The sequence below is a fragment of the Pleurodeles waltl genome, unplaced genomic scaffold (assembly GCF_031143425.1).
Source record: "Pleurodeles waltl isolate 20211129_DDA unplaced genomic scaffold, aPleWal1.hap1.20221129 scaffold_54, whole genome shotgun sequence".
Lineage (NCBI taxonomy): Eukaryota > Metazoa > Chordata > Amphibia > Caudata > Salamandridae > Pleurodeles > Pleurodeles waltl.
The window spans coordinates 2,433,633-2,488,199 of NW_027150248.1; the positions used below are offsets into that span (position 1 = coordinate 2,433,633).

General features: G+C 46.9%; 2 protein-coding genes across 2 annotated transcripts; both read left to right on the forward strand.

The window, feature by feature from the left end:
* The first annotated feature begins 3,975 nt into the window (after positions 1 to 3,975).
* LOC138278702 (uncharacterized) lies at positions 3,976 to 45,333 on the forward strand. The gene is made up of 3 exons (XM_069219275.1): positions 3,976 to 4,078; positions 10,329 to 11,560; positions 42,948 to 45,333. The coding sequence occupies exons 2-3, from the start codon at positions 10,345 to 10,347 to the stop codon at positions 43,118 to 43,120; spliced, it is 1,389 nt and encodes a 462-aa protein (XP_069075376.1). The 5' UTR covers positions 3,976 to 4,078; positions 10,329 to 10,344; the 3' UTR covers positions 43,121 to 45,333.
* On the forward strand, positions 43,283 to 44,521 carry LOC138278709 (zinc finger protein 271-like). The gene has a single exon (XM_069219290.1). The coding sequence runs from the start codon at positions 43,283 to 43,285 to the stop codon at positions 44,519 to 44,521; it is 1,239 nt and encodes a 412-aa protein (XP_069075391.1).
* Positions 45,334 to 54,567: the final 9,234 nt, after the last annotated feature.

A 54,567-nucleotide genomic window follows, 5' to 3' on the forward strand; every position in this document is an offset into this window, starting at 1 on the left:
GACTGGTAATTGTTGGGCCATTGGAGGCCATTTCCATTAGGAAATTGATCACAAAGGTAATGGGAGCCCCCAGGGGATCAACATTCCGTGAGTCGCACCAACTCATCCACCTTTGCCATGCTGAGGCATATCTCTCTGGAGTGGATTCAGACAAAGATGTGGAGCTGAAGTTAACAGCCTGTTCCGAAAGGTTTGCCACAAACCATATTGTCCGGAAAAGCGCCAAGCCATGAGTTGAAGGTTTCCCTGTTGAAGAAGAGGGTGTCTGTTGCCCATCTGATCTTTCAAAACATCCGGTAATGAGGGGATCAGCACAGGGCAATCTAGCGACATCTCCATCAGAATAGTAAACTAGAGTTGTGGTCTCCAGAACGGAGTGATCAGTATCAGGTCGGCTTGTTGAAGGAGGGTTTGGGCTGCAACCCTCGGGATCAAGAGAAATGGGGGAAAGGCATATTGCAGATGCCACCCCCTCCAATGTTGGAGAAAGGCATCTGTGGCCTTGGCCAGATTATCCAGTCTCCAGGAGAAAAACCTGGGCACATGATGTGACAGGCGAGATGCAAACAGGTCCGTTCGGCACGGTCCCATCAATTCTGGAGGGCTCGGAAGCCTGAAGGCAGTATCTTCCATTCGCTGGAGTCTCTGAGGCATCTTGAGTTCCAGTCTGCCATCACATTGCACTGACCTGGAAGGTATTCTGCAGTTACCAAAATGTGATGCTGGAGACAGAACTGCCAAAAGCTCTTTGCTATCTCCGTCAGAATATGGGTGCGCGTTCTCCCCAGTTTGTTGATATAATGAACCACTGAAATATTGTCCATACGCATCAGAACGCAACATTTGGAGAGGGGAGTCAGAATCTGGATTGCGAAGGACCCGGCTAAGAGCTCTAAGCAATTGATGTGCAGTTGGGATTCCTCTAGGGACCATCGGCCCCCCGGTGGAGATGTCGCCGCATCTTGTGCCCCAAACCCACCGACTGGCGTCTGATTCCAGAACTACATCTGGTTGAGAGCCAAAGATGGCGCTTCCATTCCATGCCGACATGTTTTCTAGCCACCATTGAAGTTCGCCTTTTGTCTCTGAGCTGAAAGGAATGAGATCTGATTACCCTACTACCTTCTGGAGGTGTCTAATCTTCAATTGTTGAAGCGCCCTGTAATGTAGAGGAGCAGGGAAGTTCGCTTGGACCAAGGATGCAAGCAGACCTACAATCCTGGTTAGGGATCTGAGGGAAATATGGTCTTTGTGAAGGACACACTTTATTTCTTTCCGAACCGTCTTCAATTTGTGAGGAGGGAGAGAGAGGAGAAAGGACTGGGAGTTGATCTTAAAGCCTAGAAACTCTATGCAACGGGAGGGAGAAAGGACCGATTTCTTATAGTTGATAAGGAAGCCTAGATCCTATAACAACTGGACTGTCCAATTCAGGTGAACCATAAGTGTGTGAAACTATTGGGCCAATATAAGGAAGTCGCCTAAATAAATTATGAGACGAATGCCTCTGGAGCGGCGGGCCTCCACCACCCGACGCATCACTTTGGTGAAACAAAAATGGGCGGATGATAGACCAAAAAGGAGAACTTTGAATTGGAACCACTGGCCCTTCCACTGAAATTGAAGGAATTTTCGGTGAGGGTGCCAAACTGGAATTGAGAGATACACGTCCTTCAGATCCAAACGCACCATCCAGTCCCCCTCTCGAAGAATGTCCCTCAGAAGATGGATTCCCTCCATTTTGAAATGGCGATATAGAAGCCAACCATTGAAATCTTTTGGGTTTAAGACAAGATGGGAACCTCCCCCTTTTTTCGTTAGTACGAAAATATTGCTGCAGAAGCCCGAAGTTTCCGGGCGGCAGTGGCATGTGGCATCTTTCAATAAGAGCTGGTCTATTTCCTGTTGAATAAAGATCTGATCTGTTTGGGAAAAATAGAGAAGGGGGGAAATATTTGTTGGGGAACTCTGTAAAATTCTAGCTTGAAACCCTTGATTGTTTCCAAAACCCACGGGTCTGAGGTCAGGAGCGACCAGTTGTTCAGGAAAAACTGTGTCCTGCCCCCCAAGATTACAGACGTTGGCGGAATTAGGCTTACCCTGGGTATTTGTTCTAGAATTGTATCCGGCGTGGGTTCTTTAGGAGTCCCTGTTGTAGCAGGGGCAACCCCCTCGGTTTCTGGCTGGGTAGAGGATATCCTTGCCCTGGTTGTAGTAATCACTAACCTCCGGAGGAGGTGGAAGGGCTGGGGCTATGGTTGACAACCAGCCTTCGCAAAAAGGTGCTGGTTCAACACCTTCTGGATAGAGCTTTGAGCCTTTTCAAGGGTTGTAAAGGTGTCCCAATCTTTTACAAATTTGTCACCAAAGAGAGACCCATTGTCAGTTTTCTTATGCCAGCGTATGTTAGTGTCTTAGCAAATATATAATAAATGGAGACGTTTGCAAGAGTTATGTTCACATGATGTTGAAATGTTCCTCCTCTTAATTGTAAGTACTTCAGTTTTGAGTGGTATAGCAAAAAGATGCAGAACACACAACTCTTTACTGGTGCAGAGTTAATGGAAGTAAGCCATTACACATTATTTGTGGTGATTGCCCAGATTTCGAGATAGTGATTCCCTTTTGAGTAGAGTGCTGCTAGTGGTGACTTGGGATGTGTTATACTTGGTCAGCTGTCATTTACTAAATGGCACAAGTTTTTCTCATCTACAATACGTTTATCTCGGGTCATTGATGTTACTGGTCTAACAAAAACATGCCTTGTTGTCAAATATTTTATTTAACACGATTTTATTGAAGCTGTTATCGTTTTTGCCTTTACCATTTGAACATGTGTTTCCGATTTTATGGGCCTTATTTGGTCTTATTTGTGTGCAAGATCTCATAAATCCTTTTTAATTTGTTGTATCTTGGTGTCATAGAAGCTTTCTGCGGTATATGATAACATCTGCCCAGTTCTCTAAGCTTTGGTTTTTCGCATTTTGTAGTCTTGAAGGTGATTGTTGTGAGGCTGCTCCTATTGCTACTTTAATGTTATGGAGTGAAATATGGGATAACGTACCCCTATCCTTTCATTATAAGAATATAGCAAGTTACAGAGGAATTGCATGACTATACAGAGCAACGAGGCCAAAAGGAGGGCTCCTTTATATTATAGGTACTCGCAAACATTTTTCCAGGGAACACAAAGATAGGTCAGTGATGTAAATATAAATAATAATGGCATATTTTTTTTATTTTTGCTGCAGAAAGAGGAAGGATGTAAATGTTTAGTTACATGCAAGGCCGCTGGAATTATCTGGCAGAAATGACAAAATTATGCAGCAGGGCTGACCAATTTATGTGGCAAGAAAAGTCCAGTTATGCATTTAAACCAACAGCTCTAACTCAGACAAATGTGAGACCTATTGCATTGCACATGCTTGTTTTACATTTGATAAATAGCAAAGAAGGAAAGCATAATACGAAGCCTCCGGTCCTGACAGAACCCCTGACACGCCTGAGAAGAGCTTCCTCGCATTCCGTGCTGGTGCTGACTCTGCCGCCGCCGCCCCGGAAGTGATTCTCCAGATCGGCTTATGAGGACCTTCGGGTTATCTTCTGTGGTTTCTGACTCTAGTGCCGCTAACCCTGGAGTGATTCCACTGACACGCCTGAGGCGAGCTTCCTAGCATTCACTGCTGGTGCTGACTCTGTCGCCGCTGACCCGGAAGTGATTCTCTGGATCGGCCCATGAGGACCTCCAGGGTATTTTCTGTTGGTGCTGACTCTGCCGCCGCTAACCCTGGAGTGATTCAACTGGCATTCCTGAGAAGAGCTTCCTCGCATTCGCTGCTCGTGCTGACTCTGCCGTCTCTGACCTGAACACTGTAATACTTCAATGCCCGAGAGGCCCTTATCGGTATCCGTTGCTAGTGCTGTTGCTGCCCCAGCTTACCCGGATATTATACTCACGTGCCTCAGAGGAGCTTCGCAATATCCGGTGCTAGTCCCAACTGGCTCCGATCACCCGGAAGGGAATCTGTTCAGCCGTTCCTCGCAGAGGGTGAAGTGGAGATTTCCAGACCAGACTGAGGTGAGTCTTCGGGGGGGCCCGAGGCAGAGGGAAGCGGGGGGACACTACAACGGGGGTAGGAGGGCCTGGGGACCCTCTTCTCACCATGACCAAACAAGTCAACGCCGTGTCCTCCGCCTGCTTCCTCACCCTCCGCATGCTTCGCAAGATCTTCCGCTTGATCCCCGCCGACACCAGAAAAACCGTGACCCACGCCCTCGTCACGAGCCGCCTGGACTACGGCAACACCCTCTACGCCGGGACCACAGCCAAACTCCAAAATCGCCTACAACGCATTCAAAACGCCTCGGCCCGCCTCATCCTCGACGTACCCCGCAGCAGCCATATCTCCGCACACATGAGACACCTGCATTGGCTCCCAGTCAGCAAAAGGATCACCTTCCGACTTCTCACCCACGCACACAAAGCCATCCACGACAAGGGACCGGAATACCTCAACAAACGCCTCAACTTCTACGTCCCCCTCCGCTCCTCTGGCCTCGCACTCGCTGCCGTCCCTCGCATCCGACGCTCCACGGCGGGTGGGAGATCTTTCTCCTTCCTGGCGGCCAAGACCAGGAACTCCCTCCCCACCAGCCTCAGGACCACCCAGGACCACTCCGCTTTCCGGAGACTCCTAAAGACCTGGCTGTTCGAGCAGCGATAACCACCCCCTTTGTCCCTAGCGCCTTGAGACCCGCACGGGTGAGTAGTGCGCTTTATAAATGCTAATGATTTGATTTGATTTGGGGTGGGGGAGGAGGAGGAGTCGGTGCAGGAGGGGAGAAGGCGGCCACTGAAATGGGGAGGAGGGCCCGGGGTGGTTGGGGAGGTGGGAGAGGAGGAGGGGCTGGGGCAAAGTGTGTGTGTGGGGGGGGGGTTGCCTAAGGGGAAGGGGCTGTTTCAAAGGCAGAGGGGCAGGAGGAGGGGCTGGTGCAGAGACGTTGATCTGTGTTGTTTGCTGTTGTGCCCCTTGAGGTGTTAACTTCAACACCATCAATTATTGTGATGTCATCAGAGTCACCTAGGACACTTCCTGGGAGAATTAAGTGACAACACTCATATGTTGTCACTTCCTGTGTTGGCATCAGGGCAAAGGGCAAGTGATGTCACTTCCGCTATTCCTGGTATCTTGATGAATACAACATTTTCTAGCTTTGCGTTAAGAATTTTAGATTCTTTTAAAGACACAGAGGCGAGGATTATGCTTCTCAATCTTTACTACTCAAAAAAACAGTAACCAATAAAAAAACAGTAAACACACACTAAATGAGGCTTTGAACCATGTCTCTCATAAACCACCAATAGCAGTCCAACACAGTCTATAAACTGGAGAGGCACAATCTGACTCCCTCTTTCTTTGTAAAAATTCAATACCACTCTCAGACCGTATCCGGAAAAGACTCTCCTGGAAGGCTTGATCATCAGACTCATTGTCATTTCTGCCAAAAACGAACTCGGAAGATCCACAAAACTTTATCCCTGTTTGGAATCTGTTTCTGAAAGAGAAAACAATTATGAGACTCCCCAAAAAACTAATTGCTCGTTGAGTCCACCCGGCCAGAACCTCTGGGTGGATAGCGGCTCCTGTTTCCTGAGCCTGATGGTCTAATTCTAGAATTTTATCAAGAGGTCCTGAAACACCCAGAAGCTTGTCCCGACAAGCCCTTACAGCTCTATCTATTCCTTTTTTCAGATCTTTATTATATTTCTTGAGGAAACTCACCATAGTATTATCAATTTCAGGGGTGACCCCAGTTTTATGAGAATGATCAGGGCGAGGACATTCTGACCTCAATCTGGATCTGACATCTTTTTCAAACCCTTTCCTAATATGCAACTGCATATAATCTGCCACCACAGGGGCTGGGGCCCAGTCAGAAAGGTTTAAAAGCGAAAGGAGAAGGAATAGTATAGGAGGAAAGTTTGAGCTTCTTAGCGTGTTTCTTAGCTTTAAGGGAGTCATGCGAAGTAGATGAGTCGGAATCAGAATCCGCAAGAGGAAAAGATAAAGGAGTAGGAGAGTTAGAGGCATTAGCGTAAGCATGTTCAGAAGTAGAAGGCAGAGAAATATGGGCCAACTTGCTCGCATGAGGCCAAAGTTGTTCAGCTGAGGGGATAGACGGAGATCAGGTATCTCCAGAAGGAAATTAAGGTGAAGTAGGACATGCTAAATCATCAAGTCTTTTAGACAAAGGTTGGAGGGCAGAATTAATAACTTTATCTAAAGATTTCTGCACGGAGGAATCAATAACCTGTTCAAAACAGGGATCAAAGTAATAATTCTCATCTACATCAGGCTCATACATCTCTAAGCCTTGGTCATAAATTTAGTAATCTGACATGATAAATGCCACAATCAGCTTCCTCAAGGGACGCTCAATACAAAATTCTACTGCACGAAATATTTGCCAACCAATTCTTAATTATTGCAGCCCCAGCCTTCTTTGGTCAGGGGTGTCAAAATCAGAAGAAAGCTGCACTAGTCTTTAGGAACAATAAATCCTTGAAGGAAACAAAGTGATCCGATGGAGCACGGTTGTTATCTTTAGTAATGTTCAAAACTCGTATGAGGAGGGAAGTTGACAAACGTCACTTCCCCTTCCAAAGACCTTGCGCGCATGTGTAGCCCAATTGGGCTGTACTGTGCGTCTTGCGATGCGCTTCACTAAAGCGAACCGGAAGTAAGGCAAAAGCTGCCTGACAAACCGGTCGCGAACAAAAAAGAAAGGATTCCTGGATGCCTCCGATGAGGCGAACAACCGCTCCAGAAGTGGCCAAAGAAGACTGATTTCTGTCAGTGCACGCAGAACATTAATCGAAAGGGAACCAATTAAATAGATTACGACGCTTGCAACACGCACCTAGACGTGCCCACAAGAAGAGGAGAGCGTGCTATCAACAGGAAGACACTACCATGAAAAACAAGAAATACTCCAAGAAATACTGAGTATACACAATACAACACCTTGAGTGAAATAAATCAATGAGATAGGGAGGCACTTATCTGACTGCGGAAGAGCAAAGAAATAGGAAGTCAGATTGTGCCTCTCCAGTTTATAGACTGTGTTGGACTACTATTGGTGGTTTATGAGAGGTGTGGATCAAAGCCTCATTTAGTGTGTTTTCTGTGTTTACTGTTTGTTTATTGGCTGCTGTTTTTTTGGGTAGTAAAGATTGAGAAGCATAATCGGAGCCTCCGGTCTTGACATAGAATCCAACAGCCTGCAAGGCCCTTCCAGATGAAGCAGGTTCACTACTTAACTAACTGAGGTTACTTCGTTATAGACCTGGACTCTAGTCATCAGCATGTCTAGGGTAGTGAGTGACCCTGAGCCCTCATTATGATGCTTCTATGCCCTTCTGGTTTGATCTGTCAGACCCAGACACTCCCTACTGAAGCAGGTTCAGTACTTAACTAACTCAGGTTACTTCGTTATAGACCTGGACTCTATTCATCAGCATGTCTAGGGTAGTGAGTGACCCTGAGCCCTCATTATGAAGCTTCTATGCCCTTCTGGTTTGATCTGTCAGACCCAGACACTCCCTACTGAAGCAGGTTCAGTTCTTAACTAACTGAGGTTACTTCGTTATAGACCTGGACTCTAGTCATCAGCATGTCTAGGGTAGTGAGTGACCCTGAGCCCTCATTATGATGCTTCTATGCCCTTCTGGTTTGATCTGTCAGACCCAGACACTCCCTACTGAAGCAGGTTCAGTACTTAACTAACTCAGGTTACTTGGGTATAGATGTAGACTCTAGTCATTAGCATTGCCAGGGCTGTGAGTGACCCTGAGCCCTCATTACGATGTGTCTGTGCCCTTCTGGTTCTATCTGTCAGACCCAGGCCCTCCCAGCTGAAGCTGGTTCACTACTTAACTCACTCAGGTTACTTAGTTGTAGGCTTGGATTCTAGTCATTAGCATGCCCAGGGCCGTGAGTGACTCTGAGCCCTCATTATGATGCTTCTGTGCCCTTCTAATTTTAACTGTCAGACACAGGCACTCCCAGCTGAAGCAGGTTCATAGCTTCACTAACTCAGGATCCTTAGTTATTAATGTAGACTCTAGTCATTAGCATGTCCAGGGCAATGAGTGACCCGGAGTCCACTTTATGATGCTTCTGTGCCCTTCTGGTTCTACCTGTCAGACTGGGGCACTCCCAGCTGAAGCAGGTTCATAGGTTTCAGACCCATAATCTGCAGCTCTGCCATGGTCATTAATCACAGACCTGCACTCCAGTCCTGTGCAGGCCCAGACAGTGCCAGGGCTGTGAAGCACCCTTGACCTCATTAAGGTTCGACCGTGCTTTGCAATGTTCAAAAGACAAGAGTTTCTATTCATCACCCAACAGAGCAGTACACAAACCGATAACATAGAGCTCCACCCAATCTTGAGCCAACATATCCCAAAGCAGAATACATGGTAGGTCCTAAACACTACTTTGTGGACATCATAGTCATAATTTCGTTGCTTCTTTCTGAAACATGCATTTAATACTTTCACTCCGCCCAGAGCCACTTTCAACACTACTAGTGATGGACAAACTACCCTACAGGGTCTTCCTAAAAAGTTCAAAAGGTATTGCCCCCAGTTGTATTATGCAATACAAATCTGTACGATTCACCCTGTTCCAAATCTCTTTTAAGAATAGTTTCTATATCTTTGGAGGTCAACTGATCGCCATTATCAGCCAAAAGAACATTCTGATTACTCTCTTTATGACAACCTCCTTTGGAAACGTGATAACAGAACACGTGGGGACCTTATTCGCAATATCCATTTCAAACCCCTAGAATGCTTATCCGTAAAAAAAAAAGAGATAAATGGGAATCATACGAAGTAGCAAAGGGCAGAGAATGTCCAGAGCAATTTGATGCCAGGGGTGAGTGGGGTACTCTCTGCACACTGATGGGGTAATCTGCACCTTTTTAGTCTTATCACTCTTATTGCACTCTAAACACTCCCTCCGGCTGTGCCCAATCTGAAGATCCATACCTGAACACCAATAACTGCCACTCAACCTTACGTTTGTCTTGCACATCCCGAGATACCTTACATGCGCTTAATCAATAAGCTGTCAGTGCAGAACAGTGTGCTCCCAGGCAACACTGTTCTGCACTGACAAGTTATCCTTGATTTTGCTGATAACAGTCTTTCAGTGCCACGCCCATGGCTTCTTTTCGATCATGCCCCTGTTTCAGTTCCACTCCTAGGCCCTTGCACTGGCATCCGTAACACCACAATGAGGCAAACCTGTGGCAAAACTATGCAAATTGTGAGCATTCACAAGACACTTCTTAACATCTTCAAATTCCCTCTCACTTTCCTTACTCCACACTTAGCCTACACCCTACCCCAGCTGGGCTCCTATGGCACAAGTAAATAAGTGCAAACTCAGGCCAAAATCTCGCTTAAAAAAAAGTGTTTGTGCCTCTTCTTTCTTCAGGAGTCTAGGTATTTCTTCTATGGCTTTAATTAAATCATCTTCGGGCAAGACCCCATCAGCAGAGATTACATGACCTAGGTGGTCCAATTCCTGAGAGGCAAACTTGTATTTTTCCATTAATTAAAATCACTTATCCCTCAAGACTCAACTACAAAAGTCTGTTAAATGATAGGTTTATGGTTGATCAGATCATACTGACAAATATAAAAGCTTTACTTATCAGCTCTGGATAGGGCAGTCCTTTCAGGCAGGGCAGAGCACACATGAATGGATTATAACTATATCACAGAGGGGCAGCACTGACCAGGATTTAGATGTGCAACAGAGCAACACCTGATACTGGTACCGCCAGAAGTAGTCTACGCGGAACTTCACAACCTGCACATGATGAGTCTTATTCGTACAGACACCTTCAGTTGAAAGAAGCTTCTTTGTAATTCTTGTAATGTTCCTCAAAAGCAGCCTGACCTCGGGTAGCGTGGATCCTATCCAGCTCTTGACATTAGCTAGTTATTTTGTTTTAGCGACCTGTGTTTTAAGCTGGTAGTTGGACTATTGCAGATATAATTCCTAGAGGTGGGGGTGGGAGGCTGATGGAGGCTAAACAAGGTTCCAAAGAGTTCTACATTCCGACAGCATACATCATTAATTCAGATTTTACCAATTTGAAAAGGGTGGCATATAGCATTAAAATAATGAATCATTACTTTTTACTTGAAGCCTAAACTGAGAACACAGGGGCTTGGCGAGAACGGGAATGAGAATGTTGGCTTAATTGTCTTGTGATAATGTTTTTTCTTTTCTCTTTTCCTTTCTTCACAGACACTTGAATTACAGAATGGGGAGAAGACAGGCTCCAGGGAAAAAAATAAAAGTACAGTGTTCACCTGAATGTGTAAGAGCCGCACTCCCGGTTTTGCCTGTCCTTAATGTGTCAGCTTCAAGAGCACAACAAAATGATGAGCGGGACCATGAGCTGGAGCCGCTATCGGGGAGCCTGCCCAACGTGATCCTTTTATCTATGCTAGAGGAGTTGGAAGCCAAACTGGATAACTTGCAGAATACCCTAGAGGATGTACTGTCTAGAGTCGCTGGGCTTATGGAGCAAATCTGGATAGAAAAGGGTCAATATTACCTGCAAAATGGTGGTGTTTCCTTGGGGATGGTCAGTCCGGTGACAGTTAGGGATTGTTCTTTCAGAAGACCCCCTCCAATCAATCTTTCAGTCAGGGCAAGGGAGCTGAACCAGTGCCTTCAGCCTACATCTCCACAAGGTTGTGAACAACTTCAGAGCCAGTGTCTTCAACCTACATCTCCATACTGGCTTGAACCACAGCAGAGCCAGTGCCTCCAACCTATGTCTCTGGATGGCCATGGACTACAGCAGGACAGTGCTATCTCCACGTGCCCTCCTCTGGATGTTCCTGTCATCCCAGGTGAACCAAACCTTTGTCGCGCACCAATGTTTGATGAGGAAGAGGAACCACAGCAGGACCAGTGCACACAGCCACAACCAGAGGAACTTGTGAAGAAAGAACAATTGTATGGAGATAGTTGGGGCCCACAACAGAACATCTGCCTGCATCCACCATTTCACGAAGGACTTGAGCCACAGCAAAACCACTGCAGACAACCAGTGCTCCCAGATGAGAAGGAATCAGATGAACGCCTAAAGCAAGAGTTGCTGTGCTTTAATGGTGCGGGTCCACAGCAAACCCACTGCAGACAACCAGCATTTCAAGAGGAACAGAGTCTACAGCACAGCGCAAGCCTGCAGCAGGTGCTCTCTGATGCAGATGAACAACGTCAGAAGTGCAAGATGGAACCAATGCACCCTGAGGCACAGAATGCAGATCAGCACTACAAGCTGGAACCACTGTATCCTGAGGATTGTAATAAGAACTCAAACCTACAACCAACATGTACTGATGTGCAGGGCCCTTTGATATCCTGCTCATTCCCGGCACAGAATACTGCTAATACAGATGGAGCTATTGCCACAGAACCATTGGAGAGAGGAAAATCAGATGTATTGCTGTTCAAAGCCATCCCAGGTATTTGTTTTTTTATAAATAAACATTCAGAACATGGACTAAAATTGTCTAGTTCTGAAATAATGTAACATACAGCATCTCCAAATTGGATGTTTCCAGATTCTTAGTAAGACTTGTAAGGGGCCAAATCATAGTTGTGTGGAGTGATATCATGGGGGCTGGAGACTTGTTCAGAAATAGGCTGAGAATTGGGACTCTGCATATGAAAATGACCTGAATTCTGGTCCATGCATGATAGCCCATATTCCAGGCTCAAGAACTTTGAGGAATTAGTGGCAGAATCTGTGATTTCAATCCAAGTGCTGCACTACTCACCGTCCCCTAAGTGTCAGATGCAAGTGAGGTGTTATTTATTCACTGAGAGTAGTAGAAACATTGCCCTTTTTTATTGCTAGTGGAAACTGAAGCACTTTAAAGATTGGGCAGGGTCTGTGTGATGTTTGAATGTAGAGAATATAAGAGGATTTGTGGGTCTGTCAGGGTCTGCGCTTATGAGGTGAGGACGGCAGCGAGAAGAAAACAAGTGATCTGTAAATCAGGCGTAATCTGTAATGATGGAAGGGATAGGGCAAGGTCCACTGCACCCCAGAGCGTTCAATACGACATGGTCTGTTTTTCTGTAGTGCATAGGTTCATGTGGATAGAACTGGGGGGGCCTGCAACTCAGACCACAAGGGTTGGTTGGTTGTGAAACATATGGAACAACTTGATACCAGCTCCATCCAAAAACTCCTTTGTCTTCCTCAAGACTCAACTGCTAGCTATTGTCTGATACCAGCTCACACAGAAAACCCCCTCTGGCAAAAATGTCAGTAAGAAAAGTGATGACACTTCGAGTGCTTGGTTCACTTACAAAGCTTACTTCTTACCACTTTGACTTGTAGTCCACAAGCACAATGGCATAGTTCTGATGCACTGGAAAGAAACATACCACAAAAAATCAATGTACTCTTTGTCCAACACTCTGTTACAGGCAAAACAACCCACGTCTGTCACAGAACTCTATAGATCAGTTTTTATTGTTTTGCAAAAACACGTCCACCCTCTAACAACCCTTTCCACATCCCTGTCCATGGCAGTCTGCCAGTATTGCATCATGAGTCTGTTCTTGTTAGATGTCATGCCTAAAATTCTTCATAGCTCAACTCTAACCCTGATCAAGTAGGGCGTGTGAGAAAGTAGCCTCTTTCTAGCCTTGTTACCCCCACTTTTGGCCTGTTTGTGAGTGTATGTCAGGGTGTTTTCACTGTCTCACTGGGATCCTGCCAGCCAGGGCCCAGTGCTCATAGTGAAAACCCTATGTTTTCAGTATGTTTGTTATGTGTCACTGGGACCCTGCTAGTCAGGACCCCAGTGCTCATAAGTTTGTGGCCTATATGTGTGTGTTCCCTGTGTGGTGCCTAACTGTCTCACTGAGGCTCTGCTAACCAGAACCTCAGTGGTTATGCTCTCTCTTTATAAATTGTCACTAACAGGCTAGTGACCAATTTTACCAATTTACATTGGCTTACTGGAACACCCTTATAATTCCCTAGTATATGGTACTGAGGTACCCAGGGTATTGGGGTTCCAGGAGATCCCTATGGGCTGCAGCATTTCTTTTGCCACCCATAGGGAGCTCTGACAATTCTTACACAGGCCTGCCACTGCAGCCTGAGTGAAATAACGTCCACGTTATTTCACAGCCATTTTACACTGCACTTAAGTAACTTATAAGTCACCTATATGTCTAACCTTTACCTGGTAAAGGTTAGGTGCAAAGTTACTTAGTGTGTGGGCACCCTGGCACTAGCCAAGGTGCCCCCACATGGTTCAGAGCCAACTCCCTGAACTTTGTGAGTGCGGGGACACCATTACACGCGTGCACTACATATAGGTCACTACCTATATGTAGCTTCACAATGGTAACTCCGAAGATGGCCATGTAACATGTCTATGATCATGGAATTGCCCCCTCTATGCCATCCTGGCATAGTTGGCACAATCCCATGATCCCAGTGGTCTGTAGCACAGACCCTGGTACTGCCAAACTGCCCTTCCTGGGGTTTCACTGCAGCTGCTGCTGCTGCCAACCCCTCAGACAGGCATCTGCCCTCCTGGGGTCCAGCCAGGCCTGGCCCAGGATGGCAGAACAAAGAACTTCCTCTGAGAGAGGGTGTGACACCCTCTCCCTTTGGAAAATGGTGTGAAGGCAGGGGAGGAGTAGCCTCCCCCAGCCTCTGGAAATGCTTTGTTGGGCACAGAGGTGCCCAATTCTGCATAAGCCAGTCTACACCGGTTCAGGGGACCCCTTAGCCCTGATCTGGCGCGAAACTGGACAAAGGAAAGGGGAGTGACCACTCCCCTGACCTGCACCTCCCCTGGGAGGTGTCCAGAGCTCCTCCAGTGTGCTCCAGACCTCTGCCATCTTGGAAACAGAGGTGCTGCTGGCACACTGGACTGCTCTGAGTGGCCAGTGCCACCAGGTGACGTCAGAGACTCCTTCTGATAGGCTCCTTCAGGTGTTAGTAGCCTATCCTCTCTCCTAGGTAGCCAAACCCTCTTTTCTGGCTATTTAGGGTCTCTGTCTCTGGGGAAACTTTAGATAACGAATGCAAGAGCTCAGCCGAGTTACTCTGCACCTCTCTCTTCACCTTCTGATAAGGAATCGACTGCTGACCGCGCTGGAAGCCTGCAAAACTGCAACATAGTAGCAAAGACGACTACTGCAAGTCTGTAACGCTGATCCTGCCCCCTTCTCGACTGTTTTCCTGCTTGTGCATGCTGTGGGGGTAGTCTGCCTCCTCTCTGCACCAGAAGCTCCGAAGAAATCTCCCGTGGGTCGACGGAATCTTCCCCCTGCAACCGCAGGCACCAAAAAGCTGCATTACCGGTCCCTTGGGTCTCCTCTCAGCACGACGAGCAAGGTCCCTCGAATCCAGCGACTCTGTCCAAGTGACCCCCACAGTCCAGTGACTCTTCAGTCCAAGTTTGGTGGAGGTAAGTCCTTGCCTCACCTCGCTGGGAACCGCGACTTTGCAGCTACTCCGGCCCCTGTGCACTTCCGGCGGAAATCCTTTGTGCACAGCCAAGCCTGGGTCCACGGCACTCTAACCTGCATTGCACGACTTTCTAAGTTGGTCTCCGGCGACGTGGGACTCCTTTGTGCAACTTCGGCGAGCACCGTTTCACGCATCCTCGTAGTGCCTGTTTCTGGCACTTCTCCGGGTGCTACCAGCCCCAGAGAGGGCTCCTTGTCTTGCTCGACGTCCCCTCTCTCTGCTGGTCCAATTTGCGACCTACTGGTCCCTCCTGGGCCTCAGCAGCGTCCAAAAACGCTAACCGCACGATTTGCAGCTAGCAAGGCTTGTTGGCGTTCTTTCGGCGGGAAAACACTTCTGCACGACTCTCCACGGCGAGAGGGATCCGTCCACCAAAGGGGAAGTCTCTAGCCCTTTTCGTTCCCGCAGAAACCTCAGCTTCTTCTGTCCAGTAGAAGCTTCTTTGCACCCGCAGCTGGCATTTCCTGGGCATCTGCCCATCTCCGACTTGCTTGTGACTTTTGGACTTGGTCCCCTTGTTCCACAGGTACCCTAGATTGGAAATCCACAGTTGTTGCATTGCTGGTTTGTGTCTTTCCTGCATTATTCCTCTAACACAACTTCTTTGTCCTTAGGGGAACTTTAGTGCACTTTGCACTCACTTTTCAGGGTCTTGGGGAGGGTTATTTTTCTAACTCTCACTATTTTCTAATAGTCCCAGCGACCCTCTACAAGGTCACATAGGTTTGGGGTCCATTCGTGGTTCGCATTCCACTTTTGGAGTATATGGTTTGTGTTGCCCCTATCCCTATGTTTCCCCATTGCATCCTATTGTAACTATAGATTGTTTGCACTGTTTTCTAAGACTATACTGCATATTTTTGCTATTGTGTATATATATCTTGTGTATATTTCCTATCCTCTCACTGAGGGTACACTCTAAGATACTTTGGCATATTGTCATAAAAATAAAGTACCTTTATTTTTAGTATAACTGTGTATTGTGTTTTCTTATGATATTGTGCATATGACACTAAGTGGTACTGTAGTAGCTTCACACGTCTCCTAGTTCAGCCTAAGCTGCTCTGCTAAGCTACCATTATCTATCAGCCTAAGCTGCTAGACACCCTATACACTAATAAGGGATAACTGGGCCTGGTGCAAGGTGCAAGTACCCCTTGGTACTCACTACAAGCCAGTCCAGCCTCCTACATTGGTTGTGCAGCGGTGGGATAAGTGCTTTGAGACTACTTACCACTCTTGTCATTGTACTTTTCATAAGAGAAAAATATACAAAACAAGGTCAGTGTATATACAGTACACATAGCCAAAAAGTTTTGCATTTCCTCTTTTCACTCTTTTCTAAGTGCTGAAAAGTACTTCTAACTTTCTAAAAAGTTCTAAAAAGTTTAAAAAGTTTTTTTTCTCTGTCTTTCTAAAAGCTCTGACAAACTTTTTATCTTTTACTATCACTTTAACTCTCTCTAAAAATGTCTGGCACAGGCCAAAATGTTGATCTGTCTAAACTTGCATATAATCACCTTAGCTGGAAAGGAGCAAGGAATCTCTGCATAGAGAGAGGTTTGAGTGTAGGGAAGAATCCTTCCTTAGAACTGTTAATTAACATGCTTAGAGTACAGGATAAGGCCATAAGTGCCCAATCTGTAGAAAAAGTAGCTAATGGTTCTCAATCAGATCCAGGGACTCCCCCAGGAAAAGATTCAGGAAAGAAACTTCCTAGCCTGCCCATTACTAGACAGTCTAGCATAGTTGGTAATGATGATGAGCCACACCATATAAATCGTGTTGTCTCACATCATAGCAAAAGCATTTATTCTCACCATACTAGTAGTGATGTTTCTGTTAGCCAAGCTGTTAGGGTGGCTTCTGTAAGGGACAGGTCTCCTTCTGTCCATTCTCACCATACTTCTGTTTCAAAGCATGTCCCTCCCACCCACCCTGATGACAGATTGTTAGAAAGGGAGCTCAATAGATTGAGAGTGGAACAAACCAGACTGAAGCTCAAGAAGCAACAGCTGGATTTGGATAGACAGACTTTAGAAGTAGAGAAGGAGAGACAGAAACTGGGTTTAGAAACCCATGGTGGCAGCAGCAGTATTCCCCATAGTCATCCTGTAAAAGAGCATGATTCCAGGAATCTGCACAAGATAGTTCCCCCTTATAAGGAGGGGGATGACATTAACAAGTGGTTTGCTGCACTTGAGAGGGCCTGTGTTGTACAGGATGTCCCTCAAAGGCAGTGGGCTGCTATCCTATGGCTATCATTTAGTGGAAAAGGTAGGGATAGGCTCCTTACTGTGAAAGAAAGTGATGCCAATAATTTTACAGTTCTTAAGAATGCACTCCTGGATGGTTATGGCTTAACCACTGAACAATACAGGATAAAGTTCAGAGAGACCAAAAAGGAGTTTCACAAGACTGGGTTGATTTCATTGACCATTCAGTGAAGGCCTTGGAGGGGTGGTTACATGGCAGTAAAGTTACTGATTATGACAGCCTGTATAACTTGATCCTGAGAGAGCATATTCTTAATAATTGTGTGTCTGATTTGTTGCACCAGTACCTGGTAGACTCTGATCTGACCTCTCCCCAAGAATTGGGAAAGAAGGCAGACAAATGGGTCAGAACAAGGGTGAACAGAAAAGTTCATACAGGGGGTGACAAAGATGGCAATAAGAAGAAAGATGGTGAAAAATCTCAAGATAAGCATGGGGATAAGGGTAAAACCAAAGATCCCACTTCAAATCTTAAACACTCTTCAGAGGGTGGGGATAAAACAAATTCTTCCTCTTCTTCTCAACCCACACACATTAAAAAGCCTTGGTGCTTTGTGTGTAAAAACAGAGGCCATAGGCCAGGGGATAAGTCCTGTCCAGGTAAACCCCCTGAGCCTACCACCACTAATACATCAAGCTCTAGTGCCCCTAGCAGTAGTGGTACTAGTGGTGGGACTGCTGGCAACAGTCAAGTTAAGGGTGTAGTTGGGTTCACTTATGGGTCCATCATAGAAACTGGGGTAGTCAGTCCCAAGACAGTTTCTGTCTCACCTAGTGGCATTGGCCTTGCCACACTGGCTGCTTGTCCCCTTACAATGGATAAGTACAGGCAGACAGTTTCAATAAATGGTGTTGAGGCCTTGGCCTACAGGGACACAGGTGCCAGTATCACTTTGGTGACTGAAAACCTAGTGCACCCTGATCAACACATCATTGGACAACAGTATAAGATTATTGATGTCCATAACTCCACTAAGTTTCTTCCCTTAGCTATAATTCAGTTTAGTTGGGGTGGAGTTACTGGCCCTAAGCAGGTGGTGGTATCACCTAGCTTACCTGTAGACTGTCTCTTAGGTAATGACCTAGAGGCCTCAGGTTGGGCTGATGTAGAGTTTTATGCCCATGCAGCCATGCTGGGCATCTCTGAGGAATTGTTCCCTCTCATTTCTACTGAAATGAAAAAGCAAAGGAGAGAAGGCCTGAAAACTCAGGATCCCTCTCCATCAACAGGTAAAAAGGGTATCACAGTATCCCCTAACCACCCTACCATTCAGGATACCATTCCTGTGGTGGGAGAAACCTCTCCTGGGGTGGCACCTGTTCCAAGGGAATCATCAGCTGGCAAAGCTGGACTCCCTGAGGTAGAAGTACCTCTCTGTGGGATAACTAACATTGGTGACAAAAAGAGCACCATTTTAGTTAACATGGAGCATCCCTCCAACCCTCCCAGAGAAACTTTAGTGCAGAAACCCTGCACTGCCTCACAACACTTAGGACAGCATCCCTGCCCTAGTGTGGAGCTCATAGGACAGCATCCCTGCCCTGCTCCAACTCAAGAGAAACAGCATCCCTGTTCTCTCTTCCAGCCATATGGACAAAGTTTTTGCCCAGCTATGGCTTTTCTGAGACAGCATCCCTGTCTGGCATTTCCATCACTACAAATAGGTTCAGTGGACAATTCCCACTGCTCTAAACTAAAACTTACTGATAGAAACTCAGAAAATACATCTTCACATTGTTGCTTAGCTAAAAAACTTCAAACAGGGTGGTTTACATCCCCACAGGGAAGTAACCATATAGTGGATGATAAAGGGAGTAACCAGTCTATTGCAGAGCTACTCTCTACTTATCACCACTTAGACAATAAAGTCTCAACTGGCCAAGGTTAGCCTTATTGTCCTTTGTTTGGGGGGGGGTTGTGTGAGAAAGTAGCCTCTTTCTAGCCTTGTTACCCCCACTTTTGGCCTGTTTGTGAGTGTATGTCAGGGTGTTTTCACTGTCTCACTGGGATCCTGCCAGCCAGGGCCCAGTGCTCATAGTGAAAACCCTATGTTTTCAGTATGTTTGTTATGTGTCACTGGGACCCTGCTAGTCAGGACCCCAGTGCTCATAAGTTTGTGGCCTATATGTGTGTGTTCCCTGTGTGGTGCCTAACTGTCTCACTGAGGCTCTGCTAACCAGAACCTCAGTGGTTATGCTCTCTCTTTACAAATTGTCACTAACAGGCTAGTGACCAATTTTACCAATTTACATTGGCTTACTGGAACACCCTTATAATTCCCTAGTATATGGTACTGAGGTACCCAGGGTATTGGGGTTCCAGGAGATCCCTATGGGCTGCAGCATTTCTTTTGCCACCCATAGGGAGCTCTGACAATTCTTACACAGGCCTGCCACTGCAGCCTGAGTGAAATAACATCCACGTTATTTCACAGCCATTTTACACTGCACTTAAGTAACTTATAAGTCACCTATATGTCTAACCTTTACCTGGTAAAGGTTAGGTGCAAAGTTACTTAGTGTGTGGGCACCCTGGCACTAGCCAAGGTGCCCCCACATGGTTCAGAGCCAATTCCCTGAACTTTGTGAGTGCGGGGACACCATTACACGCGTGCACTACATATAGGTCACTACCTATATGTAGCTTCACAATGGTAACTCCGAAGATGGCCATGTAACATGTCTATGATCATGGAATTGCCCCCTCTATGCCATCCTGGCATAGTTGGCACAATCCCATGATCCCAGTGGTCTGTAGCACAGACCCTGGTACTGCCAAACTGCCCTTCCTGGGGTTTCACTGCAGCTGCTGCTGCTGCCAACCCCTCAGACAGGCATCTGCCCTCCAGGGGTCCAGCCAGGCCTGGCCCAGGATGGCAGAACAAAGAACTTCCTCTGAGAGAGGGTGTGACACCCTCTCCCTTTGGAAAATGGTGTGAAGGCAGGGGAGGAGTAGCCTCCCCCAGCCTCTGGAAATGCTTTGTTGGGCACAGAGGTGCCCAATTCTGCATAAGCCAGTCTACACCGGTTCAGGGGACCCCTTAGCCCTGCTCTGGCGCGAAACTGGACAAAGGAAAGGGGAGTGACCACTCCCCTGACCTGCACCTCCCCTGGGAGGTGTCCAGAGCTCCTCCAGTGTGCTCCAGACCTCTGCCATCTTGGAAACAGAGGTGCTGCTGGCACAATGGACTGCTCTGAGTGGCCAGTGCCACCAGGTGACGTCAGAGACTCCTTCTGATAGGCTCCTTCAGGTGTTAGTAGCCTATCCTCTCTCCTAGGTAGCCAAACCCTCTTTTCTGGCTATTTAGGGTCTCTGTCTCTGGGGAAACTTTAGATAACGAATGCAAGAGCTCAGCCGAGTTCCTCTGCATCTCTCTCTTCACCTTCTGATAAGGAATCGACTGCTGACCGCACTGGAAGCCTGCAAAACTGCAACATAGTAGCAAAGACGACTACTGCAACTCTGTAACGCTGATCCTGCCGCCTTCTCGACTGTTTTCCTGCTTGTGCATGCTGTGGGGGTAGTCTGCCTCCTCTCTGCACCAGAAGCTCCGAAGAAATCTCCAGTGGGTCGACGGAATCTTCCCCCTGCAACCGCAGGCACCAAAAAGCTGCATTACCGGTCCCTTGGGTCTCCTCTCAGCACGACGAGCGAGGTCCCTCGAATCCAGCGACTCTGTCCAAGTGACCCCCACAGTCCAGTGACTCTTCAGTCCAAGTTTGGTGGAGGTAAGTCCTTGCCTCACCTCGCTGGGCTGCATTGCTGGGAACCGCGACTTTGCAGCTACTCCGGCCCCTGTGCACTTCCGGCGGAAATCCTTTGTGCACAGCCAAGCCTGGGTCCACGGCACTCTAACCTGCATTGCACGACTTTCTAAGTTGGTCTCCGGCGACGTGGGACTCCTTTGTGCAACTTCGGCGAGCACCGTTTCACGCATCCTCGTAGTGCCTGTTTCTGGTACTTCTCCGGGTGCTACCGGCCTCAGAGAGGGCTCCTTGTCTTGCTCGACGTCCCCTCTCTCTGCTGGTCCAATTTGCGACCTCCTGGGCCTCAGCAGCGTCCAAAAACGCTAACCGCACGATTTGCAGCTAGCAAGGCTTGTTGGCATTCTTTCGGCGGGAAAACACTTCTGCACGACTCTCCACGGCGAGAGGGATCCGTCCACCAAAGGGGAAGTCTGTAGCCCTTTTCGTTCCTGCAGAAACCTCAGCTTCTTCTGTCCAGTAGAAGCTTCTTTGCACCCGCAGCTGGCATTTCCTGGGCATCTGCCCATCTCCGACTTGCTTGTGACTTTTGGACTTGGTCCCCTTGTTCCACAGGTACCCTAGATTGGAAATCCACAGTTGTTGCATTGCTGGTTTGTGTCTTTCCTGCATTATTCCTCTAACACGACTTCTTTGTCCTTAGGGGAACTTTAGTGCACTTTGCACTCACTTTTCAGGGTCTTGGGGAGGGTTATTTTTCTAACTCTCACTATTTTCTAATAGTCCCAGCGACCCTCTACAAGGTCACATAAGTTTGGGGTCCATTCGTGGTCCGCATTCCACTTTTGGAGTATATGGTTTGTGTTGCCCCTATCCCTATGTTTCCCCATTGCATACTATTGTAACTATACATTGTTTGCACTGTATTCTAAGACTATACTGCATATTTTTGCTGTTGTGTATATATATCTTGTGTATATTTCCTATCCTCTCACTGAGGGTACACTCTAAGATACTTTGGCATATTGTCATAAAAATAAAGTACCTTTATTTTTAGTATAACTGTGTATTGTGTTTTCTTATGATATTGTGCATATGACACTAAGTGGTACTGTAGTAGCTTCACACGTCTCCTAGTTCAGCCTAAGCTGCTCTGCTAAGCTACCATTATCTATCAGCCTAAGCTGCTAGACACCCTATACACTAATAAGGGATAACTGGGCCTGGTGCAAGGTGCAAGTACCCCTCTGTACTCACTACAAGCCAGTCCAGCCTCCTACAGGGCGGAGCAAGTGTACCCTGACGAAACAATACTCCACCCACCAATGAAACCTCTGGGTGGACATTGAAATTCTGGGCTCCGGAACTCTGAAGAATTAGTGGCAGAATCTGGGATTTCAATCCAAGCGTCATCCTACTCATCGGCCCCAAAGTGTCCGATGGAAGTGAGGTGTTAATCATTGAGAGTGACAGAAACAGTGTGCATTTTTCATACTAATGCATACTAAACATTTTAAACATTGAGCAGTGTCTGCGTGATGTTTCGGTGTACAGAATACAAGGGGATTGTGTGTCAGTCAAGGTCTGCTGCTTAGGAGTGGAGGAAGACAGGTTGTAGAGGAGAAGGTAATGTGTAAATCAGGTGTGGTGGGTAGTGGTGAAACCGATAGGGCAAGGTCCATGGCACTTAAAACAGTGTCTGATTTTCTGTAGGTTGTAGGGACATGTGCATAGATAGAACTGGGGCACCTGCAGGTCAGAGATGGTCCCTTGTATCATAACATACTGTATCATATAGAACAACTTACTAGTTCAAGGGGTTTTCAAGATTAGGTGGTGCTGTGGTCTGTAGGGTTATGTACACGATGGTCTGAATGTCAAGCTGGGTTAGTTGTATTGCAGTAAACAGGATTGGGTGATATATTTGCCTACTTTTATTTTATCTAATGTAGGCCTCTATATGCTTCTGTCTGTATTTCCTCCTGCTAAGTCACCAATATCAGTGGTACAAGTAACTGCTGGGTGAGTAAGTGAAGTTAATGGTGATTACTCTGAGGTATGTGGAATTACTGGGGGCATTTGGCATCTGATTCCCCTTGTAATTCCTGAGCAGTATGATTGTTTAACAAATAATTGGCTAGGTGACCATGTCATTGTGAACAATAGCTTCACAATATCATATGCATCTCTTGATGGTTGATCCATCTTTAGAAGGCTAATGTATCTTAGCCCCTCTTTAGACTGTCCAATGAACATTACGTGGTCCAAATCATGCAAGTGTCTACCTTTCTGTGCACTAAATGCTGCAGCATGGTGTGTTATGGTAAGCCCAAAGGAAAGCTCTACTTTGACATTGATGTGAAGTTATTTTACTAGCTTTTATGGGCATATTATTTTAGCAATAGGCCTGCAGCTTGTGGCTTTTAGCCTAGTAACAATTAATTTTATATTCTGAGCAGAAGCTCTCTTCTGTGATGATGTTTTATTTTCCTTTATCTCATACTCTTTTAGCACAGAAATTGTTTTCATTTCTTTAACTCTAACACTCTCGTTCTATGCTTTGCTCAAGGCTGTCTCCAATATGTTGTCAGTACAAAGGGGAACACCGAAATCTCTGCCACTTCACGAGAAACATACTTGTTCTTACGTTAGGGCAGGTTTCCACAAACACCAGTTGTTTTATTATAAAAACATCCCTCTGCCCCCTATATGTCAGAGGGAGAGTTCCAGCCAGAAAATTGCCACTGCATGCTGTCACTTCACTGCAGCTGTCTGCCGAGACTTGGCGTCTTTTCATCATCAACACAAGCTGTATTCGTTCAACTGACCACCAAAGCGTCTTTTCATTTACATGAGAGAGGACTCTCAGTAGACCAACAGCCCTCTTCATTCCTAACATGTTCAGGTATGTGGGTTGGTGTCTTCCTAGGGAACCTGAAGGGCAGATTAGGGCTAAAACTGCTGTGCTCTTGCAGTACCCTAATGGTGAAGGTAGGAATCCTTACACTTAGCACCCTGATACTATGGTGGGACTTTTCTTGTGTTTCACTTTCCTTGTCACCCTATTGCTATTATTCTGTTTTATCACCCTAATCATTACAGTACATGGTATTTTATCTAGAACGCAGTTGATTCAAGTAAAATATATTGAACTGATTTCTGCTTCTATTTGTCTTTGTATGTGTGAGACAAATGTAACTGGGAGAATATGATGAGATTGGTTGCACCACGATTTTCCTGAGAAATCAGAATGTCATGTACACCGCTGCCACAAATCACTGCCACCTTTAGGTGCTGGTGAGGTACTGCTAGCTGGCCTGAAGGGTTAGGCCATCAGTTATCACACGGAGTGGAATTGGACTCCATTCCCCACAGCCTGGTGGTACTGCCGCCTGAATCCAGCAGTCTCATTTAGTATAATGAAAGTCAAACACCACAACACCTGCCACCAAAAATCCTCTGATACACTCACTCACCACTCTGTTCATCCTTTCTACTTGTCCCATAATCTGTGGGTGATAAAGACTAGCACATTTATGCTTAATACTAGTTCCACCCAAATCTCAATCTCCCTCAAGACAAATTGTACAACATTATCCAATACCAACTCATACAGAAAACCCTCTCTGGAAAATACAAACCTCACCTCTATCCACTTTGACATGTATTCCACAAGCATAATAGCAAATTTCTGATGCACAGGGACCCCCTTCTTTTATAGGCAGAACTCTAGATATAGTTATTTTTTTAATCATTTTGCAAACAACAGGTAGTCTCTCTCTAATGAACCTTTCCACATTGCTGTTCAGTATTGCATCATCAATCTTTTCTTGTTATATATCAAACCTGAATGTCCCTCATGGCTCAACTCTCAAAGTCCCGACTTAGCTATAGGTCTACAATTCACACAACCCATTTCTGTTTTCTCTTGGCCATCCTTTCTTGATGAAATCAATCATTTTAAATAAAATAAGGTCTTCATCCAATGTCTTTCTCTACTTTTGTTTACACACACACTCTTTACATGAACAACAAATATTTTCTACAATATGCTTCGATTCATAAGCTTTATTCAGCAAATACAAAAATAGCCATAAAAGTACATAAATATTAAATCATTGTACACAGTCCCAATCAAAGTCATAATATTGATTATCATAAATAATTAAAACAAAACACAGCCCGTAGAATTACTCATATCCAGATAGTACAGAAACTAAAAAGAGAAGCTTTTCCTTATATAGATGGCATTTAAAATGTATAACACCACCATGTAACTCAAGTGGGGATTATTTAAATCTGACAAAAATTCCAGTGTGGCCAAATAAGTTCTTACATTCTGTGCAATTAAGAGGTTTAAGATAGAAGATCCTGTGGTGTACATAAAATTTGCAGAATACCATAAAGTGCAAAGTGCTCTGTTTAATAGCCCCGTCACAAGGGCAGCGGTCCGTATCACTAGGGCAAGTCCTCATTTTAGGAAATGCTACTTAATGAGGCACTCATTACGACCCTGGCTGTTCGAAGACCGCCAGGGCCGCGGTCTCACTGCCACATTACGGGTGTGGCGGATTGACCTCTGTCAAACCGTCACATTGCCGATGGTTCTGCCAGGGCGATCGGATCGCCGGGCCCGGAGGTCGACACCTCTGGTCCGGCGGTCAACTGAAGACCGCCAGCGGTATTATGAGTCGCCTTTCCACCAGGGATTCAGCAGCAGTAGCACCACCACGAAAACCCTGGCGGAAAGGCTGCCAGCGACGACTCCCCCACCCCCACTTCCCTCACATGACCTCCCAACCCCCTTCCATCACATGGCCCCCCACCACCATTACAATGACAGCACCCCCTACCCCAATCCCTGCTCGCTCCCTCACCCCACACGCACCCCGCAGATATGCAGCCACAAACACCTACATTCATGCATTCACCAACAACTACATTCATGCATTCACCAACACTTACATTTGTGCATTCATTAACACTTACATTTGCGCACTCACCAACATTTACATTCACTCATTCACCAACAGTTACATTCATGCATTCACTAAGACTTACATTCACGCATTCACCAACACTTACATTCACCAACACGCATACATACACTCAGTGACTCGCACCAACAGACACACATTCACACAAACATACGAACACACACTCACTTCAACAATCACGCATGCATTCACATCACCTTTCAAAACGCACGCACTTCCACATTCACACTTCAACATACACACACGTATACACACTTAAATTCACACACGCATACACACACGCACACACAACTCCTCGCACTCTCCTCCCCTTTCAGACGATCCACTTACTTGTCTGGCGAGGATGTTGTCCGGCAGGGAACGGGACCCGACGCTTCCACTGCCACCAGCGCCCCGCCATCAGGACACTGCCACACCGTATTACATGTCATAATACGGTGGGTGGAGTTTCTTTGGCGTTGCAGTGACGGTGTTGGAACCGCTTCTTCCCCGCCGACCGCCAGCATAACCGAGATCATTCGTAATACAGTGGTCTGAAGACCGCCAGCACTGGCGGTGTTTTGGTGGACACGGCTTCGGCGGTCTTATAAAAATACTGCCAAAGTTGTAATGAGGGCCTAAATCTTGTCAGGACGAAACGATGCTGCATTTTAGTAACGCTTGAGAAATATAATTTGCTACTTTCCTCAGAAGAAAAGGACATATATACACCAACTGTAGATTTTGTCATTTTGGTGGCTTTCCTGCCATCCAACCTATATTGCAGGAATGTAACCATAATAATTTTCTTTGAGAGTGTCAACACTCATTCTGAGTGTGGTTTATTGTTATATTAAACAATTTGTAAAGGGAGGAATCGATATAAGCAAGCCAGGGGATACATAAGGCATTGTCCAATTTTAAACAATCTAAAATAAGTTTCGTCTTTGGACCAAATATTGTACCATAAAAGCAACTGGCTCATCTGCTACACATCCTCCAAATATTGGAGACTCATCCCATGGTGTACAATCCAGTTAGATGCTGAGGTAGGTAAGGATAGCAACTGTTTTAAAAAGCAGTTTTCCTCTGTTTGCAGAGGAGTACTCTTAGTATGACCCCACACTCCTGCACCATAAGCTACCATAGATAAAACTCTGGCCCTATAGATATCCATCATAGCTGTTATACGACGACTCCCCAATTTGCTGGCAAATCTAAAAATGCCATGCAAATTCTTACACATTTTGTTTCTACCCATGTGGATATGCTGTTCCCAAGACCCTTTGCTTTAAAATAGGACACCCAGACAACTGAAGGAACTAACAGTGGTTGTTTGCGTGTTCTGGTTGGAGAAGCTCTTACATTTGTGGGCTTTTTGTCCACAGGCCATTGTGAAGGTTTTGGATTTGTTAAGCATCATACCCTTAAGTGTCATTAATTGTTTGAAACCGTTCATTAATTTCTGTAGTCCCACTGGAGTCCCTGAAATCAGGACAGCATCATCGGCATATAGTAACACAGATGTGGGACGCCATGATACCTGAGGTGGGTCTGCCTGTATGGTCTGTAGAAATGTATCCACCCCATTAATAAATAGTGAGAATAAGAACAGACACAGCCTTGATGAATACCTCTCCCAACCCTAAGGGGACAGGTGCATTCTCCCTTTGGCCCAAAACAAACTTTACATGTTAGATTTTTATATAGACAGGCCAAACAGTCAATGATATCTCTCAAGACCCAGTTCCAGTAGTGTAGGCCACAGTAGGGTATGCTCTACTAGGTCCAAGGCAGTACTGAGATCTGCGAAACATAGGTATAATGCCCATGGTTTGGCCTTCGTATATTTCCCTATCAACAGATCTAGATCTACACATTGTTCAATAGTACCTAATCCTTTTCTAAAACCAAATTGAACAGGAGAGAGAATACTGTTGTCCAATGCCCACTCATCAAGTCTTGCCAATAAGACCCTATTTAGGACTTTCATAGATGAGTCCATCAGTGACATTGGTCGATAGTTGTTTGGGTCTGAGTTATCTCTTTTTTTTATGTATGACTACAATAATGGAGGAAGTCCAGGATAACGGGATATCTCCAGTTGTTACTGCGTTAAACACTCTAGTGAGGATAAGGGCCCAGAGATTTATATTGGCTTTAAAAACATCCACCAGTACCATATCAGGACTGGGGGCCCTACCCCTAGCACTGCCTAAGATGGCCAGGAGGACCTCCTCCAAGTTAATATGTAAATAAATGGGATACCCACACCATGGCTCTTGTTGTCCAGATATGTCTACCACCCCTCTCTTTTGCTTAAAAATCGCAGAGAAGTGGGCTACCCAAGCTTCACAGACACGCTGGAGCCTAATTTGGGAACCACCTCATTAGACAAAAAGGGCTTGTTAACTTGTTTCCCAGAACAAATTGTTATTATTTGTTTCTGTGGCCAGGGATTATTTTGACCAGGCATATTCCCTCAGCAACATCTTCCTTCGCTCTAGGGCTTACCAATATGTGCCACGTAATGACCTAATTGCCACAGGATCTCTAGGGGAGATATGAAGGGCTGACTTAAGTTCCCCCTGGGCTTTAGTACATGCATGGTCAAACCATTCTCTTCCTCTCGAGCTGCCTAGCTTTTTGGATTGCGTGTCAGAAGAACCTTGGTATAAATAATAACATGATTAAAACTACTAAGCAACCTTGTAGGTTCAATTTGGTCTTGCAGACAATAATTACATTCGGACAGACATTCTCCCCCCCACAATATTCTGTAATAGGCCATCTGGGTCAATGTCTTTCCATTTCAATCTCACTCCGTTAGGTCTATAAGGATCAACCTGGTTCATAATGGTATGAGACTTACGCTTAGAGCCCCAAAGTAGGGTTGGGAGGATAATCAGGTGATGGTCACTCAGTGATGATTGAGCAATATGGGGTGTGTCACATGCATTATTAGCAGATGAGGACACTAAGATGTGATTAATAACGGATGAGGAGTGATTACCTCTAAGGGATGGAATCACTTCCCCATTATCTCCATGTTTACTTCCCAATAGCATCAGGTCTAATATGGATAGGATTAAATTAAGAGCCTCTCCATATTCATTGTGACAAAAATAATCATGGCCTACCCCACCATGGCAATTGAACCCACATGTCTGAGATATTGGCAAAAAAACAGGGTTGAATGTAAAAATTTCTGGCCCATAGTAGTATAATGAAGGTTGAATGAATCGGGCGTAAAAATGTATACAGACCGTGATCCATTGCGTAGGCTACTCTACAACAGGTAGAATCAAAAACATTGTTATAAAAGTTGATTCATACCACATCAGCTGTACTCCTAAATGTTAACCACAGCAATTGAAAATTAGGGGTCTCTCAAGAAGTTTTTTTTTTTTTTTTTTTAACTACTACAGGGAGTTTATTTGAAATAGCTACCTGGAGCCCACCCTTTGCCCTTACTGATTAGGAGGCGGTGAGACACGGGAAATGTGAGGTAAATCCTTGTACATGAATCAGGGCAACACACCAGATTTCTTGGATACAAATAATATCAAGGTCATTGACAATATTACACCACTCCTCTACCTCAATCTTATTGCGTAAACCTCACACATTCCATGTGGCGAATTTATGGCACTTGCTGTTGCTACACTCACTGCCCCCAAGTGCCGCCTCAGGCAGGCTAATGGTACGTGGGTTCCCCCCCAATATACCCCAATCAAAACTGGTATTGCAAGTCATACTAACAGCCCCAACTGATCCCGGAATCATTGAGGGGGCCCTACTATGACCGCTAGACATTATGGCCCTCATTATGACCCTGGCGTTCGGTGATAAAGTGGCGGTAATACCGCCAACAGGCCAGCGGTAATTACTGCCAAATTATGACCATGGCGGAAAGATCTCCCAAAGACAGCTAATGTACCACACCGACCGCCAGGGCGGAAACAACAGCCACCCCGGCGGTAGCCACCTACAGCCAGGCGGAAGTCAAAGTACCACCCACCATATTACAACAACACAATCCGCCACCTTTTCCGGGGTGGTACCAACGACTTCAAAAGCCTGGCGGAAACTGAGCTCAGAAGGGAAAGGACTCACCATTGGAGACAGAGGGAAGAACCACGCGGCCATGGAACCAAAACTGCATGTATTTCCGATGATATTCTAGATTCTGCTCCACCACGAACACCAACGCCGACGAAGACGACGACGGTGGGTACAGCTCCTAGCACACAAGGGAGGGGGGAGGATAATGAGAGTGACACACACACGCACCACACACACAACCAGACGCACAAGAAAGCAAGTTAATTCCTCTAAATCGGCAGAATAATGCAAGGACAATTTACCAAAGTGAGTGTAATAATATCAACACATTAAAAATAATAAATTAGCCAATGTAACAGATATTTACAAATGTACAGAACAAGGGACACTGCCCAGTCCTCAATTTGCGTTGGCCACATGGCCACAGGCCAAAGTCCAAGACCCACTTGTCATCTGCATCAACACGGAGAGAACACTGCAGGGGCATCAGTTGACAAACAGCCAGGCACCTCGGGGGGGGGGCACCTCAGCCAGGAGCAGAAACAAGACCACTGGTTCTGGAGGGGGCAACATGCCCTGTGCCTGGTCCTGGGGAGTGATAGGCCACAGTCTCTCGAGTGGGTGACTTGCCCACTACTTCTGGAGGGGGCAGCATGCCCTGTGCTTGGTCCTGGGGAGTGATAGGGCACAGTCTCTTGAGTGGGTGACTTGCCCACTGGTTCTGGAGTGGACAGGCCACACAGTAGCCCATGAAGGCACGATTACATTGCATCCACCGGCAGTGATGGCTGCACTGTGGTGGTGGTGGGAGGCTCCTGCGCATCCCCTGCACCCTTGGATGGATGTACTGTGGTGGTGGGAGGCTCCTGCACCCTCGGACGGATGCCCTGTGGCTGTGCTGGTGGTGATGGGAGGCTCCTGCACATCCCCTGCACCCTTGGACGGATGCACTGTGGTGGTGAGAGGCTCCTGGACATCCCCTACACCCTCGGACGCATGCAGTGTGGTGGTGCTGGTGGTGGTGGGAGGCTACTGCACATCCCCTGCACTCTTGGATGGATGCACAACCATGGTTGGTGGTGGGGGCTCTGTGACAGCTGCTGGTGCAGGCTCCTGGCACTTCTTGCCTGCTGGTGCAGGCTCCTTGCCCTTTCGGGTGGCAGGTGCAGGCTCTTTGCCCTTCTTGCCTGCTGGTGCAGGCTCCTTTCCCTTCTTGCCTACTAAGGCAGGCTCCTTGTCCTTTCGGGAGGCAGGTGCAGGCTCCTTGCCTCTCTTGCCTGCCGGTGCAGGCTCCTTCCCCTTTAGGCTGGCTGGTGCAGGCTCCTTCCCCTTCAGTAAATGTGACCTGAATTCCTTTCCACCACGAGTAGGTGCAGATGGAACTGGGCCTGTGGACTCTGTGGCTGAGGTGCTTGGCTGGGTTCTTCCTACCCCGGCCCTACGTGCAGGACGGGGGGATCGTGGGGGTTAGGGGAGAGGTCAATGGTGGATAAGAAAAGTTTCTTAGGGGCATTGGTGCGGGAAGAGGGAGAAGGAATGGGATTGGAGGATGAAGGAGTGGTTGTTGGTGGTGTTTGCTGGATTTGGGTGCAGGTGCATGGGCTGTATGCTGTTGTGAGGTGGATGGCTCTTGGGTGTCTGAGTGCTTGCGTTTGTGTACTTTAGGAGGGGGGGACAGACACAGTGGGAGCGGACACAGGGGATGTGTGCATGGATGTTGTGGAGGTGTCTGCCAGTGTGGTGTGTGTTCTGCTGGGTTTGGTGATGATGCTGGTAGTGGATGATGATGTAGTGCATGCAGGTGTGTGTGGACGTGGCTGGGAGGGAGGTGGTGTTGGGGGAGGAGTGGGAGACAGTGGAAATAGTGGATGTTGGTGTGTCTGCATCTGGATGGTGTTTGTGTGAGTGCCTGTGAGATGAAGTGTGGTGCTTGTGTTTGCCTGTGACACTCTTGGGTGTTGTCTTGTGTGCATGCTCATCTGTATGTCTGCCTGGGATGGGTTGGGGTTGATGAGAATGGGAGGTGGAAGTTGGAGGAGGGGCGGTAGAAACGGGGACAATGGCTGCCATCAGAGAGGAGGCCAGAGCCTGAATCGATCTCTGTTGGGCCGCCAATCCAGTGTGAATGCCCTCCTGGAATGCATTAGATTGTTGCATCTGGGTTGCCAGCCCCTGGATGGCATTCACAATGGTTGACTGCCTTACAGAGATGGATCTCAGGAGGTCAATAGCTTCCTCACTCAGGGCAGCAGGGCTAACTGAGGCAGGGCCTGGGTGCCTGGGGCAAAGGAGATGCCCACCCTCCTAGGGGAGCGGGCACAGGCAATTCAATGAGGGGCTGCTGGGAGGGCAGTGCTGGTACAGGGGGTGGCAGCTGAACCTGTAGCTGGGGTGGTCACAGAGGTGTCCGCCACTACCAGGGAGCTTCCATCGGAGGAGGTATCTGTGTCTGAACTGTCCAATCCAGTCTCCGCCGTGGTGCTCCCCTCACCCTCTGTCCCACTGGTGCTCTCAGCGTCGGTGGACTCTGCCTTCTGGGTCCTGTGGGATGCAGCTCCCTCCATCGCCGGTGCCTCTGCTCCTCCGCCAGATGATGCTAATGCACATAAGGACAGGATAACAAAACAAAAAAGTGGGGGAGAGAGACAAAGGATACACTGGGTCAAGGCTGCACTAACACCACCGTTGGCATACACAGCTCCCACACACACAGGGAACAGGCTTACGCACTATGCATTGCACCACCACTGATATTGCTAGCCACCAACACATGAGGAGGTGCACACCCGGCCAACTGCACCAAACCTGGGACCCCACGCAGCCCTGACCAGTAGTAGATGCTTACAAGCTAAGAGGCAGGATTATCCCTTCAGAACCCTAGCCACCAGAAGACCTACGCTGCTATGTCAGGCCTGGCCTAGGGGCACCCACTGACCCACATCCACCACCCGGATACCACCCCACCAGGCGTAAGTTGTAAAGATGGGCACTGTACTCACCCCCATTTGGCTGCTGTGATGCCCTCAAGCCCCCATCCAGCTCTAGATAGGCCACCGCCAGTATGCGGGCTATCAGGAGGGTCAGGGTTCGACAGGCACCCCTTCCTCGTTGGGAGGCCATCCCCAGCTGGTCCTCCGCGGTCTTCCCTGCCCAGCGTCTCAGGTCCTCCCACCATTTCTGCCAGTGGGTGCTCCGCCTGCTGTAGACCTCCAGGGTCCGCACCTCTTTGGCGATGGCACGCCATATACCCTTCTTTTGATGGCCACTGACCTGCAGAGGCAATACACACAGGAAAATAGTATTAGTCAGACGGTCCTGCCTGTTACACTTTTGGCCCACCATACCCCTTCACATCACAATTTGCACACACATGGCCCAGCACACAACCAACACGCCGCCCAGAGGACATCCACCCACCCCCCTTACACGAGGCCTTCATCCACACCACTCCATGCATTCATGCCACATGCATCGTGCCCACAGTGTACTCACCTGTTGGTCTGAAGGCCCATACAGTAGTCCGTACTGGGGTAGGACCCAATCCACCAGTCTCTCCAACACCGCCAAAGTGTAGGCAGGGGCCTTTTTCCCAGTCACACGGGCCATGGTAGGTTCCAGACACAGGTCACAGCAGCACATGCAGAGTAAGTCCTCTCCTGTTGAAGATCAGGTAGCAAGTGAGGAATCTGAAATAAAATGGCGGTCACGTACGCGGCAGTGCATACCTTCACCGCCGGCGTAGATCACCATTGGCCACTGTAACCCATAATACCTAATGTTACCTAATGAGGAATTGCACGGCGGTTGTCCGACCGCCTCCCGCAATGGTGCACAATGTCAGCGGAATTACCTCACTTCCACCTGTCCCCCCACACAGGCTAGGTGGTCGCCATTTCAGGGGTGGGGCGAACCCTGGATAATTGGTGCGTCACTGTTTAAATTTGGACATACTGGACAGTTCACACTGACCGGTTACAAATTAACAGCATGCAATTTTGTGACCGGCTCCTCACTCTTTTGCCCCATAGATCTCAACCGCTGCGGATGAATAGGAGATGGAGACATACCCCCATGTACAGACCCCTGGAGGACTTGGCAACACTGGAGGGCAACTGGTTCTTTCCAAGTGACAGTGGGCTTGGCAGCAGGAATGTCACAACCAATGTTCTCAATAGTGCTGACAAGAGTGGTGTCTGCCCTGATTAAACACATGTGGAGCTACATTGTTTTCCCCCAGGTTGAAGATTTGGCCACAGTGAAGGCCAAGTTCTATGCAATGGGACATATCCCTAAAAAAAATAGGGGCGATTGATGGAACACATATTGCATTAGCCCCCCCGTCAGAATGAACAGGTGTACAGAAATCGTAAGAGTTTCCACTCTATGAATGTTCAGATGGTGTGCTTGGCAGATCAGTACATCTCCCATGCCAATGCTAAATATCCTGGGTTGGGGCATGATGCCTTTGTCCTGAGGAATAGCAGCATCCCAAATGTGATGTCCCAACTACAAAGGCAGATAGTGTGGCTAATAGGTGAGCCCTGGTTCCCACCCAGTAGATGTTGGTGTATGGGTATGGGGTTGGCCATATAGGATAGTGTGTGACTAAATGTTATCCCTCAATACTTGCAGGTGACTCTGGTTACCCAAACCTATCATGGCTGCTGACCCCTGTGAGGAATGCCAGGGCAAGGGCAGAAGAACGTTATAATGAGGCACATGGGTGAACAAGAAGGATAATTGAAAGGACCTTTGGCCTCCTGAAGGCCAGTTCCGGTGCCTCCAACTAACAGGTGGATCCCTGTGCTACTCACCCAAGAAGGTCTGCCAGATAGTAGTTGTAGGAAGGTAGCCTCTTTCTAGCCTCGTTACCCCCACGTTTGGCCTGTTTGTGAGTATATTTCAGGGTCTTTTCACTGTCTCACTGGGATCCTGCTAGCCAGGGCCCAATGCTCATAGTGAAAACCCTATGTTGTCAGTGTGTTTGTTATGTGTCACTGGGATCCTGCTAGCCAGGACCCCAGTGCTCATAAGTTTGTGGCCTATATGTGTTCCCTGTGTGGTGCCTAACTGTATCACTGAGGCTCTGCTAACCAGAACCTCAGTGTTTATGTTCTCTCTGCTTTCTAAATTTGTCACTGCAGGCTAGTGACTACATTTACCAATTCTCATTGGCACACTGATACACCCATATAATTCCCTCGTACCTAGATACCCAGGGGATTGGGGTTCCAGGAGATCCCTATGGGCCGCAGCATTTCTTTTGCCACCCATAGGGAGCTCAGGCAATTCTTACACAGGCCTGCCACTGCAGCCTGAGTGAAATAAGGTCCACGTTATTTCACAGCCATTTTTCACTACACTTAAGTAACTTATAAGTCACTTTTATGTCTAACCCTCACTTGGTGAAGGTTGGGTGCCCAGTTACTTAGTGTGTGGGCACCCTGGCACTAGCCAAGGTGCCCCCACATTGTTCAGGGCAAATTCCTGACTTTGTGAGTGTGGGGACACCATTACACACGTGCACTATACATAGGTCACTACCTATGTATAGCGTCACAATGGTAACTCCGAACATGGCCATGTAACATGTCTAAGATCATGGAATCCTCACCCCAATACCATTCTGGTATTGGGGGGACAATTCCATGACCCCCCGGGTCTCTAGCACAGAACACGGGTACTGCCAAACTGCCCTTCTGGGGTTTCCACTGCAGCTGCTGCTGCTGCCAACCCCTCAGACAGGATTCTGCCCTCCTGGGGTCTGGGCAGCCCCGACCCAGGAAGGCAGAACAAAGGATTTCCTCTGAGAGAGGGTGTTACACCCTCCTCCTTTGGAAATAGGTGTGAAGGGCTGGGGAGGAGTAGCCTCCCCCAGCCTCTGGAAATGCTTTGATGGGCACAGATGCTGCCCATCTCTGCATAAGCCAGTCTACACCGGTTCAGGGATCCCCCAGCCCTGCTCTGGCATGACACTGGACAAAGGAAAGGGGAGTGACCACCCCCCTGACCAGTACCTCCCAGGGGAGGTGCCCAGAGCTCCTCCAGTGTGTCCCAGACCTCTGCCATCTTGGAAACAGAGGTGTTGGGGGCAAACTGGACTGCTCTGAGTGGCCAGTGCCAGCAGGTGACGTCAGAGACCCCCTCTGATAGGCTCTTACCTTTCTTGGTAGCCAATCCTCCTTTCTTGGTAGCCAAACCTCCTTTTCTGGCTATTTAAGGTCTTTCCTCTGGGGTATTCTTCAGATAATGAATGGAAGAGATCACCAGAGTTCCTCTGCTCTTCCCCCTTCGACTTCTGCCAAGGATCGACCGCTGACTGCTCCAGGATGCCTGCAAAACCGCAACAAAGTAGCAAGACGACTACCAGCACCATTGTAGCACATAATCCTGACGGCTTTCTCGACTGTTTCCTGGTGGTGCATGCTCTGGGGGTCACCTGCCTTCACCCTGCACTGGAAGCCAAGAAGAAATCTCCCATGGGTTGACCGAATCTTCCCCCTGCTAACGCAGGCACAAAAAGACTGCATCACTGGTCCTCTGGGTCCCCTCTCATCCTGACAAGCGTGGTCCCTGGAACACAGGAACTCTCACCAAGTGACTCCCACAGTCCAGTGATCCTTCAGTCCAAGTTTGGTGGAGGTAAGTCCTTGCCTCCCCACGCAAGACTGCAAACCTGTGTACTGCCTGATTTGCAGCTACTCCGGCTTCTGTGCACTCCTCCAAGGATTCCTTCGTGCACAGCCTAGCCTGGGTCCCCAGTACTCCATCATGCAGTGCTCAACCCACTGAGTTGGTCTCCGATGTCGTGGGACCCTCCTTTGTGACTCTGAGACAGCTCCGGTTCACAAATATTCTAAGTGCCTGCTCCTGTACTTCTGCAGGTGCTGCCTGCTTCTGTGGGAGCTCTCTGAGTTGCTGAGCGCCCCCTCTGTCTCCTCCTCCAAGGGGCGACATCCTGGTCCTTCCAGGTCCCCAGCAACAACCAACAACCTCTACCACGACCCTTGCAGCTAGCAAGGCTTGTTTGCGGTATTTCTGCGTAGGAACACTTCTGCAACTTTCAGCACGCCGTGGGACATCTCCCATCCAAAGGAGAAGCTCCTAGCTCTCTTCGTAGTTGCAGAATCCTAACCTAATTCCATCCGGAGGCAGCTTCCTTGCACCTTCATCTGGGGTTTCCTGGGCTCCTGCCCCCCAGACACTATCGCGACTCTTGGACTTGGTTCCCTTGCCTTGCAGGTCCTCAGGTCCAGGAATCCGTCTTCAGTGCTTTGCTGGTGTTTGTGGTTCTTGCAGAATCCCCCTATCACGACCATTGTGTTTGGGGTAGTGTGAGAAAGTAGCCTCTTTCTAGCCTTGTTACCCCCACTTTTGGCCTGTTTGTGAGTGTATGTCAGGGTGTTTTCACTGTCTCACTGGGATCCTGCTAGCCAGGGCCCAGTGCTCATAGTGAAAACCCTATGTTTTCAGTATGTTTGTTATGTGTCACTGGGACCCTGCTAGTCAGGACCCCAGTGCTCATAAGTTTGTGGCCTATATGTATGTGTTCCCTGTGTGGTGCCTAACTGTCTCACTGAGGCTCTGCTAATCAGAACCTCAGTGGTTATGCTCTCTCATTTCTTTCCAAATTGTCACTAACAGGCTAGTGACCATTTATACCAATTTACATTGGCTTACTGGAACACCCTTATAATTTCCTAGTATATGGTACTAAGGTACCCAGGGTATTGGGGTTCCAGGAGATCCCTATGGGCTGCAGCATTTCTTTTGCCACCCATAGGGAGCTCTGACAATTCTTACACAGGCCTGCCACTGCAGCCTGAGTGAAATAACGTCCACGTTATTTCACAGCCATTTTACACTGCACTTAAGTAACTTATAAGTCACCTATATGTCTAACCTTTACCTGGTAAAGGTTAGGTGCAAAGTCACTTAGTGTGAGGGCACCCTGGCACTAGCCAAGGTGCCCCCACATTGTTCAGAGCCAATTCCCTGAACTTTGTGAGTGCGGGGACACCATTACACACGTGCACTACATATAGGTCACTACCTATATGTAGCTTCACAATGGTAACTCCGAATATGGCCATGTAACATGTCTATGATCATGGAATTGCCCCCTCTATGCCATCCTGGCATAGTTGGCACAATCCCATGATCCCAGTGCTCTGTAGCACAGACCCTGGTACTGCCAAACTGCCCTTCCTGGGGTTTCACTGCAGCTGCTGCTGCTGCCAACCCCTCAGACAGGCATCTGCCCTCCTGGGGTCCAGCCAGGCCTGGCCCAGGATGGCAGAACAAAGAACTTCCTCTGAGAGAGGGTGTGACACCCTCTCCCTTTGGAAAATGGTGTGAAGGCAGGGGAGGAGTAGCCTCCCCCAGCCTCTGGAAATGCTTTCTTGGGCACAGATGTGCCCAATTCTGCATAAGCCAGTCTACACCGGTTCAGGGACCCCTTAGCCCCTGCTCTGGCGCGAAACTGGACAAAGGAAAGGGGAGTGACCACTCCCCTGACCTGCACCTCCCCTGGGAGGTGTCCAGAGCTCCTCCAGTGTGCTCCAGACCTCTGCCATCTTGGAAACAGAGGTGCTGCTGGCACACTGGACTGCTCTGAGTGGCCAGTGCCACCAGGTGACGTCAGAGACTCCTGCTGATAGGCTCCTTCAGGTGTTAGTAGCCTATCCTCTCTCCTAGGTAGCCAAACCCTCTTTTCTGGCTATTTAGGGTCTCTGTCTCTGGGGAAACTTCAGATAACGAATGCAAGAGCTCATCTGAGTTGCATCTCTCTCTTCACCTTCTGATAAGGAAACGACTGCTGACCGCGCTGGAAGCCTGCAAACCTGCAACATAGTAGCAAAGACGACTACTGCAACTCTGTAACGCTGATCCTGCCGCCTTCTCGACTGTTTTCCTGCTTGTGCATGCTGTGGGGGTAGCCTGCCTCCTCTCTGCACCAGAAGCTCCGAAGAAATCTCCAGTGGGTCGACGGAATCTTCCCCCTGCAACCGCAGGCACCAAAAAGCTGCATTACCGGTCCCTTGGGTCTCCTCTCAGCACGACGAGCGAGGTCCCTCGAATCCAGCGACTCTGTCCAAGTGACCCCCACAGTCCAGTGACTCTTCAGTCCAAGTTTGGTGGAGGTAAGTCCTTGCCTCACCTCGCTGGGCTGCATTGCTGGGAACCGCGACTTTGCAGCTACTCCGGCCCCTGTGCACTTCTGGCGGAAATCCTTTGTGCACAGCCAAGCCTGGGTCCACGGCACTCTAACCTGCATTGCACGACTTTCTAAGTTGGTCTCCGGCGACGTGGGACTCCTTTGTGCAACTTCGGCGAGCACCGTTTCACGCATCCTCGTAGTGCCTGTTTCTGGCACTTCTCCGGGTGCTACCTGCTTCAGTGAGGGCTCTTTGTCTTGCTCGACGTCCCCTCTCTCTTCAGGTCCAATTTGCGACCTCCTGGGCCCCAGCAGCGTCCAAAAACACCAAACGCACGATTTGCGACTAGCAAGGCTTGTTGGCGTCCTTTCAGCGGGAAAACACTTCTGCACGACTCTCCAAGGCGAGAGGGATCCGTCCACCAAAGGGGAAGTCTCTAGCCCTTTTCGTTCCTGCAGAAACCTCAGCTTCTTCTGTCCAGTAGAAGCTTCTTTGCACCCGCCGCTGGCATTTCCTGGGCATCTGCCCATCTCCGACTTGCTTGTGACTTTTGGACTTGGTCCCCTTGTTCCACAGGTACCCTAGATTGGAAATCCACAGTTGTTGCATTGCTGGTTTGTGTCTTTCCTGCATTATTCCTCTAACACGACTTCTTTGTCCTTAGGGGAACTTTAGTGCACTTTGCACTCACTTTTCAGGGTCTTGGGCAGGGTTATTTTTCTAACTCTCACTATTTTCTAATAGTCCCAGCGACCCTCTACAAGGTCACATAGGTTTGGGGTCCATTCGTGGTTCGCATTCCACTTTTGGAGTATATGGTTTGTGTTGCCCCTATCCCTATGTTTCCCCATTGCATCCTATTGTAACTATACATTGTTTGCACTGTTTTCTAAGACTATACTGCATATTTTTGCTATTGTGTATATATATCTTGTGTATATTTCCTATCCTCTCACTGAGGGTACACTCTAAGATACTTTGGCATATTGTCATAAAAATAAAGTACCTTTATTTTTAGTATAACTGTGTATTGTGTTTTCTTATGATATTGTGCATATGACACTAAGTGGTACTGTAGTAGCTTCACACGTCTCCTAGTTCAGCCTAAGCTGCTCTGCTAAGCTACCATTATCTATCAGCCTAAGCTGCTAGACACCCTATACACTAATAAGGGATAACTGGGCCTGGTGCAAGGTGCAAGTACCCCTTGGTACTCACTACAAGCCAGTCCAGCCTCCTACAGGTAATAGGTGTACTTTATTCCTACTTTTCAGGGTCTTTGGTTGGGGTATCTTGGACACCCTGACTGTTTTCTTACAGTCCCAGAGACCCTCTACAAGCTCCCATAGGTCTGGGGTCTTCGTGATTCGCATTCCACTTTTGGAGTAAATGGTTTGTGTTACCCCTAGTCCTATGTTCACCTATAGCATCCTATTGTAATTCTACACTGTTTGCATTACTTTTCTTACTCTTACTTACCTGTTTTGGGTTTGTTTACATATAACTTGTGTATATTACTTACCTTCTTACTGAGGGTACTCACTGAGATACTTGTGGCATGTTGTCATAAAAATAAAGTACCTTTATTTTTTAGTCGCTCTGAGTATTTTGTTTTCTTAGGATATTGTGTTATATGATATAAGTGGTATAGTAGGAGCTGTGCATGTCTCCTAGTTTAGCCTAAGTTTTGCCATAGCTACCTTCTATCAGCCTAAGCTGCTAGAAACACCTCTATTCTCCTAATAAGGGATAACTGGACCTGGCACAAGGTGTAAGTACCTTTGGTACCCACTACAAGCCAGGCCAGCCTCCTACAGTAGTGGCATGCTGCATGTTGCACAACCTGGCCCTCAGACGCCATGTACCTTTTCTGCAGGAGTTGGAGACTGGAGATGCCCATGTGGCAGCAGTAGACCCTGTGGACAGTGAGGATGAGGAGGCAGAGGATGAGGACAACAGAACATCAGTTATTCAACAATACTTCCAATGACATACAGGTAGGACAGTGTAACTTTACATTTCAATGACTTTGATTGTAATCTGTGTGGCAATGGAAGGTGATGTTTCCCACTTCTATGCCCACTTACTATTCCCTCTGGCAATTCATTTTGCAGATGCTGGTGACTTGACACATACTCCTGGTGTGATCACAACAGCCAGCTACAGGTCATTCACTCTATGCTCATTCTATGTACAGTTCATTTTCAATGTTTGTATCTGTTTCATATAATACACATTTGATATACATCACATACTCCAAATGGATTTTTATCGAAGGGTGTTCATTGAAGTGCTAACATATAGGGGGAAAGTGCAATGGGTTGGGGTGATGTTGGAGGAAAGTCCAGGGTATTTTTCCAGTCTGTTTGTAGCACAGGTGCATTGTCCATGGGGACATAGGAAGGGAAGCAATGACAGTTGAAGGTGGACAGGGTGACTGAGTGGGACACAAGGGTGACAATCAGGAGAGTCTCATTTCCTGGCAGGGGTCTTGGCAAGTGTCTGTGGCTTCTGTCTGGATCGTAGGGAACGTTTGCGGGGTTATTCACCTTCTGCAGGGGGAGGGGTGCTGGTGGCCTGTGAGTCCTGAGGCGGGGCCTCCTGGCCACTAGCGGCAGCAGAAGTGGAAGGCTGTTCAGATGTCTAGCTAGTGGCACAGTCCTGCTGGTGTGACACTCCCTCCCTCATAATGTTGGCCATGTTTGCCAGCACCCCTGCTATGGAGATCAGGGTGTTGTTGATGGCCTGCAAGTCCTCCCTGATCCCCTGGTACTGCCCCTCCTGCAGCCGCCTGTTCTCCTGCACATTGTCCTGGGAATGTTGGTAGGCTCCCATGATCTCGGAGAGTGCCTCCTGGAGAGTCGGTTCCCTGGGTCTGCCCTCCCTCCTGGGGCACAGCACTCCTCCCAGTTTCCCTGTTGGCCTGTGCCTTTGTCCCCTGAACCGTGTGCCCACTGACCCCAGGTCCCTGTGTGCAAGGTGTGGCCTGGGGTCCCTGTAGAGGTGGACACACTGCTGATTGACGTGTCCTAGAGACAGAGGTGTGGGTACGCTGGGTGGGTGCTGTGTTGGTGTTTCTAGATCGGGGAGGCTCGGTGGTGGTGTGTGACTGGGCCTCGAGTGACCTGCTGTCCAGTGGTAACCTGATGGGCCAGGTAGGTCATCCAGATCCTAAAGACCAGAGCTGCTGTCATCACTGTGGGCCTCTTCAGTTGAGGGACTGGGTAGTGCTGGCACCTCTTCTCCGCTGACATTGGCTGGGGTACCTGTGGGAATGTAAATGATGCGTTATGGTTAATGTGTCTGACATATTGTACCTCCGTGGCTTCCCCTCTATGGTTGGATTTGCCCTACCAGCTTTCAGTTTTGTATGTTCGTGTATGGTGGGATTGTTGGTTCTCTCTGCTGTGCATGCTTTATTGATGAGTGTCCATGCAGGACTGTGAGGGGTATCCATGCATTGGTACAGCATGCAGGGCTTGGCATTGGGATGAGTGAGATGTGATGGTGGGGTGTGTGGGATGGAGTGGAGTGTTGGGAGTGAGGGTGAGGGTATGTGTTGGCATGCAGGTAGAGGCGTGATAATTGTTGAAAGTTGACTTACCAGAATCCAGTCCTCCTCTGACTCCGGCCAGGCCCTCAGGAAGCAGTATTGCCAAGACTTGCTCTTCCCATGCTGTGAGTTGTGGGGGAGGAGGTGGGGGCCCACCGCCGGACCTCTGGATAGCGATCTGGTGTCTTGCTGCTATGGAACATACCTTCCCCCATAGGTCGTTCCACCTGTTCCTGATGTCCAGTTAAACTAAGCAGTTTGTTTATTATTTTACACAATGTAAGCAGACAAATGTACTCCAATGGAGAAAAAAACACAATAATTTAAGTTGGAGTGCTGATGCATTATGAATTTCAGCTATGGGATTACGCGTTGTTCTCTAAATCGAAGCTCATTCTTTGAACTAAAAATGTTCTGATATTTAGAACCCAAACCATGACAGCAGGATAGTGCACCACATGTGACCTACAATACAATAAGCAGCAAACGATTGTTTACAGGTAGTAACATTTGCCTACTTCCCTAGATATATCTGTCCACCTTTCACATAACAGCACAGTTTTTCAAGAAATATTTTCCATGTGTAATTTTCAGTCTTCTTTTCATTCCTCAGCACACCAGTCGCAGAAAGAAAGTATGAATAGTAAAGAGAAACTTAAAGCATCTGGAGGAAGGAAGAATTTTGCTCATAAAATTAATGAAAGAAAACGCCAAAGAATACACAGGAGTGAGAAATTTAACAATAAAATACTTCTAAGGCACAAAAGAATATACACCGGCCTATGAGCGTATTGCTGTGCTGAATGTAAGAAGACGTTTACTGGGAAGACACATCTTTTACTGCATGAAAACACAGACATAGGGCTAAGACAGTATCCCTGCATTGAGCATGAAACGAGGTTTGCTGATGAGGCAACTCTTATACGGCTAGAGAAAACTCCTTGCAATATGTTTGAGAAAAGCTTTACACAGAAGGTACATCTTCAACATCAAAGAAAACACACTAGAGCGAGACCTTATCACTGCGATGTATGTGTGAAAAGCTTTCCTGTGAAGTCAGACTTGGTACGGCATCAAAGAATACACACAGGAGAGAAGCCTTATAGCTGTACTGTATGCGGGAAGAGCTTCAATCAAAAGGGAAATCTAGTAGACCACCAAAGCATACACACAGGAGAGAGGCCTTATAGCTGTGCTGTGTGTGAGAAGAGCTTCAATCGAAAGAGAATTCTTATGGACCACGAAAGAACACACACAGGAGAGAAGCCACATAGCTGTTCTGTGTGTGAGAAGAGTTTTACTTGTAAGGGAGCCCTTGTGCAGCATCAAAGAATACACACAGGAGAGAAGCCTTATAGCTGTACTGTGTGTGAGAAGAGCTTTAATCAAAAGAGTAATCTTGTAGGCCACCAAAGAATACACACAGGAGAGAAGCCTTATAGCTATACTGTGTGTGAGAAGAGCTTCAATCGAAAGAGAAATTTTGTAGACCACCAAAGAATACACGCAGGTGAGAAGCCTTATAGCTGTACTGTGTGTGAGAAGAGCTTTAATCAAAAGAGTAATCTTGTAGGCCACCAAAGAATACACACAGGAGAGAAGCCTTATAGCTATACTGTGTGTGAGAAGAGCTTCAATCGAAAGAGAAATTTTGTAGACCACCAAAGAATACACGCAGGTGAGAAGCCTTATAGCTGTACTGTGTGTGAGAAGAGCTTTAATCAAAAGAGTACTCTTGTAGACCACCAAAAAATACACACAGGAGAGAAGCCATATAGCTGTACTGAGTGTGAAAAGAGCTTCAATCGAAAGAGAGCTCTTTTAGAGCACCAAAGCATACACACAGGAGAGAAGCCATATAGCTGTACTGTGTGTAAAAAGAGCTTCAATCGAAAGAGAGCTCTTTTAGAGCACCAAAGCATACACACAGGAGAGAAGCCATATAGCTGTACTGCATGTGAAAAGAGCTTCAATCGAAAGAGAGCTCTTATAGAGCACCAAAGAATACACACAGGAGAGAAGCCATATAGCTGTACTGTGTGTGAAAAGACCTTCAATCGAAAGAGAGCTCTTATAGAGCACCAAAGACTACACACAGGAGAGAATCCTTATAGCTGTAATGTGTGTGCCAAGAGCTTTACTTGTAAAGCAACCCTTGCACTCCATCAACTCATACACACAGGATAGAGGCCTTAATCACTACACTGTTGTCGGCAAGAACTTTAATGGAAAGTCAATTCTTGTATAGCACCAAAGAATACACATATGAGAACGCCATGTTATGAAAAGAGCTTTAAACAAAAAGCGTCTACTCAGCAACATCAAGTAAAACACACAAAAGTCTTCTCAAAGCACTGCCAAAAGGCATCTAAGATTCTACAGCTGAAATTAGACCTGCAACATCTAAGAATACATCAAGGCTGAGGTCCTCACTTTCCTCTGAATGTCTCAAAAGCTTTAAATTTGAGGACAAACCTCAGAATTTGCAGCCTCTCCAAACAGAATGTGGGCCCTTCTGCCTTTCTTCATTAAGCAACAAACTTCACGGAGAATTGCTTCACTGCAAATGAGACTTTTTAGAAGCAAATGAAATGTACGCAGGTGTGATGACATGTTACCGAGTGTGGAGCAAAATATCTTGAGGGACATAACTTCGAGGACTCAACAAAAAGTATTGAAAACCTGGGCAAATAAAAAAAATAAGAATCAAAAACCATTTGAGGATGAAAAATCAAAACTCATTTCATCACTAAAGTAGGGACATCTACTTCCTATCACCAAGTGTGTAAAAATTCTGTACAACCCGTCCAGGCTGATAGATCAGAACAGAATACATGGCTGTGTAGATTCTAACAACTTACAAAGGTGGCATGAACCAAATTATTCTGTAATTTCAACTGCCTAAAATGTTACATGATTCCTGCAGTTTTTAGATGGTTTATTCTGTTGAGAATAGCATTACACATACAGATTGTTAGATAAAGACACTATAAGGATTATTTCATTGCATGCTGTAAAGTGTTTTGTGAGGTCAGTTGTGGTCCTGTTCTGTGTGAGGAGTGAGATTGGCAATTAGAGACTAAGGACACTGTAGCAGTGAAATGTTCCCCAAGAACCTTATTTTATACAATCAAGCTTTGCTAGTAAACCAGTTTTCCTGCCGGTTTCATGTGGCAGAAAGACCGAGCATACTTCAACCCATCAGTACGTTCGGTTTGTTTTCTCTGTCACAGGAAGGGGTGGGAGAAACCTGCGCTACCCTGCAGTTCTTCCACCACCGGTCCCTCAGAGGTGCGGCATTCCAGTGTGTAGTCAGCTCTACCACTGCGTTTATTAGAGTAGTGAAAGCGTTACAAGTACAATTTGCATTGTTGATGTTTCCAGAGATGACTTGTTAAGTTTAACACTCGTGTTCCTTGGACCTTTCCCTTCACTGAGTTTATGGGTTGGCGTAATATATGCTGATTACTCTGGACCATGTGGTATCAGTGAGTGTACGCAGCTTGCCTCCAAACCATTACATCGAAGCAACTGCACTGTGTAGGCAGTCGTGAAGCATACTGTGAATATGTTTCTCCTTCATCCCCCCGCAACTCAGCACACAAAAGATCCACCTGTAGCCATCAATGACCACGCAACAAGGGACCTACAGATGCCTGGTGTTAGGCTCTCTGCGAGGCTGCTCTGGTGTCACTCAGACTCCAGTGACAAAGTCACCACCTATATTTGGGCATGTGGGAGGAGCGTGCTGTGGCTTGTTTGATTTGTTCCGCATCCCGTCCATCATTAGTGTTTGTTTGCTTTTGTCGCCATAGGTGCGCCAGGTATGGGCTCACTACGCCACTGGGTTCAAGCTAGCCTGGCAGATGAAAGGTGATACCCTGAAACCGGTCCCAGAATCCTTGTTTCCGGTCCAGGCAGAACCTGGCCTGGTAGTTCATGCTGGACTCTTCCCACGGGGAACAGGGTCAAGAATGATTTACATATGGCTGGGTCCAAACTGGGGTGGCATGGTGAGCTAAAGAATTGATGGATTAAACCCAAATCTGTGACTGGGTGTGAATGTTTGATTGGTTACGCAATCCATCCATCATTTGTGTTTGTTTGCTTTTGTCGCCACAAGTGCGCCGAGTATGTCCAGACGTGGGTACCGTGCTCACTATGCCGCTGGTTTCAAGCTAGACTGGCTGATGGAGGGTGATACCCTGAAACTGGTCCCAGGATGGTTGTTTCCGGTCCAGGGAGAACCTGGCCTGGTAGTTCATGCTGGACTCTTCCCACGGAGAACAGGGTCAAGACTGATGTGCATATGGCTGGGTCTAAACTGGGGTGGCATAGTGAGCAAAAGAATTGATGGATTAAACCCAGGTCTGTGACTGGGTGTGAATGTTTGATTGGTTCGGCATTCCTTCCATCATTTGTGTTTGTGGCTTGTAGCAAGGCCTGGATCTGCAGTGACACGTTAATCTCCACGAATGAACTAAGTAGTAATGTAGTAATAGTAGAACATATGTGTGGGCAATGCTGAGACACCCAGGGCACTAAGTGAAAGCTGCCAGAAATTGGGGTCCTTAGGGGCTGGCTATGATACTGTATTATAGTCAAGAGCAAGTCAGCGAGCAGCAAGATTGTTACAGCTGCGGTGGCACATTTAGAGTGTATCATGTTTACACAGTGGTGACTGCTGCATTGCATACAGGGGTCAATGGCCACTTCAGTTATTTTCTTTATTATACTAATGCGAGTGAGGATTTTGTTGCAGATCATCTCAGGGACGTTCATGTCCACATTTTACATTTTCAGAGTTGTATGGGCTAATGTATCATGAACCACTATGGTTAGATGTGTTATTTAAATTTTTTGTTTCATCAATTACTTGTTACATTGTAAACCGTAGCTGTGCTTGCTGTGTTGGTTTGAAGTTTTAAGAATATTGCTAGCTGGTTCTAATTTGTCATTTTAGAACATTTCAGACTTTCATACACAGCCAGTTGGTTCTATATAAGCGTTTGTTGAGGATTCAGTGAATCCTTAGGTCATTGTGATACAAAGTAAACTATCTCATGTAGCGTCCCCTTGTATCTGCCTTCAGCCACATCCTGGAGGGACAAGATAGTAGTGTAAGTGGAAGGTGTGGTTCTGCTATCCAGTATTCCAGTGCCAAGGGGTCACCAGTATATAAGGTTGTGCACATGTGCAAAAGACCGGCCTTGCACAAGAGTAGTTTGTGGAGTGCGGCTAGTTGCCTTGTTTGTGAATGTGCAGAGAGCTTGTTGCGTGCACTTCTGCAGGCTGGCGCAGTGGAAGTGACATTGACTCCATGGTGTTGGTTGATTGAGTAGTGGCTGCTAAAGGAAAATGTTAGAGCATAAACAGCTGCCCTGAATGGCACCCAGTGATCAGAGCACGCTAGCCCAGGTCTTCCAAGGGCAGATTGTTTGGAATTGCACTGCATTTGCCCCATGCATAACCTTTAACATGGAAAATTATGCAGTGTAACAAATTCCCTGTGGGAAAAGAAGAAAGAGGCAAGATGAACAGGAAAACCATGTCAAATGCGGGGGCAGCAGCCCCGTGTGTGAAGCACAAGAAACAAAAAGCGGGGAGGAGCACGTGCTTCCTGTGTGTAGGAAAGAGACCGTAGCCTTGGACATTTCACCAGTTTCCTTGGTTGGGTATTCCCAGGAGTCTCCAGTTCCAGTCCATAGAAACAATGTAGTAGTAAGGTGGAAAACTTTACTGTAATCGAGAAGTGTACTGGTGGCGCACCTGGAGTACCATAGACATAGGACTGATCTGTGAGTGCATCTATTTGAGTTGAAATTATATCGCAGAAACCTATCTGGAAAACACTGTAGTGGTCATGATACAGAGTGAGATGAAGGGAAGGAGGGAGAGGGAGGTCTTCCCTCAGGGCTAGAGGATGGGGGTAGTCACATACCGTTTATGTTGCCTTTACATTATCCTTTTAAAGCAGCAGGGAAAGGGTGACTCCTCCATCCCAGAGCTAATATACCAAGCTACAGACTGATCACTTAATATATGACGCCTCCTTCATATTGATAAGTTTTCTGGATTTAGATACAATACATTTCGAGCTATATATTCTCAAGACTATCTGGCAACACAGACCAAGGCAACATACTGACATTAGAATAGAGACCATGTGAACAGTAAACCAGAAAGCTCCTTTATTTACTTAAGGTTGCCATTCTCATTTTCTGTAATACATGAAGTAGTTGTTCACAAAATCATGCTTGGTGCCCTTGTTAAACCAATGGGATTTTTAAGTTGCAACAAGATTCCTAATTAGGCGGGAAAGCAGCGCTCCGTATGTACAAACATTTGCAGTGTTCGGATCTACAGTATCGAAGTGTAGACATGAAAAACATATTTCAAAATGAAAAGCAGCACTTACAGCAAACATTACCTCCCCTCCTGGGGCCCCTTTCCATAAGGAGTTGTGTTACTGGTGCCCTAAAGTTTACCGCTTATGTGATATGTTGTGCCATTATATAACTAATTCAAAATCAGATTCAACTTCACTGGCACCGAAGTAGGGAATACGTTTTACTATTCAACTGACTGGCCAGCCCGCAGCAGAGAAGGATCTCTTGTCTGAACTGAGGGAGGAAACAAATACTGCTATGGCCTTGTATGTTATTAGCAAGAATTGGTAAAACATTTTGTTTGTGTTATCCAAGATTACTGAAAGATCTGGCCCCATGTGCAATGTACCAATCATACATTTTCTGGATGTATACAGAATTGGCCCTGAGCTGTAGGCTCTGCAGGTCTCCAGACCCTCTGGCAACCATACTGAGTAAACATAGCAACATGATAATAGACAACCAGGTGGGCTACAACACATGAACCCACACACACAATATAAGGATGGCGTGTCCTGGGCAATGATCAGTCCTGTGAAATTCACAGGAGTATTTGTTATTATTAATGAGTTCCCAAACTTTTCATCAAGAATAGACACACCCAAGAGTATACACAATTTGAATATACTTTTACTCTTTTATTAAAATCAAAGTTCGATTCTAATGCATAAAATGTGTATAGTTGTAACTATAAAAAATAAACAGACCAGTGGCAATAGTAAATCTCCATTTATGAACAAACCCCTCGATTCATCCATCTAAGCTAGACCTAGCACCCCCAAGACCTTATTTGAGTTTCTTGGGTGGACTTCCTCTCACCCACGTACCTTAATAGGTGAATGAAGGCAGTGTTCCATACTATTTTGTGTCCTAAACTTAAATACTCTATTTATTAATCATTTTGTGCTCAGGACAATCATTTATATAAAACTTTTTCCATTGATAAAAACCATGATTTTTTTTTTTTCATAAGTAGACTATCCAGCTCAGTGCAAACATCAAAAAACATAATTTGACCCAACAAATAAATTTGTACCATCATGAGAACATATGGAAGCTTTTCAAACTGACAAACGTTTGAAAGTAATAGGAGAATAGAGATTTGCTTGTTCTGTTGATAATGATGCAGCCATGATCTAATAAAAAAACAAGATTTGAAGGCAATTTATGAACAAGATGGCAAAGATGGGACCAAAGATGTAGCGGTACTTGCTGGAATAGTTGCAGATCAATGCTGATCGCATCTGAGAATGGTGAAACTGTTGGTGGTGTTATGCTAGTTAGTGTCACCACGTGTGGCAGCACAAGTCTGGAATAGTACATCACATCTTTAATGATGGGTAATTGCATTGCACTACTGGCTGCCTGATGCACACTTATTGGTGGAATTACTTTCCAGACATCGATAGGGCAATTTAGCTGGTTCTTCCAGAGAAATGTCAATAAAACTTATTTTATAGCAATTTTTGTACCAGAACGCAAGTTTTGCAGATCATTTATGTTGATAATTTATGTTAATTTTATTTCTTCATTATGTAAAAAATAAGAATTTCACATTCAACTACAAAAGTGTAAATTATATTTTACCAAACGGACTGAAAAGTAAAGAACTGAATAAAGAGCAAATTAATCCAAAAATAGTTTTAAAGCTAGTCAGCAGACCAGGTCCAGCAGTTTTAAAAACATGGACAATACATGTTGTTTCTGAAGCATGAAATACAGTATGTAATAGATCAGCAGCATGTGTCTGAGACTGAGTATGCAGGAGTTGTTGAACTTTGGATACAGACTAGGAGTTTTGCAGGTCTCATGTTACTGCTGCAGATGCTAAAGGTACGTCTTTTTGAGTTAAAATTGCAGCGTTTGCTTAGTTTATCAAAGTGCATATTTATCATATCTGTTTTTGGCCAGGAGGAGTGCTAGACATGTGCAGTAGGCAGACAGTCCATAAATGACACACAACTCAATAAGGAGATCCACACCAATTTACCAAACTAAAAAGTATCTTTATATATGCTTAGGCACCAGAATCAATATAATCTGGTAAGTACATTTTGCAGTAAAAATTATTACAGTTTTGAAAAGTTGACACTGTAATTTTCTGAAGCTGCAATGTTATCCTATGGAGGAAAAACAAATATGGCAAACAGGGACTCAGCTGTGACTGACAGGACCAATCTTCCAGACTTAGCGTGTGTATGGGACAGGGTCCTGGGCTGAAGGTCATCTCAGGCAGCACTGGGGCAGCCGTGTTCAGAAGTGTAGTTCAGCTTTGGGTGCCCCGTTGAAGACCATGGGGATCGGTCCGGTCAGAAAGGCGCTTCAAGCAGGGACTAGGTGAACCAAAGAGAGGGTTAAAATCTTGAGGTGCTTGGGGACGTGGGGACACCTTTGGTCCTTTTCTCCTGGGGCCAGGACTGCCAGGTGCAGGGGTGTTCTTAGACATCAGGTTTCTGTCCCTGAAGCAGTTGTGTAGATGAGGCCTGCAGAAAAAGGCTGCAGCCATGTACTAAGGGTCCAGTCCAATCAAGCCAACAAGTGGGCTCCAGTCTCACAAAGCTCGGAAACGTGGAGACACCCTTGGTCCTCTTCCCCTCAGTCTGGGGCAGATGGGTGGAGAGGTGTCCTGAGCTCTGCTTCTCCACAGGAGTTCCTTGTGCTGGGGTGAAGGTTTGCAGTCCTTCTGGCTTTTGAAGGCTTCAGCTGCTGGAGGACAAGGTGTCTTTCTCGCAAATGTCAAAGTCAGCATGTAGGCTGACAGGGCTAGGCTGAGTCAGTCATTGGTCTTCAGTTCTTGTCTTTTGCATCTCTGGGGTGTCTTTCTTCTTCTTCAGGTCAGCAGGATCTGATTTCCTGGTGCCAAGGGCTCCCCTAAATACTGAATTCAGTAGTGTTTAGGGTAGTGTAGGATAGGAGCCAATGGGCCACATACCCCTGGGGTCACTACACCCCCTATATGACTACTTCCTGTGGGGACTGGACATAACCCTGTCCCAAAGTTCTGCTATCACCAAGTATGGCAGACTTTGAAATTTCGTGTCCACATGAGACACCTCACCTCAGGGGTAAGTGGTGATATTGGGGGTCGGGCGAGGGTGTTGGATTTCCCATATGAGGGAAGGCTTTGTTCTTGACCACCCGACAGCAGAGACTCTCACCCTTTGGGGTCAGAAACCTGTGGCAGACTAGTTGAAACTAGTCAGCTAGCACACAGGCAAACAGTAAGTTTTTCAGGTGGCACCTCTAAGCTGCCCTCTGGGTGCATGTATTAGTACAACCCAATTTTCAGTGAAGCCATCGTGTGGTCATCATCCTCCTTGACCTCAGTGCGGCTTTTGACACGGTCAAACATGAGGTCATTTTGGATAGACTGGTTTGATTGGCCAAGCACTGCTCTGGCTCCAGTCATCCTTCAGCAATTTAACCTTCCATGTATTTGAGGGTGACCACAGATCAGATACCCTGCCTCTAAATTGTGGGGTTCCTCAGGGATCTTCTTTAAGCCCCACCCTCTTTAATGTTTATATGCGTCCTTTGGCTGAGGTCATCCTTGCATTTGGGATTTCATTAGTTTCATATGCAGACGACACTCAACTTATTTTTTATATTTGCCATGAGCAGGATGGTCAGTCCGTATCCCTGGGTCCATGTATCACGGCAGTGGTCAACTGGATGAACCACTCAACCTTAAAACGCAAAACTCCTGATTCTGGGTAATTCTTCTCCTAATTTGCTTATTCTGGGAAGGCCTAGAATTTTGGGCATTCCCAAAAGCTGGCTGTAAAACGCCTGGGGGTGTGGTTGGATAAAGATTTGGCTATGGACACCCAAGCAATAAAGCTTGTCGCTACTTGCTAAGTGTTGCTGAGAGCAATCAGGACAGCCTTCTTCCTCCTTTATCAAAAGGCCAGTGGTTCAGGCACTTAGGCCCTCATTATGAGTCTGGAGGTCCTGGGACCGCCAGACTCACGGTGGTGGGCGGACCGCCGTGGTTGTGGCAGTCCGCCGTGGTTGTGGCAGTCCACCCGCAATATTATGAACAATGCGGAGCCGCCATGTTCGAAACGCTGATTCTGCAGGCTGCTGCCAGCCACAGCCTGGCGGTCCCAGCGTTTGTAATCCTCCAGGGTGGCACTGCACGCAGCGCCACCCTGGGGATTATGAGTCCCCTTCCATCAGCCTTTTCTTGGCGGTTTATACTGCCAAGGAAAGGCTAGCGGAATGGGTGACAGTCCCGTCGTGCATTTCACTGCTGCACACTCTGCACCACCACACTGACGCTGGCCCTGTTTCCTGCTGGCCCAGCAGGCGGAAACACTGTTTCCACCCTCCAGCCCAGCAGGAAAATCATAATAGGGCCAACGGGCACTTCACCGCACTGGGGGTCAAGTAGCGACAATGAGTTCGAATTCATAAGGACCCCCTTATTCTTTCACGGCTCGACTACAGAAATGTGCTGTATCTGGGAGCCCCCAAATCAGCAATTAATAAACTACAAGTGGTGCAGAACTGTAACATTCCTAGACATCAGTGTGCCCGGCAAGCTCTAAAAATGCTTCATTGGCTACCGGTACATCAAAGGATCACATTTAAACCTCTCTACATTGCACGCAGGTCAGTTAACCGGACGGGACCCAAGATTGGGCACTCATGGGTTACTCCCTATAATCCAGCTAGGTCTCTGCGTTCCTCTAATGCCCATTTAGTAAGGGTTCCCAATGTTCACAAAACCAGGAGAGGTGGTCATTCCTTTCAGTACAATGTTTCCAACCTTTAGAATTCTATGCCTACTCCTTTGCGGGACTCTGATTCGGTTATGTCACTCCGTTAACAGCTTAAGACTTGGCTATTTGCGCAATCCTTTCGTCCTCCCTGCTAAGGATGCAGGGCTTTTGCTTTTCTGCTGTATGTTTAAAGTGTGGTACATTGCAGCGCAGGGATGGCTCAGGGTAGCTATGCGCTTTACAAGTACCTAATAATAATGTAGCTAGGGAACTTGCATTGACCAGTGTCCATCACATGTACTTAAAATGGTTTCCCTGATCACTTACTATGTCTAAGAATTGACAGAGACATAGCAAGGGCATATCTGCTCTTGTAGATGTCCACACATGTAACATAATGCACCCTGCCTTAGGACTGTAAGGCCCACTGTAGGAGTCACTTACATATATTGCGCATAATGTTATGGGATGTTTGTGCCATGTTGTGTTTTCATTTTTAGCTGCACCAAGACCTGCAGCCTGCAATGGCAGTCTGTTTGTGCCAGGTGAGGGGTCCCTGAGGGTGGCATAATACATGTTGCAGCCCCGGGGAACCCTGTTTGGTACCTATGACCTAGGTACCAGGGATACCATTTACTAGGAACTCACAGGGGTGCCAGAGGTATTGCCAAATGGGGAACAGCTGTGCTATTTTAGGGAAAGAGATCTGGCACTGGGGACCTGAACTGCAGGAACCCAGTGCACTTTCAGTCAAAATCACATCATATACCAGGCAAAAATGGGGGTGACCATGTCAAAAAGGGGTGTTGTGCATCTTGTCATACCAAACTAAAGATGTATGTTTCTAACAGTCATTGAAATGGAAAGCAGTGATTCACATGGTGACTAATCAATGCATAACGTAAATAAGACGTGGCTCTTCAGCTACAGAAAAGGAGTACTTTCTATTTGTTTGATTGATAAATTATTGTATGGTGCATATCTTGTAGAGAACATTATTTGACTTGATGTGAGGTCAAGATGGCAGAGTAGCAACATGGTAGATTTGTTTATGAGCTGGCATGACAACTTGAGTGTTTGGAATACCCAATTCAGCAGTGTCAATGCATACATTTAGGAT

What these genes read in the sequence shown, in the direction of transcription:
- LOC138278709 (XM_069219290.1), top strand. Translation starts at nt 43,283, where the DNA reads ATGTTTGAGAAAAGCTTTACACAGAAGGTACATCTTCAACATCAAAGA.
- LOC138278702 (XM_069219275.1), top strand. Translation starts at nt 10,345, where the DNA reads ATGGGGAGAAGACAGGCTCCAGGGAAAAAAATAAAAGTACAGTGTTCA. An exon ending in GCTGTTCAAAGCCATCCCAG is followed by an intron (nt 11,561 to 42,947) that starts GTATTTGTTTTT and finishes TTCATTCCTCAG; the next exon opens with CACACCAGTCGCAGAAAGAA.